Source organism: Dermacentor andersoni, chromosome 6, assembly GCF_023375885.2.
Source record: "Dermacentor andersoni chromosome 6, qqDerAnde1_hic_scaffold, whole genome shotgun sequence".
Lineage (NCBI taxonomy): Eukaryota > Metazoa > Arthropoda > Arachnida > Ixodida > Ixodidae > Dermacentor > Dermacentor andersoni.
The window spans coordinates 61,301,361-61,362,308 of record NC_092819.1 but is presented as its reverse complement, the minus strand read 5'-3'; the positions used below and the strand labels follow the sequence as shown (position 1 = coordinate 61,362,308).

The window sequence follows — 60,948 nt, the reverse complement described above, 5'->3', positions numbered from 1 at the left end:
GGACAAGCCCCAAAAGGTGCAAAATTTTGTAAGAATGCAGTATATTCGTAATCATGAAATATGCAAATCCCTTCATAAGCAAGTACACCATATTTTCACCCTTGTTATTTCAATCGATGAAATAAAGCCGACGAAGGGTTGAAGCTCTGAGCGAAGTAGTCGATCTCAAATTTCCGACGTGCATTGAGTACTCGCAGGGCGCAAACCATGCAGCATAAGCGGCTATCGTCATCATTATTCTCTTTGTATATTCGGTCGGCATTCTCCTCCTCCTATATATATGATCACAATCATTATCATCAACAATCTCCATCTCAGCATTATTCTCTTGGTAGATTCGGTCGGCATTCTCCTCCTCCGGTATATATGATCACAATCATTATCATCAACAATCTCCATCTCAGAGCGCTCTTGCCCTCGGGCATGGGAGCGCGACCGAGATCCGACATGATTACGATCGCGTAGCTCCTGCGATTGCTCTGGCAGCAGTTCAAGGTTCGGGTTATGGGCAAGCTTTGTCTGCCTCCAATCTCGAGAGGGTTCCGTATCTCTGCGAACCGCGGGTTGCAGTGCGGTATAGGTCTCGCCTGTTTCTCATGCTCTGAACCGCACTTGTCGTATGATGTAGCACGTGCGCATGACAGTCGATCTTACAATGTGGGACTGCTCCTGGGTCGGGCACACCTTGAGAGGCCCTTGTTTCAACACGTATGGTGTCCGTAATCTCCTGGGTGTACGCGCATAAAAAATGCAATACTCAGCTATCTAACCAGCGCCTTATACAAGCTGCAAGCACTTGAACTGCATGGATGCTCACACTAAGGGACGAAAATTTCAATATTATAATAGCCTTGAATGACACATTGTTATTTGTGATTATTAAATTAAATTATGGGGTCTTACGTGCCAAAACTAAGATCTGATTATGAGGCACACCGTAGTCGGGGACTCCGGAAATTTGGACCACCTGGGGTTCTTTAACGTGCACCCAAATCTAGGTACACGGGTGTTTACGCATTTCGCCTTCCATCGCAATGCGGCCGCCGTGGCCGGGATTCGATCCCGCCACCTCGTGCTTAGCAGCCCAACACCATAGCCACTAAGCAACCACAGCGGGTTATTCGCGTTTATACGATAGATATGAGTGAACGGGAAACGTTCAGGCCTCAATGCTGGGCAGGACCGTGTCGGATGATGAGCATCCGTTTTCCATCGCTGAGAAGTGTGGAAGTATCGCCGGTTGCGAGCCACGTGACGAACTGCATGAATGAGTTACCACATGAGCGTAGGTCACGTGGACGGGTTATTGTTTATTAAATGATGTAATACCTGGGAAAGTTGGTCCCCGAAGAACCGGGCACATAAATATCACCAATAAGTCCAGGCGAAGAAAAAGTAAGCGACGCAACAAGTTACAACATTCTCCGATCCTGTGCGGATCACGTGCGAGGGAGCAGGTGCACAATAGCAGTGCGCCTGTCTTGCTATTGGCGTTCGCGAGAAGTGTACACCAAGCGGACAACGTGCTTATGTTGATGAGCAGAAATACGCAGCCTTATCCTGAAGTTTACGTAAAGGTGTGTGTCTGAACAAAGCTGCCGATCGTGCTTCTGGTGGCGCCCTTGCGGCATTTTAGGCGTAATTTAAGCCACGGAGAAGGACGAAGACAGTTACCGTCGTCTTCGGCAGCTATAAAGTCCTTATCAAGTCGTGGGATGAATACTCCATGGTCGCGGGGTTCAGGTCTGGTCACGCGTTCGCAGCCTTGCAGTCGAAAGGATGCGAAGAGGTTCGTAAGTTTAGCGTGACGGCCGTAACGCTTTAGAGACCTCAAAATTTCGGCGTCAACAGTTGCGAGTTATTATAATGACAAATACCTCAATTTGGCACGCCTACGTGTTCGCTTGTCCTATAGATGCCGTAAGTGCAGTAATTTGTTCCGGTTGCCTGTAAGAAATGATTAACTAAATGCCTACATTGAAATAACTCTGGTGTAAACGATGTAATGCACAGGTTTCATTTCACGGCTGTGGAGAATACTTTGATTTACTGCCAGTGATATTTGCCTTGCGCGGCCGAACAACGAAGGGGCAACCAGTGTCTCAGCCGAAACCCCCCAACCTTTCTTCGCCGTATTCTAACATTCAAACATTGCTGTGCAAGAAGCATCTCGTTGCGTGTTGACGTGTCAGCTGCTGACAGACTCCTGTGATATGTGTTGAGCAAACACAGCCTTGCAGTATCGACCTGTAGAGTGAAACTGATGACGCGATATGGCGGGTGAACAGATGGTCGTATGATATGACCAACGGTTACAAGGGGCCAGCATCGGTGACCTATAGTGTTTAAGCCGAAGTTAACGTCAAGATCCATGTATTATGAGATTGTAACCTTAAAAACGTGCACATGCATTCAACTTTGAAAGCTTATTGAAAGACCTTAGAGTAACTACTAACATTTACATATAATACCGATACACTACTGCTTTCATGATAAAATATTGACCGAGGCCGTCATCTTAGAATTTACAAGCCGGTGTGAGATGTGAGATTCCTCACTTGCAAACCCCACCGACGATGCCAATAGAAGTAGAGTAAGTAGACACAGTGTACACGAGCTATAGTAAAACAACGTTGCACGTGAAATGCTTGGAAGCCGACTTCGCGGCGAATCCTACTGTGTCGTCATCCAGTGTATATAGTACATGAACTGAACTGAATTATGCGTAAACGGGAGCGACAAGTGTGCTTGATTCTCCCAGCTAAGCGACAGGCTCGTTCGCACTCAAATTTTTTGATAGAGATAGTTGCACTTCGTGATGCATGCAGTTTGATTTCATGCTTCCGTCCATTATAGTTGCGTGCTTAATTCAGAATAAATGAGCACGCCTTGTCTACGGCAACGGCTGACAAAAAATAAATAAATAGAAATAAATAAATGTCTAATCTGCGGGAGCGTGACGGTGCTGCCATCTCGCACTGGAATGGCAAAACAACGCGAGTACCATGTTCACAGACGTCACCATCGTTCCGGGCCAATTCTACATTTTATGCCTGACGTCGGCATTGCACGAAAACGCGTGCTTCCCGTTTATTCTGGGCAAAACAGGCAAGTGTAATGCGCCCAAACAGGGTGTTACACTGCATGAGTCACAAAATACCATCTCAGAGCGAAATTCGAACGCGAGCAGTATACCGTGATTTACAGTCGGAAGAATCATGCACAAATGACACTTTCACTTAATTAACACGCGGAATAAGACGGGCGCGCGTCACCGCGAAGGGAACGCCCGCTGGTGCCGCGCGCGATAGATCGATGGCTTATGACCTGCCTTTTCGCGAGAGTATTCGTACAAATTTGCCATAGGCAGTATAGGCACCCTGTGCGTTCAACGCATGCTGAGCTCGCGGAACTTCTTGGCAGTCGATGCACTCGTACACAACAAGTATATGTTCAGCGCTTAAGGTATGGGTTCTCGAGGAAGTCGAGCATGTAGATGTATCCGAGAGAGTAGAGCTTCCTTCGGTTGCGCAAATTCAGTGGCGGGTATTCGGCGTCCGCCTTGTACACCTTGAGAGTCGGCTCGGCTTCGGCTTCGGCCAGCGTGTCCTCCTCCAGACTCAGCGCGGCATTACGGCCGAGGTAGGCCGGGTAGTCCGGCAGGCGCACGTACGCGTTGTGCTTTTGGCGGAAGCTCGAGCTCTGAGCCGTGAGCCGCTCGCGCCTCCTGTGGTGCACCTGCAGGATAAAGGGACATTCTGTTTAAGCTCTTAGTGCTCAAATAACGTGAAACTCGCGACCAGCAAAGTCCAATCAAATTTCAATAGAAAATGTTGAGATTATCTGTGGTGGTATAAGTGGGAAGTACATAGAAGGATTCGCCAGGGACAGAGTGTTATAACTCTGGAGCAATAGATCTCTTAACTTAAATCTATTCCCGCAGTCTCTCTCGTAAGACTCGCACCCGATTCACTGTTCCGAGAGGACACGACAAAAGGAGCGATAGGAAAAACTGTACGTCGGGCTAGCTATAGGGTAATTGCCTACACGACCATTACTGATGTCTCACACATTAGCGACCTCATAGACTCCGTGCTTCCTGGACAGGACAAGCACGTATCACGGACACACCCACAAGGGGCTTCTTTTCGGTTATCCATCCAGGGTATTTCTACAAATGAGCTGCCAGAACGCCCACAAGTGGCTTTTAGTAGTTTCAGCACCGCCTTAATACGGATTATGATGAATATGACGGTAAGGTCTTGGGGAAAGAGTCCAACCTACCGGCAGGTGAGGTTGTGGCGGCAGAAGCACCAGTGGTCGGTGGTGGTGGTGAACGGCATGGTGCAGGTGCTGCACTGTGACGTATGTCTTGTGCCCCGGTGCCCGGGCAAATGCGGGAATGTGTCCCGTCGTGATGAGTACCGGCACATGGTGGTTCGTCTCCCTGTGGAGCTGGTAGCCGTACGAAGTGCTAATCGAGGAGGCGGCTGCGTGATGGCCTCTCGGAGTGCCAGCTGCAGCTCCAGGCGCGACGGTGGCGCCTTGTGCCACCTTGACCGGCGGGTGGTGGATGACCACGTACGTCTGCACCTCCTGCGATAGACAGAAGGAAGGAAAGACTGCGCTTTATTTAATATGCCGAGTAAGGCGGACGTCACAGCACTTTTACGCTCGAGCGACCACAGGGGCCTGCCAACAGGGGCCTATAAGAGTCACTGAGTTGATTGACTTACTTTAAAGATCCCGCGGGACTTTCTCGTTTTCGCAAACTACGATAACAAGTGTCTGAGCAGCAAGAAGGAATACCCCCAAGTCTGATGTCCGAAAGCGCTAGCGCACTAACGTAACGACGCTTTTACCGTATTTAACTGCTTGCAGCGTGGTCTTACTCGATTTAATTTGACAAGGACTGTGCCCACGTTCCACCGACGTGCAGGCTGTGCTTATATTATTACGCCATGACGAAGAGAAAGAGAGAGAGAAGAAGAAAGGGGAAAGACAGGGGGGTTAACCAGATGGGAAGATCCGGTTTGCTACCCTACGCTGGGGAGAGAGGGGAGGGGAAGACATCATCATCATCATCATCATCATCAGCCTGATTACGCCCACTGCAGGGCAAAGGCCTCTCCCATACTTCTCCAACTACCCCGGTCATGTACTAATTGTGGCCATGTTGACCCTCCAAACTTCCTAATCTCATCTGCCCACCTAACTTTCTGTCGCCCCCTGCTACGCTTCCCTTCCCTCGGAATCCAGTCCGTAACCCTTAATGACCATCGGTTATCTTCCCTCCTCATTACATGTCCTGCCCATGCCCATTTCTTTTTCTTGATTTCAACTAAGATGTCATTAACGCGCGTTTGTTCCCTCACCCAATCTGCTCTTTTCTTATCCCTTAACGTTACACCTATCATTTTTCTTTCCATAGCTCGTTGCGTCGTCCTCAATTTAAGTAGAACCCTTTTCGTAAGCCTCCAGGTTTCTGCCCCATACGTGAGTACTGGTAAGACACAGCTGTTATACACTTTTCTCTTGAGGGATAATGGCAACCTGCTGTTCATGATCTGCGAATGCCTGCCAAACGCACCCCAGCCCATTCTTATTCTTCTGATTATTTCACTCTCATGATCTGGATCAGCAGTCACTACCTGTCCTAAGTAGATGTATTCTCTTACCACTTCCAGTGCCTCGCTACCTATCGTAAACTGCTGTTCCTTTCCGAGACTGTTAAACATTACTTTAGTTTTCTGCAGATTCATTTTTAGTCCCACCCTTCTGCTCTGCCTCTCCAGATCAGTGAGCATGCATTGCAGTTGGTCCCCTGAGTTACTAAGCAAGGCAATATCATCAGCGAAGCGCAAGTTACTAAGGTATTCTCCATTTACTCTTATCCCCAATTCTTCCCAATCCAGGTCTCTGAATACCTCCTGTAAACACGCTGTGAATAGCATTGGAGAGATCGTATCTCCCTGCCTGACGCCTTTCTTTATTGGGATTTTGTTGCTTTCTTTATGGAGGAGTACAGTGGCTGTGGAGCCGCTATAGATATCTTTCAGTATTTTTACATACGGCTCGTCTACACCCTGATTCCGCAATGCCTCCATGACTGCTGAGGTTTCGACTGAATCAAACGCTTTCTCGTAATCAATGAAAGCTATATATAATGGTTGGTTATATTCCGCACATTTCTCTATCACCTGATTGATAGTGTGAATATGATCTATTGTTGAGTAGCCTTTACGGAATCCTGCCTGGTCCTTTGGTTGACGGAAGTCTAAGGTGTTCCGGATTCTATTTGCAATTACCTTAGTAAATACTTTGTAGGCAACGGACAGTAAGCTGATCGGTCTATAATTTTTCAAGTCTTTGGCGTCGCCTTTCTTATGGATTAGGATTATGTTAGCGTTCTTCCAAGATTCCGGTACGCTCGAGGTCTTGAGGCATTGCGTATAGAGGCTGGCCAGTTTTTCTAGAACAATCTGCCCACCATCCTTCAGCAAATCTGCTGTTACCTGATCCTCCCCAGCTACCTTCCCCCTTTGCATAGCTCCCAAGGCTTTCTTTACTTCTTCCGGCGTTACTTCTGGGATATCGAATTCCTCTAGATTATTCTCTCTTCCATTATCATCGTGGGTGCCACTCGTACTGTATAAATCTCTATAGAACTCCTCAGCCACTTGAACTATCTCATCCATATTAGTAATGATATTGCCGGCTTTGTCTCTTAGCGCATACATCTGATTCTTGCCAATTCCTAGTTTCTTCTTCACTGCTTTTAGGCTTCCTCCGTTCCTGAGAGCTTGTTCAATTCTATCCATGTTATGCTTCCTTATGTCAGCTGTCTTACGCTTGTTGATTAACTTCGAAAGTTCTGCCAGTTCTATTCTAGCTGTAGGGTTAGAGGCTTTCATACATTGGCGTTTCTTGATCAGATCTTTCGTCTCCTGCGATAGCTTACTGGTATCCTGTCTAACGGAGTTACCACCGACTTCTATTGCACACTCCTTAATGATGCCCACAAGATTGTCGTTCATTGCTTCAACACTAAGATCCTCTTCGTGGCTTAAAGCCGAATACCTGTTCTGTAGCTTGATCTGGAATTCCTCTATTTTCCCTCTTAGCGCTAACTCATTGATCGGCTTCTTATGTACCAGTTTCCTCCGTTCCCTCCTCAGGTCTAGGCTAATTCGAGTTCTTACCATCCTGTGGTCACTGCAGCGCACCTTACCGAGCACGTCCACATCTTGTATGATGCCAGGGTTAGCGCAGAGTATGAAATCTATTTCATTTCTAGTCTCGCCGTTCGGGCTCCTCCATGTCCACTTTCGGTTATTCCGCTTGCGGAAGAAGGTATTCATTATCCTCATATTATTCTGTTCTGCAAACTCTACTAATACCTCCCCCCTGCTATTCCTAGTGCCTATGCCATATTCCCCCACTGCCTTGTCTCCAGCATGCTTCTTGCCTACCTTGGCATTGAAATCGCCCATCAGTATAGTGTATTTTGTTTTCACTCTACCCATCGCCGATTCCACGTCTTCGTAGAAGCTTTCGACTTCCTGGTCATCATGACTGGATGTAGGGGCGTAGACCTGTACAACCTTCATTTTGTACCTCTTATTAAGTTTCACAACAAGACATGCCACCCTCTCGTTAATGCTATAGAATTCCTGTATGTTACCAGCTATATTCTTATTAATCAGGAATCCGACTCCTAGTTCTCGTCTCTCCGCTAAGCCCCGGTAGCACAGGACGTGCCCGCTCCTTAACACTGTATATGCTTCTTTTGGCCTCCTAACTTCACTGAGCCCTATTATATCCCATTTACTGCCCTCTAATTCTTCCAATAGCACTGCTAGACTCGCCTCACTAGATAATGTTCTTGCGTTAAACGTTGCCAGGTTCATATTCCAATGGAGCCAGGGATTCTTAGCACCCTCTGCAGCGTCGCAGGTCTGACCGCCGCCGTGGTCAGTTGCTTCGCAGCTGCTGGGGACTGAGGGCCGGGGTTTGATTGTTGTGTTCATATAGGAGGTTGTGGCCAAGTACTGCACCAGGGTGGCCAATCCTGCTCTGGTGAGGGAGTGTGTTACCGGTTCTGGTCACCGGCATCAGGCCACACTCCAGGCCTGTTTATGCAATTTTATCAACACGCGGATTTTTTTTTTTTTTTTAATTCGGTGGAAAATTGCGCGGCACCGGGATTCGAACCACGGACCTCTTGCACGCGAGGCGGGTGTTCTACCTCTACGCCACCGCCACCCCTTGGGGGAAGACAAAGTGATAGAAAAGTGGAGATACGCCATGACGAAAGTTTGCGACTGTGAAGTGGAGCATCAGTTGGCCTTCTGTATTATGCGATTGAGCTACTTATAACGCGTCTTATATATATAGAAAGGAGATTGCATGTAGTGTAACTGTTTAGGAAACTTCTAAATATAAGGTGAGTCTACATGTATGCGGCAATCACATTGCATATATTGTTTTTACCTTATCGTCGAAAAAATTCTCTTGTCGAGACATGCAGTGACTTTTTCAATCAGTACAAATTAATTAACTTCAGTATTAACCAGTAGTGAAAATTGCTGATAATGGGATTACAGATTACTTGTGTATCTTGGAAATCAGGATTACTTGTACTCGGTACCTCGGGAACAGCTTTCTTATAGCTTGAACGTCCACCTTCTTGATAAGTTGTACTTGCACCTTAATTTTCTCCTCATCCAGTTGCGTGCCTAGTCGCAGGTTCTCACATTAGGGTTATGCAGCTAAATCTGGCCACAGCGTTCGCGGAATCCCCACCCCGTTTCCAATCCGACTTCCGGTATAACTCACTAAACCAGTTTGTAACCAACGCGAAACCCTTGTCGCTTTCTCCTAAGCCGTCTTTCGCCAGTGGTCAACCGGGCCAGCCAAAACAAACGGCAGCGTCTTTCGAAACTACAGGAAGCGGAGTGCGTTTCGTGCGAATGACCATGCATTGACTGCGGAGCGGAAGCTCGACTGACTGTGACGATAACGTTCAAGGCTCGCGACTGCGCGTCGACAGGTCGCGAGGCGAGCCGCAGCGAGCGTGCGGGCGACGACTGTCCATTTTCTTACAGCCACAGCGCAAGAGTACAGAGAGGTTTGGCCGCGAGACAAGAACGCTAACTCGGGGCTGACCTTCGCGGAGACGCGTGCCGGCGAAATCGCCCTAATTGCTCGCTTGCTCTGCGAAGAGCACACAAGCGTTGAGTGCGACGACGGTGCGAGCTTGTGCGTGCGCATGCGTGTTTGCGTATTCGTACGGCTGCATTATCGTCTATAGTGGCGTCGGAAGTGTCTCCCAAGTTCGGCACCAGGGGCGTCTCGAACGCGGGGCATATAGCCCCAGTTTCTCAACAAGTGAGCGGCGATATTTAAATGTTACTACTCGTCGAAGCCGTGTCGATTGGTGTTACGTTTCGCCTACAACGCGCGGTAATGCCGGCGCGGGTGCAACGGACGCCGGGGCTTTGTTCAAAGCGGCGGACATTTTGGCCCGTTCAACGACGCCGCAACGCCTACCCGCCAAGCGTGTCCAGGCGTGTTTCAGTGCCACGTGTCTTCGTGTGTGCGTGTGTGTGTGTGTGCCCTCGCTTGTCAAAGCGCGGCAGCCGGGGAGCGGAGTTCCCCGAATGAGGGGCCTGGAGGTCTCTCGGCTCAACCGCTCGCGCCGTCGTGGGCCCCTGCTGCGCCGTCCCGTGACCTTCATCTCGTGACCTTCCCTCCTTCCCTTTTGGACCGCGACGCCGAGAGTATAAGAGCAGCTGCCCCCGGACGCCAGGGGAGAGGCTCCGATTTGTACTGTTGAGTTACGTGCTCTCCCGTCTCTCCTCTCCGGTCGACCTGACCGGCCGCTCTTTTGCTATGTTAGAATAAACAAGTTGTTCTGTTACCAGTCTTCTCATGCTTTGCCGGGACCTTCGGATGCTTCCAGTGCCCCAGGCCGCCAGGCCAACGCTACCCTTGGGGCTTGCGACCCATTGGCAATAACGGGCGTCAGCACCGAGACCCCAACAACTCGGGCCAGCGGTGCGATTCCAACATCTGGTTGCCAGCGGTGGGATCGCGACAACGGAGGCCAGCAGCGAAGAGATGCGGTTGACTGTATGCTGAGCAGCACAACGACCATCCGGGAGCAGTGCAACGAGCCCTGTGTGACGACTGGTTGCCTGCAGCGGAACGACTGCGCTGAAGTCTTGGCTGCGAGGTTTGGTGAGTGCGGGACTTTCTTCTTCTGAGTTTTGCCAGGCTTTTGTTAGTGTTAGAAACAGAGCTGGTAATTGTGGTTGTCGTTGCTACCGGGTTAGTTTGCGGCAAGACAATAGTAGGCAGTAGAGAAAGCAGCATTCAGAGCAGCCATGGATTTGAAGTCGTTGCGCAAACCGAAATTGCTGGAGCTTGCGAGAGAGTTGGGTCTGGATGTCTCAGACAAACTCAGAAAACCAGAACTGCTAAGGGCTATTCTTGAGTTAGAAGCTGAGGATGACGAGCTGTCGGAATGCCTTGAGACCATTGAGGAGAGGGAGCTTGAACTTAAAGAACAGAAAGAGAAAGATGAGCGTGAACGAAAAGAACAGAAAGAGAAAGATGAGCGTGAACTTAAAGAACAGAAAGAGAAAGATGAGCGTGAACGAAAAGAACAGAAAGAAAAAGAAGAGCGCGAACACGCTTTGGAAATGAAGCGTCTCGAGGTAGAGATGGAACGCGCTCGTAATGGAAGTCAGGCACACGGTGCAGGAGAACGAGTATTGTTCAAAATGACTGACCTGATGCGGCCGTTTAAGCTTGGAGAGGACATTGGTTTGTTCCTGGTTAACTTTGAGCGAACGTGCGAGAAGCAGGGGTTCTCTCGGGAAACGTGGCCACAGCGCTTGCTCACTTTGCTACCCGGCGAGGCGGCCGACGTAGTCGCTCGCTTGGAGAGAGAGGAGGCAGAGGATTTCGACAAAGTGAAATCGAGTCTGCTAAAAAAGTACCGGCTGTCAGCGGAGGCGTTCCGTCGGAAGTTTCGGGAAAATGAGAAAGGCAGAAGTGAGTCATATACAGAGTTTGCCTACAGGCTTATGTCAAACATGCAGGAGTGGCTCAAAGAAGAGAAAGCGTTTGGTGACCACGAGAAAGTTCTGCAGTGTTTCGGGCTAGAACAGTTTTATAGTCGGTTACCTGAGAACGTGCGGTACTGGGTCTTGGATAGGCCAGACGTTAGTACGGTGGCTAGAGCCGCTGAGTTAGCCGAGGAGTTTGTGACGCGTCGGGCTCGCGGAGCTAAGGACGGTCAAAAGGGTGAATTTGGCTCCAAGTTTGAGAGGCCAAAGTTCACGCCCATGAGAGCAAAGGGGGACACACGTAGTTCGGATGCGAGTGAAAGCAGTCCGACCGAACGTAAGGAGACGGCGGCAGCCGAAGCCGAACGCAGAAAGCGGTTCGAGGCGAGGCAAGCGCGCCTGTGTTATACGTGCCAGAAGCCGGGTCACTTTTCGGCGCAGTGCCCAGAAACAAAACCAAAAGTCGTGTTTTTTTCATTAGGCAGCACTGACGAGAACATCAAGCTTCTCGAGCCTTACATGCGAGACCTCCTCGTGAACGGGAAAGAGTGCCGAGTGCTTCGCGATTCCGCAGCTACAATGGATGTAGTTCACCCCTCTTACGTAGAACCCGATATGTTCACGGGCGAGTGCGCATGGATCAAGCAAGCAGTGGAAGCTCATAGCGTGTGTCTGCCGGTAGCAAAAGTGCTTATTGAAGGACCTTTCGGAGCACTTGAGACGGAGGCCGCAGTGTCATCTATGCTGCCCCCCCAGTACCCGTACCTATTTTCGAACAGGTCCGATCACCTCCTGCGCGAGAAGGGGCTTTTGTTTGGTGAGGCTAGCGTTCAGGCCTTAACCAGATCGAAGGTTCGGGAGCTCGCTGCAAAGGCGGTAGTTGCGGGGCCGACGTTGTTGAACGATGAGAAAGGGTCAGAGGCGCAGCAAGCTAGTATTCAGAGCACGCCCGAACGGGATAAAATTGAGCCTGTAGCGTTAAAGGCACCAGATACTGGAGAGGAAATTCCCGATGCGGGAAAGTTAGAAGAGCTTCCGGTCGAGCTTCCGGGACTAGGCTCAGTGACAAACAGGAAAGACGCCGATCAAGTCATTAGTGACTTAATAAGTAAAGCATCGCTGTCGCCTGAGCAGAAAACAGAACTACACCAGCTCTTACAAGAGTTTCAAGGTCTGTTCTCTGAGAGGCCTGGTAGGACTTCTGTCCTTACTCATGACATAGAACTTACCTCCCCAGAGCCAGTACGATCCAAGGCGTACCGGGTGTCACCCCGCCAGAGCGATATTATGGAGGCTGAGGTAAAGAAAATGCTACAGCTCGGTGTTATTGAAGCGGGTGAGAGTGATTATACCTCCCCTTTGATTTTAGTTGAGGTACCGGGCAAGGAACCTCGTCCTTGCGTCGACTACCGCAGGCTTAATTCCATCACTAAGGATCAAATTTATCCGATCCCTAACATCGAGGAGCGCCTTGAGAGAGTGAGTAGCGCTCAGTTTATTTCCACCCTAGATCTTGTCAGGGGTTATTGGCAGGTTCCACTTACAGAAGAGGCTAGTAGGTATGCGGCGTTCATTTCACCAATGGGGACATTCCGTCCTAAAGTTTTGAGTTTTGGTTTGAAGAACGCGCCATACTGCTTTTCAAGCCTCATGGATAAAGTGTTGCGGGGACAGCAAGAATTCGCTTTACCGTATCTAGACGACGTAGCGATATTCTCCGCATCCTGGCCTGAGCATATGGCGCACTTGCGGGCAGTGCTAACCCGCCTGCGCGATGCGGGCTTGACAGTCAAGGCTCCCAAGTGCCAGTTAGCACAGGCCGAGGTTGTCTACCTCGGACACGTGATTGGTCGGGGTCGACGCCGCCCCTCTGAAATAAAGGTGGCCGCTGTGCGAGACTTCCCGCAACCGCGTACGAAGACCGATATTCGGTCGTTCTTAGGTGTCGCCGGCTACTATCAGAGGTACATCCCCAGGTACTCTGATATCGCGGCTCCCTTGACGGATGCTCTAAGAAAGACAGAGCCGCAAACAGTCGTCTGGGATGAGACGAAGGAAAGAGCTTTTAGCGCCCTAAAGAGCGCCCTAACAAGCCAGCCTGTGCTACGATCGCCCGACTACACAAAAGGGTTCGTTGTTCAGTGTGATGCTAGTGAGCGAGGCATGGGCGTTGTACTGTGCCAACGGGAAAATGGAGAAGTAGAACACCCCGTCCTGTATGCTAGTCGTAAGCTGACCAGTCGTGAGCAGGCGTATAGCGCCACCGAGAAAGAGTGTGCGTGTATCGTGTGGGCCGTTCAGAAATTGTCATGTTACCTAGCCGGCTCGAGGTTTATCATTGAAACGGATCACTGCCCTCTCCAATGGCTGCAGACCATCTCTCCCAAAAATGGCCGCCTCCTGCGCTGGAGCCTCGCTTTGCAACAATATTCCTTTGAGGTGCGTTACAAAAAGGGGAGTCTCAACGGTAACGCCGATGGCTTAAGTCGAAGCCCCTAACGTGGGAATCAGCCTCAAAATTGCTTGTTACTGATGTTTTTCTTCCTGAGGCAGGATTTTTAACCTATTGCTTTTGTGTAGTGTTTCAAAGTGATGATGTGCTTTCTAGTGCAATTTTTCGATTTGTGGACGCGTTCTGAGTGCTGCTAAACTACTGTAAGGAACTAGGCAGCAGTAAAAAAAGGGGAAAGAGCCTGGCAGGGCTTAGTGAGGGTTGTGCCGTGCTTGCTGACTGAGCGGTTGACTTTTGGCGTGGTTCTAACGCTTGCCGGAAACGAGAACAAAAATGTCAACTCTCCCGAAGTCACTTTGCAGTGTCCTGTGTGCACCTGAACGTGAGAACGAGGCCCTCTCTGTGCGCTGCGCTCAAGAAACGCCCAAGGACGCCTAACTTCGGTTATGAGCATCATCGAGCGACATCCCTCCGGACAGCGGATGCAGTCCCCTGACCTTCGGGATCTCCTTCCCCCGGCGGGGCGGTCTGTTACGTTTCGCCTACAACGCGCGGTAATGCCGGCGCGGGTGCAACGGACGCCGGGGCTTTGTTCAAAGCGGCGGACATTTTGGCCCGTTCAACGACGCCGCAACGCCTACCCGCCAAGCGTGTCCAGGCGTGTTTCAGTGCCACGTGTCTTCGTGTGTGCGTGTGTGTGTGTGTGCCCTCGCTTGTCAAAGCGCGGCAGCCGGGGAGCGGAGTTCCCCGAATGAGGGGCCTGGAGGTCTCTCGGCTCAACCGCTCGCGCCGTCGTGGGCCCCTGCTGCGCCGTCCCGTGACCTTCATCTCGTGACCTTCCCTCCTTCCCTTTTGGACCGCGACGCCGAGAGTATAAGAGCAGCTGCCCCCGGACGCCAGGGGAGAGGCTCCGATTTGTACTGTTGAGTTACGTGCTCTCCCGTCTCTCCTCTCCGGTCGACCTGACCGGCCGCTCTTTTGCTATGTTAGAATAAACAAGTTGTTCTGTTACCAGTCTTCTCATGCTTTGCCGGGACCTTCGGATGCTTCCAGTGCCCCAGGCCGCCAGGCCAACGCTACCCTTGGGGCTTGCGACCCATTGGCAATAACGGGCGTCAGCACCGAGACCCCAACAACTCGGGCCAGCGGTGCGATTCCAACATTGGGTACGTCTGTCTTGCTCGATAATAAGAAGCGCGACACTATTGCTTAAGTGATGCTTTGTTCAACCCATATTGATGTTTCTTTTTTGGTATTTTCATTTAATCTGCTGTGTATTTACCTGTGGTTATCTTATCTAGTTAAAAAAAAAATAGGACATAGCATTTTTTGTGACCTCATACCACGTGATCTGGAATATAAATAATGTAGGCAGGTATACACCTGTCGTTTCCTGCGGACTCATTAATTTGTTAAGAATGAGAGTGGTTCGGGAGCATACAAGAAATAATACAGAGACATGGCAATAATAAGATGCATAGTGCGAAATGTAAGCCACAGTGAGGCGTGTAGACGTACCCGTGCTCGGGGCGCATGCGCCTGAACTAATGCCTTGGGATCCTGTAGGGCCAGAAAGGCAGTCGTCAGCGCCATGACGCATACCGCCTGAAATGAAAAAAAAAAAAAAAAAAATGTAAGGGACGTGGTACAGTTCACGCAAGGGCACAGTGACGTTGTCGGGAGTAGGGTTGCGTTGCAAGAGCACTCGTGTGACAAGTATCGTAGGCGGAACGCACGCTTTTATTCCTCTCGATTTCGTTACTGTCGTTCTGATACGTCACCGAGAGAAACCGATTATGCATGCATCCTTGCTGAAATTCTAGAAAACTTCACTGTGTCCCAGCACCACTGCCTGTACAGTGTTGTGAGAAGTACGTGGTACATGTCGCTTTCAACATTGATAAATTCAGATAATGTACACTCGAAGGCGCATTTATTGGAAGGATGCACTAGGTGGAAGAATTAAACAATGTAGCCAAGAGACATATATATATGTTGTAGAAAAACGGAAAAGCGGACGAATTGGAAACTACACATTTTTTTTTTTCACAGCGCACAAATTAACAAAGACAACAAAAAGAGAACGGGACGAGCGCTCGTTGGTGCAGCGCTTCTCAGCTGACAAATTCTATGCGTGCACTGTGCACAAGCAACGTGTATCCGTCGAGCGTGCCGTGACGTCCCTGCATTATCTATTTTTCAAAATGTAATGTGCATTCGCGTGATTGCGTGGACAAGTTAGTTTGTCAGTGCATGCTTATTACCGTTTAAGGAATACTGTGTGAATACGACAGTGGCAGCGCTTGTAGCAACATCTTGCGACGCTTTGTCCAGCTAACTCGTCGTATCGCAAGACGACTGCGCGTTAACGATCCTGTCTCTGTACCGACGCTTTACATCCGCGGTTAAGTAGCATATAGTAAGTCACTGCGGTAATAGCCATCTTTGTATGCTCTCCGCTTAAACTTTGCGTCACAAGATGCCACCACGCCAGAGTCGTCTGCCGTCTATCTCTCTTTTATGCACTTTAAATCTAAAGACTTAAGAGGAAGCTTTAGCTATGTTTTGAATTTTTGATTTAAGTCGTCAATTTTTTACTAAAGATGCGCAAAAATCGCAAATTTTCAGAAAACGAAACTATCAAGTTTACAACTCCGTAACTTAGCAATGAAAAATGATATCTCAATTTCGTGAATTGCTTCTCATGGTATATCTTAAGCGGACAAAATTGATATGTTACACATGAATCTCAAGAAATTTAGTAATGTGTAAATACAGCTTTCGCAGAACCGTAGTAAACAACGTAACAAACCCACGTAAGATATAAAATTATATATCGAATTTGTGCGCTTTGAATGATCTAACGGATGTCGTTTAAAGAACCGTGATATCGGTTTTTTTTCGGTTTAACTATTTTTTTTTGTAAACTGCGTGCTTCTATCTTTTTCTAACTTCCGAATTTTTGAAAATTCATTCAACAAAATGTAGACCCTAAATCGAAAATCCGCTTCAAACAGTCACTAGGATTTCGCTTTCTCTCTCAAATGCAACAAATTTCATTAAAATCGGTCCAGAGGTTATCTCGAAAAAGCGTTTTCGCGTTTTACATGTATTTGAATAGGGCGCGTCGGAGCTGGGCCCTAGCTAAAGCTTGCTCTGAAGTTTAATTTGCAATTTAAATTATGTGAGTTTTTTAGCTACATACTAAGCTTTTGCAGTAAACACATCCATGTTGGTTAGTTCTCGTCATCTGCCTGTTATTTTCTGTGGACCTACGTTTTTTTTTTTTTAAGTCGTCTTATCAGAAAGTCATTTCTTGTCATTAAGCTGTAATGCCTTTACGGAACCCTGGAGACGTCGACAGCAGCGGCACAGCTGGTAGCGCCATTTTGTGACGCTCTCATATAACCCCAATTCTTTGTAGACGCTTTCATATTTCACTGTTCTCGGATGAGGGAACAAATAAATGTAAATCCAGCAGGCACTAGCGGTCGCTGCTGCCGACTCTTCTGCAGCAGCATATAGGTAGAATACATCAGCTGCCGTTACAGGTTTGTGTTGTCTAGGCGACGTCAAGAGTGAGACGATGGCACAACCAGTTAATGCTGCCCGCTCACGTCTCTCCAATATCTTTTTGCATTGCGTAAGGTGTAATACGTTTAAATGGGTTAAACCTATTATTACCTTTATCTCTATATTTTTTCGGCCAACCTTTGTACAGCAGGCAGCTGGCGGGATCGAACGATATTGACCGCAATCTTTATTGGCGTAACTTTTTTTTGTTGTTTACCTTGTGCTGCACATAGTGGAATTGTCGGCTCGCTTTCGACGCCATATTTCCGGCAACACGCGCGTGCGCTACATTTGCCGCCACAGCCCTCTCGTTCGCTCGAATCAAAAGCGCAGCGCACGTACCTGGCTGGTGAAAGTACTATCGACACTCACAAACGCACCACAAGTATATTTACCGGACAGTGACAGCCGCGCCTTCCGTACACACAAACAGTGCACTCACTGTAGCTGTCGCAACGCACAGCGTGATGGGTATAGCATATACAGAAAAAAAAAGTACTACGGTGTTCTATTCTAGTCCCAATCAGTGCCAGCGGGAGCCGTCATTTTTAATGAGAAACCGGTTCGCCACCGGATTGCGCGCGTGCACACACACTGTCAACGTCCAAGCGAAAAGAAAAGAAAAAGAAGGAAGAAAAAAAAAAAATGCCGCATGCGGTATGCTGTGAGCCTCGCCTCTGCTTCCGCAACTGGAGCCGCTGTTTTGATTTGTGGGTCACTGACGGCAAGCGCAGGTTTTGTTCTAACGAAAACGACCACCACGTACTCGAACGGGTTTCTCCTATTACTCCCGAAGCTATTTAAATGAGAAGAGCAAGAAAAACAAAAGTGTCATCGCGATGCTCGCCCGTGTGTCTCCACCGTATTTATAGCCTGTCAAAAGGTTGTCGGGCGAAGTACAAACTTAGAAACTGATCAGTGCGACGCCACATACACGGTTTATAGGCGTGCACGGTTCGAACGTGCATACATTACATTCACGGAAATGATTGGGGCTGTAAAGAAAGAAACCTTGATGCACAGCCTTGCATGCGTGGTATAAGACAGATAACGTGCCCTTGCCTCCAGATGACAAGTTGTTCGGGCAGAGTGCGACTAAACCTGATAGAAATTAAGCAGTCCCGACACAAACTTTGGAATCCATGTGAAGTTGTTAATAAAGTTATAAATTTGCCCATTTCATTCCTGCTTCTTTTTTTTTGACGCAAAGGAAACTGTGACAACTATTATATTGTCTGCACTCCTCCAAATCTCCTTATTTATCGTTAATGTACCGACGGAAAACTGTCGAAAGAGACGGGGACAAGAATGACTTTCAACTAATGTTTTTTTATTGACAAGGACGCACATATGTGCACACTTACAGGGTATCTCTAATCAAACTAGACATTGAGACTACCGCGTGGTCATGTGATTGGAGATCCGATGTGCGTCCGTAAATATATATCGCTCTTGTTAATAAAGACAGAGGTAAAGAGGAAAGGCAGGGAAGTTAAGCGAGTTTCAGCTTGGCTACCCTACACAGGGGTGCGGGAAGTAGGGGTTGAAAGGGACCATTGTTAATAAAAATCTTAGTCGGAAATCAGCGCTTGTCTCCGTCTTTCTTGTCAATTCTTCGCCCTAAATAGGTGGATGTAAAGAAGTCAAAAAGTAAATCTTCAGCTTTGAAAAGTTCAGCAGTGATAAGAAACACTAGAAACGCTTTAAGGAAAAAATAAATAGTGATGGGGACAAACTTCGCATAAGGTTTAATTTACAAACTAAATTGAGAGCACCATAAGGGGACGTGCGAACGCACATATGTAGCTGAAGTGCTTTGTTAGACGAAGTATAATGCTACTCCCAACTGCATGAATGCACGTCTACTCAATAATTTTAAAGTGAAGATTTCTTATAGAACGTACCCGGACTTACCTGACCGTGGCTACTGGCTGGGTGCTGCTGCTGCTGCCTGGCTGATTAGCTCGCACACAGAACAGCACTATCATCATTACTTTACCCTTATAGGTATTTAGGCTTCTGACCTTGTTTCTACGAAATTGCTAAGTGATAAAGCAAATGATGTCTGAATATCCTCATTGCAAATGATATATAGCGTAAAGAGTACAATATCGTTTATAAAGTAAACCTTTGTAACCTTTAGGCTACAATCGCACGTATATAATTCTATTGTGCCAACGCCATCTGCCTCTTTTGAGATGATCGCAGGGTGTTGATGACGATGACGAAAATTTTCACACTAACATACTCACAACGGGAGATTGTCCGAGAAGCGGGCGGCACATTTAAAATAAATAAAAAAGATATGAACTAATACACGGCAATATAAGAGTTCTCACAGAGTGCATAGCATGGGTGCGCGATAGCATAGAGTTTCCTGCAATAACCTTCGTGGGGAAGCTTTATCGCGCGAGAACACATACATACACGCGCGCGCCTGTTTCGCTTGCGCCAAAGATGCATGAATGAAATTGGCAAATTTGTAGCATTTCGTTAACCGTTTCACGAGAGCTTCGTTTTGCATAGATTCCACAATGTGCGTTGGATCTGCATATTTTTTTTTTTCACAGGAGTTCAGTAGCGTATGTGGTTGAGCAACTACACGCTTAACGAAGCGACTCGGTCAGCCACAAACGTGCCTTTCGAAGGGGCGGGGCACGGGCGAAAATAGGTCTTCTGTCAAAGAGCCATAGTTTAGCCAAAACTATATTACTGCCAATGGCCGTGAACACCGTGAAAGGCTTTTAGGCTACACGATTCCACATTCCGCGCACCGTAACGCAACGTGCCCCTTCACTATAGGTGCTTAGTGCTTGGTCTCCCGTTTGCCTTTCGTCAGCTCTATACTGTACATTATCGAACGGCGACCAGCGGAAAACGGTTTAGCGGAAAAGCCCGGCAGACAAACGAACGCTGCCGCTTCGCAATCGCTACAATCGCTTCGCGCGCGCGTACTGAGGCTGGGCAGTCGCACGACGCAAGGTTATTGTACAAATTGCACCTTTCCGCCCGAGTCGGCGTCGAACGAGGTGCGCAGACCCGCAGCGGCGCTCTTGGAATACGTGTCGCAGCGGGCCGCTCGACATCTTGACGGACCGAGCGCGTACATGCGGGGCGGAGGAGGTTCGGAAATGGTTCGAACGGCCCGCAGCCAGCCGGCGGTCACTATTCGCAGCACGTGTCGTCGTCCTTGCTCGATGGCTTAACTCGTTTCCGTATATGTGTTCACGCCCCCCCCACCCCCCCTTTCTTTTTTTAGTAATGTGAGCGCGGCACGAGAGCGCTAGCTGTCCTTGAGAATAGGGTGGTGCGCCGCCCGCATTTGCCCCAAGCTTCACTCCTTATGTCGCCGAAGCCGAACAACACTCTGGAAGGAATAGAAAGTATTCGCGTGAGGTCATATACGGCGCATTGCAATCATATTAGCAGCTTCCACTATGATGCTGGAAACGAGAGCATCGCGAGAACGTGTAGCTTGTCGCTGCACAACCATATGACAGTTTCGATGACGTGAGTGCATATTCGCTTCACGTCAGATGCGATATACTGCTGTCCTATTCGCAGATTCCACTGTCATCAGAGGTTAGCGAATCAACGCGCAACGCGTACCTTTTCACCGTGATGGCTGTACAACAACATGGCAGTGTCGATGATGTCAGTGTAGACTGCCTATAGAGCTGCAGCAAGAGCTGGTCAGAGAATTAGTTTAGAAAACTGGTAGCACGTGGAATTCTTGGTCATTCCATGGGTAGCTGTTCGGTAAGATGATCCTTATCACGACCATTCGCACGTACAACAGCTCTGCGAATACGGGGCCAGATTCACACATCGTTTTAACGCGATAGCATTAAGAGCCCCATGTCGCAGGAAAACCGGCGTCGGCGTCCTGCGTCCGGTGTCGGAAGTTGTTACGGCAAAAAGAATTTCGAACCACACATACCCACAGGCGGTTACATTAAGGCTTCTGCAGACACGTACGACCCTAACCCGGTCATCATGAACAAAATTAATCCGGACTGCGGGGTTTCACTCTATTGTAGTAAGTGTGGGGGTTTGCTCGATTTAGAACACATGCTTTGGCACTGCTTGGCGTTGGCCGGTGATGGTTCTCGAGGTGAACAGTGGTGGTAGCGGATGCTGCACAGTGAAGTGCTGGCGGACCAACTCAGGGCTGTCCAGAGGGCCCGTGTGACGGCAGAGGGGCTCGGCCTCTCTGTACCGACGTGGGAGCGGCCCGCATCAGTCCCAGACTGATCCCTCAGGACCTAAATAAAGTTATTCATACCATACCCAGGCCCTCCATTTGGCGCAATGTTACTGAAATAATTGAATTTCTCGAGCTAAAATACGTCAAATACGCTAAATACGCTAAAAAACAAATAACTAAATACGTAAATACGCTAAATACGTAAAACGATCGTAAAGTAGGACTTACACACAACTTACAGACATGATAGCATCAGATTGTAATTTGAATATACGAGAAAAGATAATTCTGTTATGCGAAAACTCAAACAAACCCCTTTTCTAGCGTTTCTGCCATTCATAGACTGGCGACGGCGTGCGTCATCTGCGCGCGCCGGCGCGCGAAGGTCTTGGAGGCCACGCAGCGGCTCGCCCGGTTTCTTGCAACATCTCCAGATGTCGCTCGCCTCCGCCGCATCGCGGCCCACGCAAGAGGCCGCGTTTCTACCAGAAAGTGCGCCGTCGTGCGCACAGCGTTCACCGCCAGCGTTTCCCGGCATAGAGTTTCTCACTATAACACCTAGAGGGTAATCTGGCGCCACCGTCTATGGGAGTTTCTTAAGGGGGCACCGTGCCGTCATGGGAATGACGGTATATGTGTCTGCGAGGCTCGTGTTGGCTGATGTTGAAAAAGGCTTCGTCTAAAACGTGGATATGGCTACGCAAATAACGCGTTCTCAAAGTAAAATCTTCATAAAATGTTTCCAATCACGCATACTACATCTTTACTCACCCACAATGTATGACCAAGCGAAGAAAAGCAAGAACAGACGACCAACTGTTCCAAAGCGAGCGCGAACCTTGTCGTCTGTCCTCCAACTTTAGCGGCACGCTGATACTTTTTACGTAACATGTAGTCGTGCACACAATAACAAGTTCTCATAGTTAAACAAAACATGTTTTCGCGTAATAATAAAGCTAAAACAGCTTTTCACGTGCTGTTCTAGTAGAAAATGAATCATTGTGACAGACGGAACGGTACTTGCCAAGCGCGTCTTCAAGGTGTCCTGTCTCTACAAGAACGATGCCAATCCGAATCCACAAGATACCGGCATTCCCATACATACCACAGCGCAGCAGCGCCAGATTTCCCTCTAGGTAATGTAGTGAGAAACTCTATGTTTCCCGGTAAACATTAGGGTTACATACGCTGCAGTTGCCGGGAAGCGTGAGAAGCAGTCAGCTGTCTTTGAATGCTATCGCGTTCCACTTTTAAAGGCGAAGCTTAAGCATCCTCCAATTTTTTATAGACGCCAGAACGCTTCCAAAGGATATGTGCCGGCCGATTGAGATAACGAACATACATATCAGTGGCGACAAATGGCCAATGGCAAATAGTCGTACGATCAAAAATATGTGTGAATGTTTCCTGTAGCGCTTTAGTTAAAATAGAACCTTAACTTGAGCTAGTTTGTCGTTTACTGCGAACGACTCAGGAAGGTGACAATAAATATGTGGACGAAAACACACGCGCACATTAAAATTTGCACGCGACTGATCTTAACTTTTGCTTTCTCTCTCTTTTTCTTCCCACACTCCACCCATCCCTGTCCTTAAGTGCAGAGACGCCAACTAGACAAACTCTATTGTTAACTCTGTTTTTGAGGCGAAAGCCTTAAATCTTTGTTTGAAGGTCGCGTTGTGAGGTACAGAAAATATCACGTAACCCAAGGAAGCCCAGAAGCAAACCAAAGCATGCCCAAGAATGCATAAGGGTTGATTAGTGATTAGAAAAGTTAATTCATGATTGATCAGTGATTGGATTTAGGTGGATTAAGGAGAGCTAAGGTGGATTAGGGTGAATTAAAGTGTATTAAGGAGGATAAGGTGGATTATAATTAAGGTGGATTGCAGTAGGCTTTACAAGGCGAAAGCCTTAGATCTTAATGTCTCGATGTCGCGTTGTGAGGTACAGAAAATATCACGTGACTCAACGAAGGCCAGGAGCGAACCAAAACATGTCCAGCCGCCTATAAGAGATTACGAATGATTAGCAAAGCTAACTAATGATTGATTAGTGATTGGACTAAGGTGGATTAAGGAGGGTTATGATGAATTAGATTGGATTAAGATGGATGAAGGTGGATTGAGGTGCATTACGGTGGATGAAGGAGGATCAAGGTGGATTAAAGTGATTCACAGTAGGCTTTACAAGTCTTTGGCCTTCGTGTTTTTAGGCGATTGCTTAGGACACCTGAGTATTTTTTCCTGCTCTTCAATTTTTCGTTGTCATCCTTTCCCTTCATCTTGTTCTTTGATTTTTTTTCCCATGACTCTGTGTTCATTGCACTGTCCGGCTGAAAAACCTGCCGCAGTTTCCACAACGCTGCGTGCTCTTACTGAGATGGGCCATAATTTTCCATTTCTACAGTTTCTTGATTTATTGACCCCGACAAAAGTCTCAAAATTGACTACTAGTTGTTCTCGTATAGCAGTAAAAGGTTTTGTTATCAGCCGCTAATACTGACATGCTAGCACGCGCGCGAACTGCCCCACGTCAGCCCGCTTTCCCGCACGCCGTCGCTACCGCCACCTCCGCTATCACGAGCAGCCAAGAAATTTGAACCGGCATTTTGAAACGTGCACCGATGAAACGCACCACGCCGCCGTCGACTGCCCTCAGTAATATGTGGACAACCCGTTTTCGAAGCGGACAGCTACGCAGGTGGTCGCGTGCGCAATAAAAAATTCCTCACTGAGCGTAGAAAGCGTGGCCGCGCCGAGCTCTTAGCTCCGTTCTGCAGGGCGCAATAACTTAACGGATGAAAGGGAGCCGCTGTATGGGCCGTTAACGAGCGCCTGTGCTACCTAATGGGCGACGTTGCGCTCGATGCTTCGGCGAGTTCTGGAGCGAAGGAGCTGGGCGTTGAGGGGAACGACGATTGCACGAACATCGTTTCGGTTCTCCGAAGTCAGTCCGCCAGCTTTAAACGAGATTGCGAGGCCTTGACTTCACGGCTGTTGGGGAACGTCGGTTTGGTTGTTGGAAGTCAGTATATTTCGGCGTTAACGAGATTTCGAGACCTTGACTTGCAGCAGCTATGGGCGGATCGCTCTGGAAAAGAAGTTTGTGAGTGCTCAGTAAATGTAGCGTGAACTTACGTTGAGAAAACAATAAACGTTGAGAAACGCCGGAGTTCACACGGGGAGGGAGATCGCGTGGCTCAAGCGAGGGAACAAGTGAGAATTAGCTCCACGCATACAGCGGCTTTTGTCATTTGAAGACCATACGCTGGTGTATTCACGCAGCTAACAGCACGACACAACTCGCTACAGAATGAGCCGTTGGTAATGACTGCATCCACCGCCACGAAAGCTGAATTCAGTCCAATGGAGAGAGGTTAATATTTTGTAAATATATATGCTTTATTGCTTTGAGCAGTGGGCTGTAAATTACAAGGGGAGTTTTTGCAGTTCGCCTCTACCGAAATGAGGCAGCCGCAACCGGCATTCCACCCTGCGCCCTCGGGCTTATAACAGCTCAACGCCAAAGCTGCTACGCCACCACGGCGGGTGCAGTAGTTGTTCAACGTCCATTTGGGGAGGGTTGTCACGAATGGGCCTACACAAAGGCGCATACTCAGTGACCCAAGTTTTCTATTATAGGCCGGACGTCAGCAGCATCAAGTTGCCTGTTCATACCAGTTTCCGAAGTTGCCTGTGTATATCCGCAAATACGACGAAGAAGGCCTAACATTGGGGAGGAAGCAAGGAAAGCTTCGTCAAAAAAAAAGAAAAGAAAAAGAAAGACGCATGCAAAGCTTAGGTCTTACAACTATATTATCAAGCATGCACCCATTGTGGCATTAGCCTGCACGCTCTACTCGCATTTTAATGTCTCGATCCGCTATCCTCTTCCACTCCACCCGCTTGCGTTCTGTGCCCGCTTCATCGTGCAGCCTTGGCAGTTTGCTCGTGTTCACCGGCTTCCCTGGGTGACAGGAGCTCTCGCGGTCACGGAAATGGGCACCGCGCCCTTCATCAAACCGTGTTCCGCTCATCAGTTACATGCTTTCCTTAATCGATTACACATAGCACTTTCAAGGGCAGCAGGCAATATTGAGAAATGACACTAGTGTACGCAAGGACTATGTGCTGTGTGCGCCGTTTAATTTCAAAGTAATTATTAGTCCGTTTATAACGATAGCTTTAAAATAGGGTCACATTTTTTGGCTGTGCAACGCGTAGCGCTATATGGAATCCACCACAATTTTCTTTATCAGTTAAGAAATTGAGATTTATACTAATGACACTTCCAGTTGATCACAATTATGTACACAAGGTCTGCTTGGTTTCTGCCAGGTTCCTTCTGAATACGTAATTTTCTCTTTTTGTAACAATGATATGAGATCATTTCCACCCACTCGCCTGCACACACGAACGTCACAGACTTGCACGGAGAGGAATGGTGTTGTTTTGGTACATCTACATATACAGCATTGCAATGTGTATAGCTCTTCGGGTTTGTTTCTAAAGTCATATAAAGGCGCAAGGATTTTGACAGCGAAGCTACTGTTGTCACTGCAAGCGGTATAGAAATCCATGCTTCAAAACGTCTGCCACAAATGTCGACAGAGGTGTAACGGGAGAACGATTGGAACAAGCGCAATGAAAGTTCGAGTTAATGTTGAACAGGTCAAGGATGAGGGAGGTGGTGAATCACCACCTCCCACCACCACCCCCCACCATCACCAGTGGTGATGGTGGGGGCGGGGGGGGGGGAGGCGCAAAATTTATTACCTTGACTTTGCCAGCGCCGTGCATGTGTTTCCTAGTGCGCTGAGCACGAAACCGAAAGAATAATAACAAAAATACATGCAGATCCAACTGACTGTAGCAAATATGTGCATTTGGCGGGTTATAGCTGGCTATCTAGCTTCGTTTAGGGTTGCACTAAGGGCAACCTGATGACGCAACGTGTTCGAGAGAGGCGATTTTTTTTTTTACGTGACACAACGACAAGAGGACGGCATGACGACGATGGCATAACCCGACAGCGGTATGACGAAGTTTACGACGGCACCATGATGGCTAGGGCGGCAGTGACGACAACGGTATGACGACCCCGATGGTGGCATGTCGACGAAGTCATGACGATGCTGATGGCGAAGAAGAAGGCGGCATAATGGCGCGATGACGATGGCACGTACATAAAGGCGAGGTGACACCACTACGCTACGACGACGTTGGCATGGCGGCGGCCAATTTCGCAGGCGGAGCTCATGGAATCAAAGCAAGGCATTCCATCGCGCAAGATCGAACACCACAATCTTGCAAGACAGGAGTCACAAAATGTTTGGATAAGCCAAAATAAAAAAAAAAAATGCTTCGCATTAGAAATTGACGTAGAAGGAGTACTTGCTGTTTCGTACCATCTGCATTGAGAGGTAGAGAAAGGTGCACTGTTCAATGGAGATGGAGATGTTTGTGTGATCACATTCATATACGCATAGTATGCTACTCCAGATAACAAGGATGTTGCTTGAAGTGACACACTCATACCTAGCACACGACTTCTCTGGAGAAGGAATTTCTTTTTTCAAATGGACGCTTGGCTCACGTCAGTCATGAACCAGCCACGCGCTTCTAGTTTTGCTAAAGACCAAATTTTCTCCGTATCGAAGACAAGCACACACTATTAGGTAGAAGCAAGAGGACAAACATTCGTGGCCTCAAGGCTACAGCTGCTAGGAAGGACTGCGGATCACTCGGATGTGATTTTTCTGGCAGCAAAAACGATTTGCCGCCATGACATTTACCTACCTTAAAGAACAAACAAACAAGCAACGAAAACAAAACCCTAGATTGCATTACATTTAAACGGTCGCATTAAATTTAAGCTATATCCAAAAGCACTTGCCGCGAGAGCGTTCCGGTTTTGTAACTGCGGTTTCATATACAAATAATAATTTTGACCGCGAGTATAAATGGTGATAAGAGGAAATGGAACGCCTTACAGCACGCTCTCGGAAACGAAAGGAGGGCACAATTTTGTCTACGGGAGCAGCACATGGCTTCTTATTCTTATTTCTTTTCGCGAGTGAAAAGAGTGCGTTGTTCAAATCGGGTTCACGCAAATTAGAGGCACCGACGTCTACAATACGTGAAGAGAGAGTTACTATAAAGGGAACGAAGGACCAGTTCGAGCAGGCAACCATCCGACGAAATAAATGCACATGCGCCGTTATGTGATATATGACTAACCTATATATATATTGTCACTCAGATGCGATGGGAAAGTTTCCTTTATCTGTATCACGTTTCGTACCATACCTCACCCATACCATCGCTAAATAAACGACAAAAACGTATCTCGTACGTAAAAACTGTCAGTGCTGGCTAATGACGCAGATGTCTGAGCAGGTAGTTGGCGCTATAAAGATACGGAAAGGTGTCACGGTCGAAAAAGACGGCGCCTTTATCACTGGGAAATTTGTATACCTACGAATTGCCCGTCGCCTGCGTGATAAACAAGCAGGTGCTGAGTAACCGTTACGCCTATATAAGATTGCGGGGCGTGGGTTCCGCGAGAGATTTTGATTGCCGAACAGTTTACGCCCGCGCCAACTAGTGCGAAAGCAATTTTAGCGAGGATTGAAATCTGTGATAACTTCGCGCATGCACGCGGAAACGTTATAGGTGCAAGTGCTTTCCCTCTCGCCTTTTTCGTACGCACTTGAGCGCGTCACCCTCCACTCCAATTTCTGTGTTTTTCGCATAATAATCTTGCGTTATAGATTATAGATCCGAGTGCCAGGCTGCGTGATAAGGATGCATAAATATTCAGGTTCTGTTCAAATACCGTGCTCCGCATGGTTCTTCTATATATTGTTAGAAGCTTGAGGCTAGTGTAATGCGTGCGCGAGACAAAGGGGAGGTACCCGCCGTGGTTGCTTAGTGGCGGTGGTGTTGGGCTACTAAGCACGAGATCGCGGGATCGAATCCCGGCCACGGTGGCCGCATTTCGATGGGGGCGAAATGCGAGAACACCCGTGTACTTAGATTTCGGTGCACGTTTAAGAACCCCAGGTGGTCCAAATTTCCGGAATCCCCCACTACGGCGTGCCTCATAATCAGGTCGCGCTTTTGGCCGGTAAAACCGCATAATTTAATTTAATTTAAAGGGAAGAAGAAAAACGTTCGCACGTGATGCTTCCGCATGGTGGACTCACCTCATCACTGATTTGTCTGGTCAGTAATTCGGAAATCTATGCGCTAAGCACGGCTTCGGTGGAGAGAGAAAATAAAGCGGAGGCTGGACTGGACCGTTGCTGAAGTGGTTATATTGACCCCGTACAACAACTATGTCTTGAGGTCCAAGGCATTCCAACCACACATGACGAAGTCTCGGGAAGGTCGTTGTGCACAGTAAGATCGAAAATTCTGGATGTCTCAGTGAGTGCGGGAAGGACTGCTTTCGTTTTCTCGTTTTAAAGGTCCGTAGAATTCTGAGTTTGCCCAGCTATATAAGAGGACTGAAGAAACCACTTTCTCCAAACCGTTCCTTAGCACGACTGCTATAATCAGCTTGTCTGCGAGAGCCAGACCCGTGCACTCGTGCAAATTGCACCGGTGCACCTTTGCAATCAAGGAGGCCATGGTGAGATTAACAGAATGGGTTCCAAAAGAACGGAAAAACAGTCTGAAACTGCAGAGGATTACATGTGGTGAGACTCCTAAATTTGCGCGCATATGGTGGGTTAGGTTGACGCCGGACAAGGACACCTGACGCCCTTTTGCCACGATGGCGTAACCACGGAAGACCGTGCGAAACAAAGGTAGCGTCGTCGAATTTAATAACCAATCACTTTGAGAGACAACACAGTTACGGCTCGTTTTCCCCCACTTCTCACAGCGATTTTCGCCGCTTTTGAGGAATAATAATAATAATAATAATAATAATAATAATAATAATAATAATAATAATAATAATAACAATAATAATAATAATAATAATAATAGCAATAATAATAATATTAATAACAATAATATAACAACAACAACAACAACAATAATAATAATAATAATAATAATAATAATAATAATAATAATAACAATAATAATAATAATAATAATAATAATAGCAATAATAATAATATTAATAACAATAATATAACAACAACAACAACAACAACAATAATAATAATAATAATAATAATACGTAGATACGCAATCAGGGTAGCAAGAAAGGAACGGGCACCGTGACGGTGAAGATTATGACGTCTGGGAATTGCTCGATGGAATAACTTCAGCTGCTTTCGAAGTACGGAGTTTATGAACGTCCCGCCGCTGTGATTTCAACCTTTGCTATTTTGCACACGGTAACGATGCATCGAAGACCTGCTTTCTCAGTCATTCTATACCTTGGACAGCTTCCTCACTTTGCGACTTTGAAGCGCTGTCCTCATCGTTCATGTTCATTCGGCACAATTTTATTTCGTGATAATCTGCACTTTTCTATCTTTTCTTTTCACCCTTATTTTCCCTTCGCGAATGACATGACGGCAGGTCAGAACTTCGATTAAGGCCGGCCGTTCCTAGCGTTTCTACACGGTAAATATCTTTCTCTTCACTGTTTCAGTGCCTGGCCGGCTGTCAGTTTCTGCAACTATCTCAGACTCCTCGCATTGTGTAATGGCGATGACGCTTTGCTTTCTGCCGCTTGTTTCAGTGACTCTAAGCGCTGCAGGTCCCCTGTGCGACAGCGACCCCCTAGCACTGCGCTGTTTCAAGAGAAAATATGCGGAGCGCGGCCACCATACTATCGGCATAGTGAATGCGCACATAATAAAGTACGATATAGCCAGTAACGCTAGCCATGCGCTGTGCTGTTAAGTGCGCCGGGCTGTGTTGACTGGGCAGTGGCATTGCGTGCCAGCACGACATTCCGGAATTACGTTTATACGGCTTCTTTATTTCTGGTGCTAGAACTGACGGCAGTTATGCTAAAAATAGCAAAATTTAAGAATTTGTTTGCGCTGACTTGGGCTGTCTCTTTCAGAGATAAGACTTCGTAACGAGTTAGACTTGAGACCTAAAATAGTAGCTGTGGTCTCTGAAAAGGCCATTGCGAAGCACTGCGCATCAGTGTAACTTGTTTCTGCCCCCCCCACCCCCCTTATCGTACAAATGGCATCAAAATAAATTTTGTCAAGTAGAAAGAAAATAATAAATTTTGCTATATAGCGAAATAAAATCTTCGTGATTTCTCCAACAATTGGTTATTACGCATTAGCGTTGCGCGCAACAATGATATTTCGTTACGGTTGATGAAGATGGCTTTCATGTTACAGCCTGATCACCGGTACGACGGAATACTAAGGAGTTTTCGAGCAATGTTCTTCCTTCGCTTCTAGACATGCACTCACTCAGACCCGTTAGAAATCACGTAGGTTCTGCCTCAACAACTTCAGCAATCCATTCGCAAGTATAAGGGGGACGCTGATGAGCAGTAAACTATATCGGCTTGTGTGCACGCGGTGATCCTTGATCTTCAACATCGCAGTTTTATTGCCTAGCCCGTAATAGGGCAAGTTCAAGTCGTCATTTATTTCAGTTTGTACATACAAACAAACTGGGGATAGTGAGAAAAAAAAAAGCAGCCAATTATACACCGCTTGACGGGACTCACCACCCCTACAAGTCAGCAGTAAGCGCAAGGCAAAAAAAAAAAAAAAACCCAGCCACTGGACAAAAAGTGAGTGCAAGACTATGTGCGCTTATAAAGAACAACATCGACAGAAAAGACGTATGTCTCGTAATCGGAAACAGCAAGACAATAAGTAATGCAAGTGATTGTAAAGCTATAACATAGAATACCCGTCGTGGTTGCTCAGGGGCTATGGTGTTGGGCTGCTGAGCACGAGGTCGCGGGATCGAATCCCGGCCACGGCGGCCGTATTTCGATGGGGGCGAAATGCGAAAACACCCGTGTACTTATATTTAGGTGCACGTTAAAGAACCCCAGGTGGCCGAAATTTCCGGAGTCCTCCACTACGGCGTGCCTCATAATCAGAAAGTGGTTTTGGCACGTAAAACCCCATAATTTAATTTTTTTAATAACATAGAATGGTACACTGTAAGATAACTTGACATGACGGTAGCATAGAATGCTGAATAAGGTTCTTCCGGGTGGAAGACAGAGAGCTGTGGGCGACTTAACAGGTAGTTATCGTTTTGGGTGAATTACTGGAGCCTTGCCGATATTAGCTGCATCAGCAACTGAGGCTTTTCCAGATCCGAGTGATCACATCACAGCCAAGCTTGTTTTTTATGTGTTCGTCATAACTAATAACACAAAGAAACTTAACTATAAAGCAAATGCTTTCGGGAGGTGCGTGCTCAAAAAAAAAAAAAAAAAAAGAAGGAAAAATAGAATAAGCAGATAATTTATCCTTTTAGCTTTAGTACGTTGCAGCTATTGGACCACAGTATCGCGTTCCATTTTATATTATTTTAACTTGTGACGTCGGCACATAAATTGCAGCAGCACTGCTTGTGCCGTTTTATGGCTCAAGCCATTGGTGCACTGAAAGTGAGATAGTTTTTTGGCATAGCGGGAGTGCTCGCTATAGTTTCTCTCCATTTTCAAAGTGTTATCATTTCACTGAAAACTGGGAGGCTTCTCGCACATACCAAAATGTCTGAACTACCGTTTCGGTCACATACCCCATCCGCTCCCTCTTAGACGATATGGCGTAAGACGCATTTACAAAAAAAAAAAAAAAGTCCCGTACTAAGAAGTGTCTATTGCGTCTTCCCGCGGAGCGCGAAGTGGCGGTTTCGTCTCCTAATCGCTCTGACCGAATTCACACGGTGGCTGTTTTCGAGAACCTCCCACAAGCGTAGATTTCGACACAACCCGAAGCGGTCAAAATGAATCCGGACACTTTCCGCTATCGCGTTCCTCACAGTACGAGGGCAGGCTTAGAGAGCTAAAAATTAAGCGATACGAAAACAACTACAATCACTTGAACCCGTACGCGAACGACTCGCTAAAGCTCCAAGACACTCCAAGCTGCAGACAGAAACTGACACCCATACACATTCAAAACCGCGTACAGATTCTTACAGACTCACCTGAAGGTTCGACCTATCCATAACGATGCCCCGCAGTGTACCCCGCACGCACGCGCGCGCACTCACACACCGGCTCCCGGAGCGTCCTTATGCGCGGACGGGGGAGAGGCAATCAGGGCAGGAAATGAGCCGGAGATCACCGTCCCGAGTTGCAAGGAGAGAATCCTAGAGAATCCACCAGCACAGCCTCCCTCTCGTGGAGAACAATAAAAATTCTCCTCTTCTTGCGCAAACGGACGGTTTGCGGCACGGCGTCGGGGTAATCAACGCCGGGTCGGCTCTCTCTTCGTCCAACGCCCGCCGAACAAAAGGCACGGGTCACGCCCCCGCGAAGGTGAACGGGGCGGACGCGCACAGGGGGGACCTGACAGAAAAGATGAAGGTCTTTCGGATCGCTGTATCTTTTCTTTCCTTTTCTTTCGCCGTACGCTCGTGCGCGCAGGTTAGATATGGCACGAGGTGGCAGAGAAACACGGTCGGCGCTGAGGAGTCTCTCGATTTCACTCGGCTCCGCGAAATCGACAGTACGCTTATACGCGATCACACAAGCACACGCGCGAACACTTCCTCTCGGGAGATCGGCCGGTCTACGTACACCGATCGCACGAGGCGTATGCTCGCATCGGGCTGTGGAAGAAGAAGCAACCGACTCCCACTCGCGCTCTCTCACGCGACCTCGGTCCAGAAGCTCTCCGAGACCGGTATGACACGCTACACGGCGATGACCGCGACGACGCTCTGGTCCTCTTCGAAGCGGCAGACCGAAACACTCCTTCGCTGGCCGGAACACGCCGAGGAAGACAGGAAGTGAAAGAGTGAAAGGAAGAAGGAGAAAGGGTAAACACAGAAGGAGAGGCAACGCGAAACACAAGACGGTGCTCTGACAGGCATAAAGAAACGAGAGAGCCCTGGGAGGAGGAAAGGAGTGGCGGGAGTCGGCTTTCACTGAACCGGTCACTTTTGTACGAGGACCCAAGGTGGGCCCCACTTTTACTTTCGCCACGTCTATGAAGTCCCTGTTCCCCGACTTCTTTTTCTCTTCTTTCGTTTCTTTCTTCTTCGTTTGGTAATGGACTTTTCTTTACTCTGCCTTTGTTATTGACAAAGTCGGTTTTCTCTTCTTTTTCTTTCCTTAGCCGAATTGCGAGGTTGCGTCGTCCGTGGTCGACAAAGGGAGTCGCCGTCGTCGAAGTTATGTTCCTGCAGTGATGGCAGAGACGAACGGAGCAACACTGTTAGGTCGGCATGTCGTTTTTGTTTTGGCGAGTATAGCGAGACAGAATGAGAAAAAGAACGTGCAATAATTTGGTATAGCGAACAAAAAGAAAAGAAAAAGAAAAAAGCACAGTAATGCGGACGCATGATCATTGTTTCGTAACACGTCCTCTGCAGGTAAAAAAGATGAGAGTGACACCAAGTGTCAAAAACCCTCCCCTTACTGACGGACTCCCATGGGGAAGAAGGTTGACGACCTCCTTTCTTTGATCGGGGCTACTCTGGATCCGTCCCTGCTTCCTTCGTCTATAATCTACCCTTCTCTTGTCTCCTGTCAAATTACATTCCTTTAATTTCCTCAGCCTGATACTTTGTGACACCTTCGCTTATTGGCCGTCATGATGGACGATAAGTGTGAAATTCAGTGGCAGGAGACGAACGCCGCGAGAAATTTTTCGGTGCCTCATTAATGAAACACTGATGGAACCCATGAAAAGTGCTCAAAAAGCACTTTCCAACGTCTGTCTTAGGGAAACCGTGACTGAAAATTGGGGGCTTCACTAGAAGAAAAAGAAGAAAAAAAAGTGATGCATTTTGATCGTTGTTCGTATATGACTTCTCGTGCGGGTAGTTCGTAAGCGTTGCTTTGTTCCAAGCCTCCGGCGTCCATTTATGAGTGTGCTGACGGAAGTCGCATACACCCCTGCTTCTTCTGTGGGACATGTTCTGCATATATGCTCTGATAACTTGAACCAACAAACAAGTAAACTGTGTCTTATCCCCTACTGAGACCGTGTGTGGCACAATTTATAAGACAGTTATAGCTCGGCGCTGAAACGGCACGACCCACCGCATGTACACGCCCGAAAGCCACGAGCGGTCGGGAGCAGTGGTCTTTCCCCGAGTTTGACGTGAACAGAGGACGCCGTAGCGAACGCATTGGACACGCGCGGACTCGAGTGCGCCGCCGGTCGCTGCATGTGTTGCGTGACCGAGCGATCGGTTGACGTCTAGCGCGACTCGGCTGTCACCTCGATTCGGTAGCGCATGGAAGAAGGGTGTGATCGCGGGCCCGCTGTGTTTTGCCCTGGCCACCACCTGACGGAGCGAGCGAAACGGTCCCCCGAACGCGTGCTGCCAGCGCTATAGGTACACCACATGCTCTATAGCAGCGGCTGCAGCGCCCGCAACGCCTTTAGCGTTCACCGCGGGGCGCCGAAGCGATGGGCGCTCGCGATTTCACGTCGTTATGCGGCGTGACGTGAAGGCACGCAGCGAGAAAGTGCGAAGGCAAAGTCGGGATTTGAAGGCGACGCCGAAAAAACAGCAAGTGGCCGGCCGCCACGTCGTGTGGCAAGCGTGTAGATGCATTGCCGAACGTTCGGAGAAATGAGAGACGAAATAGTAACTGGTTATCTTAGCTTCGGAAGCCAACGCGTCCACGCCGTTCTCCAAGGACGATGTTGACGTGGCGAACATTCTTCACTCAGTATGCAGTATATAGCGAGGATCTGCGGGGCTGCTAAAAAAAGAGGCTCGGTGTTGATGTTGTTTTCTTTTTTTCCCTTTTATTTTAAAGAACGGAGTATCGTTGCAGGCATACTCGATCTCATTTACATAAAAGAAGATTCGCAAGTCGTGTGCACTGCGTAGAATTCTAGGCGCTAGTAAATGTTTGCGAAGGGGCCTGAAAAACAGTCGTGGCTCTATAATAAGAAGTTGTAATGACTATCTAAACTACCGACGACTTTCTGCAAGCAAGATTTAAGAATTTGTTCTTCATACCCAATGCGTTATGCCGTGTTAAGCGAATTGAATAACGAAAGCTTAACTGCCGTTCCCCTTCTTTTATATATATATTTTTGGGGGGACACGAGGGGGGCACGTGCTGGCGTGAGGAAGCTTAAGCGAGTGCCTCATTTCTTCTTCACGAATCGAGAGCTCTGGGCCACGCCCAGAACACGCTCTCTATAAAGCGTATCCATGAGCGCAAAGGATAACTGTTTTGCTGTATTTCCCCAATTAATCTAGGCCGTTCTGCGGAATATTGTTAACGAAAACAACGGCTGCGTTATCCCACGTTGCGGCAGAGCCAGGTTTCTCGGGGAGTTTTCCGCTAAGTATTAACACCCTGTCACATCGTGATCGCTCCGAAAGGGCGCCTTCAGGTGGCCCATAGATTTCGCGTCTCTTTTGCAAGAGTTTCGATCGCTTCGTGAATTGCGAAGACGGAAGAATACACTTGACGTGCTGTCTTAGGCAGGGCGAAGGAAGGACAGGTGTCGTTGCATGGGCGGCCCGTCGATGTCAGCGGGATAGAACTGTGTCGCGCCCAGTAGTGCCTCCAAGCCCCGAAGGACGCCGACGTCGGGAGGAAAGCGCTGAGGGAGCGGTCATCTCGAGGATGACAGCAGCGCCGCACGTGAATCGGCTATCGTCTGCGCTGCGATCGTGCCGCGAGTGATGCGTGGACATCGTCAGCGACAGACCTAGCTGTTCCGACTCCGTTAGTGTTCCGCTTCCTGTATATAGCTTTGCCTTCTCATGTTTCTGTGCACGATACTATAGGCGACTCCTGCCGGCCGGATCTCTGTGACAAAACCACACTGCAGTGAACAATAACGTTTTGTTGGTCGAACGCTGGAGTGGTTGCTCGTAGGTGATTTCATATTTTATAGGTAGCTGTCACGTGACCTGACGGACGCAGCCTCTCATTGTGATGTTCCTCCGACATGGCGGATAGGGGTGACGTCATTGTAGAATATTCGCTATGCTGCGGGTAAACTGCTTCAATGTCGTAGAGAGGCGGCGGTCATAACACCGCTTGCGTCCATGCCAGAAGCACGGCAGAACTTCCGCGCGAAAGCTTCTCGCCGTGCTGGTCATGCACTGGTCCTCCATCATGGCGGCTAGGGGGACGTCAGTGAAAGCCAGCCGAAGCATTGATGAATTCTTTCAGGAGTTTATACCCTGTGCCCGTCATTTTGTCACTGGGAACTTCGGGTAGACATCGCAGAGATAAAATAAGCATGAAATAATGATGAAATAAGGGTACTGCGTAAACCTGCCACGGCGCTTCAGTGGCTATGACATATACTGCAGCTGCAGGTCGCAGGCGTGATTACCGGCCACGGTGACCGCATTTAGATAAGGGCAAACTGTAAAAGCCCGCATGTGCGGAGCTCAGCGATTGAAACACGATATTTGGAGCGCATAGCTACCGGCGCTTTTTGCGCCATCAGTCAGTTCTGGATGATCGCTGTGGGACGAGATGCACTCACAATGATTTACAAAGGCTCTCGCTTTATAGAGCCAGCAGCCACGTGCTGGTATTCTAAATATGGCGTTTCTATCGCTGAGTATACTGCGCTTATATATAGTCATAATCATAAATCTAGTCATTTGTAGTCATAAGACATTCTCATATACAGGGTGTTTCACGTAACTTGAACCAAGGAATAAAAAAAGTGGTTATTGCTTATTCTATCGCTATCGCTCAAAAAGCCTATCGCTTATCAGGGATGACGGCGCTTCCTTTCCGTGTGCCACCGTCAAAGAAGCTGACGCTATGTGAAACCGATGCTTAGAGCCACAGTCGCTCCCACATTATTCGCCGCCCTCGACAGAAAGACAGCGCATGGGCCATGCACGTAGTTCCCAGCCGTTTACGCACTAGCAAGAACTGGCACTGAACGGGAGCAAACTGGATATCTGCGAATTCCGCCATATCGTCAAATTCTGTAATGCCGGTAGTTGGAGCCAATCAGAGGAGGCCTCAGCAGCTTTCTCGGCCAATCAGAGCTGGCAAGATGGCGAGCGCGACACCGTGGCGGAATTTGACCGCGTCCAGTGGTGGGCACCCATTGTTAACGAAGTGCAGGACGAATCGAACGGGCTTGCAGAAAGGTAATGACAGGCGAAGCACACAGACACTATAGCGTAATATTTCTCTCTATACTGATACCAGTACGAGACATTGCCGGAAGTGAACCGACCCTCATTTGACGACACGTGTACAGCACGCCACTCGTGCAAAGCGTGACTCGTGCAACGTGCATTGCCCACGTGTGCCACTGACGCGGAAGTGGACGCTGCGGAAGCGAATCTTCACGGGGGGGGGGGGGGGGGGGGGGGGGGGGCAGTCTTCAGCAAAGAGCTCACTTCCAGATTGGCGCTGCGCGCAGGACCGACGTTGACGGCTCCGCAATAGCGCACCGTGCTTGCTTCGATTATCGGACACTGCTTGAAGAGAGACAAGCTTGAAGCCACCGACAACAGCGCTATCGGCATATGTGTGGGACGAGAATTGCAGACACGGATATGGAAGCGCTCAAGTGGTAGCGCGCTTGTTTTTTTTTTCTGTTTTATACCACCAATTTCCGCGGAAATGTAGCCGGCATTACAGCGAAGTGTGTTGAATGATCTCTCCCCCCCCCCCCCCCTAAAAAAAAAAAAGAAAGAAGTGCAGTGCAAGCAGACATTTTCTTAGGCTTTTGCTTTTGACAACGCATAATTCGCAGCCGCGAGAGTCACCAAGTGAGCCTGCGTATAACTTGCGTATTCACATTTTAAAATAGTAACCTCAATGCATAGCCTGTAACAGTCAGTTCTAACCCAGTAACTTCAGCTCACATACCATAAATTTCTTTTTGAGTAATTCGTAAACAGTGTGCCGTGAAACTAAAGAAATATTTGTGTTTTGCCGGCACATTGTTCGCGGCAGTGATTGTCACTAAGTTTATTAAATATGGATACCTGGCATATATACCTTTTTGTTTAAACATTGGTAACATCAGCGCACATGTAATGCGGAATTCGAGCCAGCTGTTGCATGTTGATTTACGCAAAAATCCTGAAGCTCTAGCTTCTTTCACTCCCCCGTACCCCTCTTCACACGTGCAGGGTAGCAAAGTGGACTAAGTCTGGTTAACCTCTCTGCCGTTCCTTCCTCCCTTCTCTCTATATCTCTCCCTGAAGCTAGCACGGATTTAGAGGCGTTCCTTCCACGCAATTATTGTTGTTAAATAAATTTGACTTTAATTGTGAGATTACCGTCTTGACAATTAACACTCATTGAAGCATTGTGTAATCAAGGAGTAGAGGAGGCGTACGTAAATATCTTGGAAAAAATCTGCAGAGATTCCACAGCTAGCTTAATTCTCTAGAAGAAAAGCAGAAAGATACCTATAAAAGAAGGTGTCAGACAAGGAGACACAATATCTCCACTGCTATTCACTGTATGCTGGGAAGAAATATTCGAGCTGTTAAACTGGGAAGGCTTAGGAGTTAGGATCAACGGCGAATACCATAGCAACCTACGGTTTGCAGATGACACTGTCCTGCTCAGCAACACGGGGGACGAGTTACAACAAATGATCGAGGACATTAACAGAGAGAGCGTAAGAGTAGGGTTGAAGATTAATGTGCAGAAAACAAATATAAGGATCAATAGCCTCGCAAGGGAACAAGAGTTCAGGATCGCCGTCAGCCTCTAGAGTCTGTGAAGGAGTACGTTTACTTAGGTCAATTACTCACAGGGGACCCTGATAATGAGAAGGAAATTTACAGAAGAATAAAAATGGGTTGGAGCGCATACGGCAGACATTTTCAGATGCTGACTGGAAGCTTTCCATAATCATTAAAAATAAGGTTGTCCAATCAGTGCATTGTACCGGTGCCAACATATGGGGCAGAAACTTGGAGACTGACAAAGAAGCTCGAGGACAAATTAAGGACCATGCAAATAGAACAATGGAACGAAAAATGTTAGGCGTAACATTAAGAGACAGAAAGAGAGCGGCGTGGATCAGAGAGCACACGGGAATAGCCGATATTCTAATTGACATTAAGAGAAAAACAACCGAGCTAGGCAGGTCATGTAATGCGTAGGTTAGACAAGCGGTGGACCATTAGGGTTACAGAATGGGTGCCAAGAGAAGGGAAGCGCAGTTGAGGACGGCAGAAAACTAGGCGGGATGATGAAATTAGGAAATTCTCAGGTGATAGTTGGAATCGGCTGGCGCAGGACAGGGGTGATTGAAGATCGCAGGGAGAGGCCTTCGTCCTGCAGTGGACGTGAAATAGGATGATGATGAAGATGAAGAAGAAGAAGAAGAAGAAGAAGAAGATGATGATGATGATGAACGCCTTAAGGCTGCTCACAGGCAATGAAACGCGCATCAGGTTAGGGACTCTCCGAGCTCATTTTCACCATATGGCTTTATTTTATCAGCGTCTAAAGGCTAAACCCCATGAGCGCGATTTCGTGCGCGACAGCGACGAGCGACGGCTTCCAGCGACGGATTGGGCCGTCGCGTGAACAGATCGCTCGGTCTTGTCGCGCGATCGCTCGGTTCTGCAAATCTAGAATTCGTCGCTCGTCGCCCGGAAATGCTATGAGCGACTAGCCAATAGCGCGAAGCCGGAACTGGATGTACATAACTCAAGTACTTCCGATTGTCGCAGGAAACGAGCAAACGATTGAATTTTTATACGTGCAAGGATAAGAACCTACTGCAAGACTTTCAGAAATATTTTATGCTGCTTTTTACAGTAAAACACATCAACTTAAGGTAATAAAGCACGCGTCACGCTAGTTTCGGCGCCTATATTGCTGTCCTCATACCGGCAACACTGGGGAGACGTCGCTCGAAGTCATCGCTCGCATGGGGTGCAACTTGTAGGCGACGAGCGAACGCGACAGCCATCTCCATCGCATCGCTTGTCGCTGTCGCGAGCAAGATCGCTTGCATGGGGTTTATACTTGAAGCTTATCTGGTCAATGTCTTTGCATCCTTTCCCCCATCAGATTGTTGTTTGCCTCGGCCAGTAATCGAACCTGTAACTTCATGCTTAGGATAAATACTGTTGTCCCGCGTATCTTTTGACATGAAACCTCTATAATGTTGGACACAAAGGATCGCTTGCTAAAATCGCATGCGAAAGAAACATGTTATAACACTATCGCTTGCATCTTTGTAACCGTGCACTACCCACGCGCCTTACTTCGGTATCGTTGTGTAGAGAAAAAAAAAGCCATTACTCGAGCATGAATGGGTATCGTGCACAGATGGCGCTGTTATCGCACCACGCCGTAGAGTGTGTCCACCTTCCAGAAGCGTTCTCATTCAAAGAAGGCGGAAGCAATAACTGGTCAGCAGCGGAGATAAGGAAGACATGATTAGAGTATCGGTGAAAAAAAAAGTGGGGAAGAGATAGAATCGGAGTTATTGGAAGCGAAGGTAATGGTACAATATAGTGAGATAGGTTTTAAAGGCACAATTTCAGATCGAGATCAGATAGACAAAACACCAGGTAGCGATAGATATAGTAAAAACTGAATAAATCAAGCTGGCCAGGTGACTTTTTTGCCACCACCCAGTTTCAAGTTCCTGCAGTGACCGGCTCTATTGTGTGTGACCTGTACTGTGTGTTTTCTGCTTAATTCTTTGAGATTTGTCATCTGGCTGTTCCTTTCGGATCCTCTTCCCTCCCCTTCTTCCTATCTTCTATTCCTATGTTTATGTCACCTCCTTTCTGAAGAGTAGGCAGACGTTGCGCCCCTTCCGGTGGCAGTTGCCAGCCTGTTCCTCGCTTTCCCATTCCTGTTAAACGTATATGTTTTCAAAACAAATAATAATAATAATAATAATAATAATAATAATAATAATAATAATAATAATAATAATAATAATAATAATAATGGGGATTGCCAATAAACGTCATCACCAGCAACAGCATGACGTCATCGAAGCTAAATTTAGCCTCTCGCCCTGTGTTCAGAGACGCATAGCTCGGCAGTACGTTTGCCGATCCGAGCGAGATTGGTCAGGTTTGAGAAAGCTCACTATATGCCCCTGTGGGTATAACTTATCAAGCCCAAACCAGTGCTCGTCAGGAGATATAAAGCCTATACAAGTGAGCAAATTTTTGCAGAAATTCCACCCTTTCTCGGCCGTGGCCCTCCTTGCGTTCGATACGTAGGTGTCAAACGCAGCGTGGTCAAAAATATTGAAGTCCTTTAACCACGGTGTAACGTGTCCGTCTCCGTAGCTATCGCAAGCTCAGGACCTCCAAACTTCTACGAGTGCAGCGGGCTCGAACGGCGCAGGGATTTCTGTACACCCTGTATGGCGACCATGCATACGCGGCTTGCATGCACGCGCAAGACGTTTTACGTAGCCCGCTGCGACTGCGTCCCTCATACAGGATATACCAGGCTCTTGCAACAAAAGCTTTCCGCACGAACTGCAGGCAGTTCGTGGGAGTAATGCATTTTCTGCACTATATATTAGGGGGACTCATGTGGGACATCGCGACTGCAGTAAGATCTTTTCAAGTAAACGACCATGACTTGATACATGACTGTCTGAATTCCAAAATTTTAACGCATTTGTTAAAATCGCTTATTCAAAGCGCAGATCAGTAAATTACAACTGGTTTCATACATTGCCTCTCAGGCTGTCGCCGTAATAATGTATTATTATTATTATTATTTTTACTTTAAGCCACAGCGCTATCGAGCATCAACCTTTTTGTAGCGTGCACCACCGAGCGGTGAATGCATTGAGACCTCAGCTGAACCGTTAACCGCAACAAAGAACGGCTCACATACCAAGATTTCCTTTATTTCTCTCTAATGGATCCACCTCGCGTTAAATTGACTTTCCTCTGGCCCGAAAAGTAGGAGATTTGTATCTTTTTCAGCCCTCCGTCGGGTGTAGGTTTCAAGACAGGCTTCCAGATGATAAGGCATCAAGTTCCACATGCCTGGTTTTCGTGCATTTCTCATGCGTGACGCGTCGCTGTTTCGCCCTTAAAGGCTCCCGTTACGCGGCGGCCGTCAGATCCAATTTTGTATGCACGGTATCTGTGGCACGCGCACTGCGCGCCCAAACACTGCCCCGCTAGTTCTGTACAGTGCCATGAAGCCTGCACGCTTGCAGTGAACCGGCCTCTGTAACCGTAATAAGGTGTTCCCTTAGTGGAGCGGCTAGGAGCGTAAAACGGGAGTACGCTCTCCGCTCACAAGTATACGTACTTATAGCTATTATACCGTTGTATATACGACGAAAATTGCGGATTTTTTCGCTAATGGAATCTTACATTGAAGCGGTTGCCTGATGCAATGGTAGAGGGAATGATAGCAATGATGAATGATAGCTGTGTGCAGAACGTAGTACAGCTTCTTGCTGGGCGAGTTATGGTACATACATCTGAATAAACAGGAAACAAGCGATCCCGTCGCATCCTGCACCGATTCTAACAAGGTTTTTCCGGGCAGCAGCCCGTCCGTCTCAGGGGTCTGCTGACGGGGGCTGTCACCACAGCGGTCTGGAGTTACAGAGTGGACCTCATCTCGGAGAGCGACAGCACGTGTTCTCACTGGGAACGAAACGCCCAGGCTGATCTTAATCACCTATTCTGGACATGTCTTGGACTGCAACAGAACCAACGCAAAGCCCTGAGTATGCTGCCAGCGGCGACCCACGTAGCTGTGCTCGTGACTACACCTTCCACCTGGTCCGAACAATGAAGAAATATTTTTTGAGAGAGTGCTTCTGTATGTACGTAGGATCAACTTAGCTCAGAATTTCTAAAATCCCGACCCCATAACCCCTCCCCTTCACACCTTCCTTTTGCGTTTTCATCCATATGGTCAATACCAACATATGATGGTTCTCAGAGAGGAAAATAAGAAAAGAAAAGAAAAGCAAAGCAATGCAAGCAAGCAAGCAAGCAAGCAGAAAACCAGCGGAAATGACGTGAGGGAAAAAGTCGGGAGGTATGGTTGAACGCATGTCATGGTACGGTATGTGGTATATGGTACAAGGGATGGTGTGGTATGTTACGGTATGACATGATATGGGTACGGCAGGAGCGCTGGTTTAGGTAGAATGTAGCCCGTACATAGTGCACAACTGCGGCTTTCATAGCGCTGCGCGGAACTATAGCAGAGGTCCGTGAGTTTTACGGGCGCCCACTAGCGCTTCACGGCGCTCACGCCTCGCGAGATTTCTCTGGGCGTCGGCCCGTTATTCTCTCCTGCGCGCTCTCTGTACTTATACTTTGCTTCTCCGTGCGGCCTGCATATGCAGATGAGGTTCACGCGGTGCCGCCGATCAATCACTATCGGGCGCGCCGTACTGGCGACACGCGCGGTCGTTGCACGCTGCTCTTAAATGGTTACGCAACATTCCCATTGCTGTTATATTCTGCACTACTTCCAGGCTGAGCTGGCACGTACACACGAGGAGGTTAGTCTATAGCGCTGACCAAGCTAGTCGAGATTCTCTTCTCATCCTTTAGTTCCCTAATATATCTAAATATGAAAGAAGGATCGATGAAAGCTATTTGATTAACATATAAACCATCAAACAGTGAGGTTAGAAGGCAACCTGGGAGAAACTGCTTTATTCGTAACAACTACATTACATTTTGTTTAATCATCTCTTCCCTTACATCCTCCCCCTCCCCCCCCTCTTCTTTTTTCTTCTTTTACGCGCCGTTCAAGTGCTCCATCTGAAGCCTCCACTTTGCATTCAAAACTGCGGCCATGTTAAACTGTCCAAGTGACTGGGACCATGCGCTTGCCATGAGTTTGAAAGTGAAGAAGAAAATTAAAATAACACGAATATTAAAACACTGAAAAAAATCACGATTTTGCTGTAGGTAGCATGACACTGACTATTAATTCGCGTTCCTTGTGTGCCGAAGAGACAGACTAACACATATAAACCGCACATCGAACTGCACCAGCCTGCAGCCGAAACTGGGTTAGCACCCTACATACACGCGACATCGTCGGCAGACACGTGGGCCTCGATTTTTCCTTCAAGATCAAACCAGAACCGCAGCGGGAATCGGCAAAAGAAGCGAGATGAGAAAATTAAGGCGGAAGAAAGCTTTCGGCTACATTGCGCACCGACAGCTCCATCGTTTTCATCGTTGTTCCTGCTTCACTCCGATACACCACTACGTTAACCCAGGGAAAGGGCTCTCGGCTAATCCAGATTTACCGCTTCTCTGACTGTGAAGTGTGGCGTGTTCGGCAGAAAAAACGCTGGGTGCTTCTTTTTTACGCCTTTTCATAAAGGTGCGATTGACATGTGCACGCAGGGCTAGTATACTTCACTGCTTTGCACGAGCTACGTTTTTCCGCTTCCCTAGCTTGCTCATATACCGGTCCCCGTTTACATTCTGCGGTGCTGAGGAGCTGGAGACGACAGAGAAGGAAGTGAAATACTGTCGAAGATGAAGAGGCATATTGGATTCGTACGCTTCCTCAACGGCGTCTGTATACCGCAGCACTCCTTACGCCCCCACGTATACATGCCACCGGCGTTCCCAAGCCCGGCGTACGCGAATCGCGTTGACGCCGGAAGGAAGCGGAAACGCGAAGTGTGAACGCTAGGCTTCCGAGCGAGCCAGTCAAAGAGTTAGGAGACAGACGAGATGCCAGCTCGGGAAACTGCGTGAAGGCAGTGCTGGCATTCACCGACCTAAAGCCGCAATGGCGGTGTAGTGAAAGTGCGCAGGGAACAGCAATAGAGCAAGATCGAGGAAAGAAAGAAATAAAGAAAGAAAGAAAGAAGGAAAGAAAGAGAGAAAAAGTAAAATGAAAAGAAAAAGAATCCAACGAAATAAATAAACAGATAACGAAGGAAACAGAAAAGGAACAAAGCTATATTCACGGAATAGAGGCTTTCGGAATATCGGTGTCTTGGCCGAGTCGTACGCCGCCCATTATACGTACGCAGTGTCATCCGCACGAAGTTGGCGCGCGCGGTGAGTGTGTTTATGCGGGAGGAATGGCGCGTGGTGGTTCTGGCCTGTCAGTTTTCTCTTCTTTGGCTGACAGCGGCTGCGCGCGGCACCGCGTGTACACAGCCGCGGGCGTGTTTTGCCGTCTCTCGCGCCGACGACCGCTGAACGGTGCCATGGCATACGCCGCGCGACGACGCCCTCTCCACTCACGAGAAAAAAGACTCGGCGCGCCTGCGCCTAACCACGAGTTATCACCGTAACCTTCTTGTATCGATCGTAGACTTTCGTACCGTGATCAATTGACGAAACTCTGCCGCTATATTCTTTCAACAAGTGTGGGAATCATAAATTTAGTTCGCGGATTTTTTCGTGTGGGTTGGGCCCGGCTTCTGGAAAACACGAGAGAATTGCTTCGGCCCCAATTCTTCGCTGCTGACAATTTCAGTTAAGTGTTGAGAATTTTCAGATAAACACTGAAAAATATAATTGTGATAGAAAAACTCAGCGCCCTTCTCCTCTGTGAACAAGGATGACCAGCGAAGCTGTGTAGTGGGCCCCTGAATGGCGAACTGCACCTCCGCCGCGGGCCGTCCCGGCATTGCACTATCTTTGGGATCGGCTCACGTATGGGGAGTGCTTAACGCCTGCTTCACCTTCGCCGCGGATAGGCCCGGCATTGTACTATCTTCGAGATTTTTTTTTCTACATGCGCACACGATAGTGGGGAAACTAGCCCTTAACTGCTTCTCTGTAAAAACTAATGAAAAAAAGAATTTATATTTATTATTAAAGAAAGTATATTTTAACGGAGAAAACAGACTCATACATTTTGAATATGTTCGTTTTTTTTCTGTTTGCGGCTGACGTGCAGTGTCTCGTTGTTATAACAGAATCCGTTCCCATCGGTAAAGTGAAGAATTTATTATCCACACTGTGAGCGAAATGAATTTTTCTTCGTCTCTTTGCACTCCTCAGTTAACATTCGTGTGCAGCTTGAATTCGCCAGCCACGCAACTATAGACAAACAGACCTCATATGCGCGAGCCAATGAGGCCCCAATTTCTGGGAACAAGAAATGCAGCTTCCTCCACGGAGAAGTCATGTCGCTCAGAGCATGGCTGTAAACACACAGCGAGTCGATACTTGGGATGTGTCGCGTAGTGTAGGCTGTCTCGTCACATTTCGTATGCTCTGTATATAGCGTGCTTAATTATCTGTACCTGTATGATCTGTTACGACCGCATCCCAGCGTTTCACTCTTTCGCACCCTATGAAAGCTACAGTCATGAGGGGAGAAAAAACTTTCCATGAGGGCATCAACTATGTAATTTTTTTTTTCTTCTCTAGAATGATGAGTAAAGACATGAGTAGGAAGCTCTGGTGAAGCTATGGAAAAAGTGAGAAACAGAAAACAGAAATACTATTGTTAATAAAATTTATGTGTTTTTTAAATTTTTTAGCAGTGTAGCGCAACGTTCTTTTTTAGCAGCAGTTTATTTTTTAACGTACAGAACCAATTAATTATGCCACGTAATTTCGAGCGCGTATGTGAATCGACAGTCTCGATTATGTGCGTGTCGCTACTCGTCAGATATGAAAGATATCGTAGCAGTCAACTATATTCGAGCGATTCTTTGCGTACATAACGTTCTGAAAAGAACCTAACTGTAGAATTTATAGGTTGTAAGCGCGAAGAAAAATTACCTCGCTTAGCAAGTGATGTTGTAAGCGCCAATTAAAATTACCTCGCTTAGCAAGTGATGTTTGGCGAATCCGTGTAGAATCTGTCATTCTATTGGTGGTTTAGACGCCGCAATTGAAGTGCAGGTGAACACTATATATAGCGCCAGTTTTCCCATATAAGTGCCTTTATGTAAAAGTCTAAGCTGGCATGCATCTTATAGGGAGCACTCACGTGACGTTACGAAAGGGATACTGCTGTTCTAGTCACGTTTCCCACGCGTGTTGGGACAGGTGTCAAAGAAGGAGGAGGAGGAGGAGGAGGAGGAGGAGGAGGAGGAGGAGGATGTTAGCAGACGGATCTAGTTTTGCTTTACTGGCCGGCAAATGCTCCGCCCGAACGCCGCCTTTGATGAAAGTTTAGGAAAGTGGCAGATAAAACATAAATACCCAAGAAAGTGGATTGGAAAACGGCGCCGCGGTACCTCAATTGGTAGAGCATCGCACCCGTAGTGCGAAGACGTGGGATCGTTCCCCACCTGCGGCAAGTTGTTTTTTCATGTACTTTCATTTCCATTAATTTATCATTTCTTTAATTCAATTAGTAACTACAAGTAATTTCCCCTATGTTTTCCTCGGTGTCATTGTTTGTTGGCTTCTCATGATATGATTAATAAAAATCGGACCCCTCGGTTAACTCCCTTTTCTTCTCGTTTAGATACAAGCACAGTCATTCAGTGCACAGAGGTACCGAACGGGACGCAAGCCGGCAGCTTGTGAGTCATCCAGAGCGAAATGCCGCGTCGGCGCGCCCACCGTCTCGACAAAACGCCCCGTGATGACTCTTAACGAGCGTTACCACTTCCGAGCGAAGTCCGCCTTCCTTGAGAACTGCAAGACAAGTCGATACACTTCCTCCCTGAACGTGCACTTCCCTCCACATTAGCGTGTGGGGTGCATTGGCGCTGAAGCGCTTCAACTAGAGTCCGGTGCTGTGTAACGAGTCCCGAACATTTAACCAAATAATGTTCAAGGCCACTGTGAGCCCGACATCTATTACATACTGACAGCGTGATGAGTCCGATGTTCTAAATGCCGACGTTGAGTTCGATGATGATGACATGATTCATCATATATACCTTATGACGTCCGATGTTCCGATGCCGGAGTAGGCGCTGAGGAGATGCAGAAGGAAACCCTCCGGCATTGCTTATTTGTTTCGTCTGTGATACGGAGCAGAGAATTTTCGCTACGTCGGCGATAACAGTGAACTTTCTTTTCTTCTCTTAATCTTTTTATCCTATTTCTCCCTTCCCCATTGCAGGATAGCCAACCAGGCTCAGTCCGGATCTCTTTCTTCACACAATGCTAGTGTTGTAACTACTACAAGGATTATTCATCGCTGGCGACGGTTTCCGCTTTGTGTTTTCTTTGCTAGCCTGAGTTCCAAGGTATCACGAGTTACGATCAGCCGCCTCACCGATTGCTGAGCCTACATAAGAGGAAATCCATAGGAACCTTATCGAAACCCAAGGCTGCACAAGTGCCCTGCTTAAGGAGCATTGAGTGCATTTCATCCAGAGGAACCCCCTCGGTCTAGCAAAAGCAGAGTGGGCTTGCCAAGAAGCTGTGCCCCGCAATACCTTAGCTTTCTTAGGGCTGACTCAGTGACCGTACTCTGGCACGCTGTCGTCGAGACGACGAAGTCATGTCGGGCAGGCTAGGACACCGTTATTGTCGGAATTACAAACGCTGCTGCGCTGACTCCATGTGTCCTTTATCGACCGAACCGTCGGCAAAGAGTTTAAGATATTGATCTCATATTATCTACAAATGTTCAAGCAACAAAGACTAAGATCCCGCGACAAGTGTAGAGATCTTGGCGCGAATCCGAGGAAGTGTCATACGGTAGTGCAGAGAGAGAGAGAGAGAGAGAAAGACGAAAATATTGTTACGGGGAGAAAGACATAAACGCTAATTAGAGGAGCTGTCGCGTTGGCTAGACTTCCTTGTGGGTAGGGGAAATGGCAGAAAAGATTAGAAGAAAATAATATCTGGAAAGAATATCTGCTCGCGCAAACACGATGAAGGTTCCTTATATAGATTAGAGTAAAGGCTTGCGCGCGACCAATGGAACATTGTTTGGAAACTGCAGACAAAAAGCGAAGTGTCTGGAGTGTAGTGAAATCGCGCTACTCCTCACATCTCCGAAGGCGACTTAGAATGGCTCGCCTCACTTACACAACTCGCGTAAGCATTCGTTGTATTGAGAAATGGGAGTTGCGGCTGAGTTTGAACCCTCTTTTTAGCTAAACGTCGATCACGCGTTCCTTTCTCCCTCTCTGGGGGGCGGCAGGGGGCGCGACCCTCACGGTGAGAAAGAAAGTGGAAACCATTGACCGGGAGAATATGCAGCAGTGTCTTTGTTCACGAAAGAAGAGATGGACGTTCTATTCAGCTGGGGCGGGACGCTGTTGGCACGCACACACGTAATACATATGCACGACACAATGAGCCGCTGTGACCTCTTCGCCTCGTGTCGGTGTCGAGTGCGTGCCTGCGTTGCGCGGTGGTTTTAGATGCGCGTAGAACTTCGAGATTACCGTCGTAGAGAGGGGCCGGGAAATACATGTCACTGTCCTCGAATACGAAGCGAGTTCCAAGCTGGCGACCGAGGAATAGGCAAGCGGAAAGAATGAGCGCGGAAGTCTGTCGGTGCTTGCTCGGGACGAGTCTGCATGCCGGAAGATCATCCGAACTGGGTGCATCAAGAGTTGTTCTAGCTGGCGACGTAGAGTATGGAGTTGCTTGAAAGATTACTGCGTGCGTGGCTTGTTCGCTGTTTGCTTCGCGCTAAGCCTGTGGTTGAAATGAGAGCAAGTATTTAGGGTATATGCGTGATTCGATGGACTGTATGAATATAAAGACTGTGTTGCTTCCGAAGGCCAGCGAACTGACGTTGGTGTTCACCTTTAACATAGAACAAATATGAGAATGGAGTGGTATAAGCGCTCGAATAAGCGTACACTAAAGACATCTCTAGTTTTCATGGAGAGTTCGACCTGTGAGATGGTATTGCTGCTTTGCCTAAAGAAGCGTGCGGAAAAGAGAATACTTGCCCAGCCCTATATTGTATACGCATGCTATCCTGATACTCTCGCAAGATGGCCGTTTCAATTGCTCTGGTTGAACATTTTCAGTCGCAGCTAACTCTTTTGGACGATGTTGACGTCTAAGATAAGAGCGGTAGAACCGAGGGTGCAAGCGAGCACTTCAGATAACTCTCGTGGAAAAAGGAGGTACAGCTGCTACAGTTGTAGTACACTCTTCGTGTTTCATTTCCTAAAAATACCGTTGCAACTAGTTGTTGCGCCTCATTATGCGCATGCCGTGAGCCATTCCAAGCAGTCATGGGGAATTCATGTATGTGGGGCGCGGCAATCCTGATTTTGATTCTCTGATTCATTTTTCTTGTGTCTTCTATAGCCGTGGAATTTGTCCCTTTGAATGAGTTATGAGAAGTTGCACGGTAAATTAAATATTAAATTGTTTGTTTTAACATTTCGAAAGAGAAAGGATGCATAGAAAGGCAGGAAGGTTAACCAAAGGTAGTTCCGGTTGGCTAGCCTGCACGGGGTGGAAGGAGTAGTGGGATAAATAGAGACAGAGAACGGAAGAGAGAGAGAGAGAGAGACGAGCACAAGCAAACTGCGTTCGCTATAGAGCGGTAGGGGGAGGCGTTTTTGAAGTCTATCCTGAAGGCCCGTAGACCGCAGGAATCTTAGTAACGCGAACAAGGCCTTCTGCACGGATATTCTTTGGGAGCACTGGACTACAGGTTTTAGTTCTGATCGTCAACGATTGTCCAGTTGGTCCATCACTTGTCTCTGGGCAGTATAGCGTGGTCAGAAACAGATAATGTGTGCGAGCGTCTCATCACTGCTGCATGTCTCGCACGTGGGGCTGTCGGCCATTCCAATAAGGAAGGCATAAGAGTCCGTAAATGCAACGCCTAGTCGCAGACGATGCAGCATGGTCTGTTCACGCCGTGGTAATCCAGACGGTAGGTGCATCTGTATGTCCGAAGACAACGAACGCAAACGACACATGCGGAAAACGTTCGAGGACCACAGAGGCAAAGTAAAATCACGGGGCATCAATCGCAGCCCAGCCACAGCGTCTGTTCGCGAAAGCGGAATCAAGACATGTTGGCCACTTTCATGTGCCGATCGGGCGTCGTCGTTTGTGTACATTGGGTTATGAGGGCGTTAGTTATAAAGGAATAATGAAGGTACGCGTTCCGCTTCATAATGAGGCTGCCATGCGGTGCCAGCCACTTGTCAGATACTTTAATTCTTTCACGTATAGTGAGAAATGACATTTCTCTCCATACGTTCGTTATTTTCTCTCTCTGCGTCTAAACGAAGAGATTTAGCAAGTAATTGTATTCTATTTCACACTGTAATTTATTACTGACTTGTGGATATTAGAGAGTCCTAGGTCACGAAGGTTACGCAATATCAGAACACAAGAAAATGGACAGCAGCAGTTGCACTGGTAGCCACGTCTTGTGGTAATTTGTTCATACTCACGTTCAAGAATTTTGGACATTGCCCCCTTTCGGCTATCTGCCGAACTTCACCGCAGTGCACACTGGTGGAACGCGGCTGGCGGAGCGTTCCAACGTTAACGTAGGTTTCTCAGCTTCATGCAAGTTGAATTCAATTTGTAAGACCAGCAATCCGCTACAGGATAAGACGCACGTCGGCAAAAGAACTCCATAGGACACTGTTCATTTCGGGGAAACAGTTGTGCACTGATATACTTGTTTCTGTGGAAAGCAGTAAGTCGGGCAGACGAGCCGCTGCCTAAATGGAAGATGAAGAGAGCACTGTAATAATGTCAGGAAAAAGGGACGCGATAGGTGGCAGGCATTGCACTTGCGGCACGTGAGGGTGTGAATCGCTTTTTCGAAAGATTGCGGTGTTATCGACACACAGAGACGAGCTGACAAGGTCAGTAATATGAGCAGCGAAAGTTGTAAGTTTGGGCACTGAGTCCTTCTCTGTGACAGAGAAGGAAATGTCATTTTTGAATGCGTCCTAGTGTGAGATTTGCAGGAGCCACGGATTTTGTGTGGATAGTATATGCGGCGTCAAAAGCAAAAAAAAAAGGCCATATCTATGCGCATGGTATATCGATGTGAAATGTGAGCGTCGTCAATGTATAAATGTGCGCCTAGTTTTCAAATAAACCATTTGTCGAAAACCAGCGCTCATGATGTGTCCCCCTTCTGCTTCATCGTATTTTTCAGGCGCTTTACACTTGTTACTATATATGCTATACCAACAACGCCAAACGTAAACCATTGTCAAGTTCATTGCTACTGTGGTTCATGGCTGTGGTAATCCGTAAACGGCGAGAAGTTTATGAACAAGCTAGGACTCTTTTGTTCATTTGCCATTCTGTCCGTCAAAACAGGTTTCAGTTTTCGCTACTTTCGAAGCGCCACCACGAAGCGGTCATACTTAGGGGCAACTTGATTCAGACTCCCAAATGCCTGCAGTAGTGAGAGCTTTCGCGTCCGTTTCTTCCTCTGTGACCTGGAGGTTGATGACCTTGCAACATGTTGATTTCGTATTATACGCGCGAGCAAGTCGGTCGAGCGAGTCGATTGTCGGATAACCTTCAAGGCTACAGAAGCGCCTGTGGTAATAACGAGCATTCATCCATCTTACAGGTCATTCTTCTGGCAAAGCTGCGGGGCGCTGCCTACGTTTCAAATAATAACAATAATAACAACAGAAAGAAGAATCAGTTCCTTTATCAAAAAGAAAAAAAAGCTAGAAGTACGTATGCAGCGCTCCATGTGCGCATGTCTTTTTGTTTTTTTGTTTGTTTTTTCTATGGACGCCGGGAAACCTTTTTTTTTTTTTTCTTCACGTGGCTCACGCATGCCGGACTCGCATCGTGTACTCGTACATATAGGAAATATCGCGGCGATCGCAGTCACGCAACTGGAGGCACCGACCCTGACTTAAGCACAACATTTGCTCACCTCCCCTGCCGTAGATATGTTTATTATTATTATAATTTCATTTTTTTTTTGCTCAGCGGTACCAAGCTCGCGACACTGTATTTTGATTTGCAAGTTCGAAGGATCCGCTGCTTTGTTCACGTCGCGAGTTCCTGCCTAAGCTTCAAGCGCCACTTCGGGACAGAAAATTACTACCATCGTTCACATTGAACTGCCGTAATTTCGTGGGAGCACTATTGAGACAGCAGAGTGATCAACAAGGAAATGGCATTCAGGAATTTGCCCTTTTGCGAATGTCACACCCATTGTTATACAGGTGCGGTCACCCATGACTGCGCGGGAAAGGCAATTGATCGTGAAAAGCTATTGTCGCCCGTCGACGAAATCTGACTAGTCATATAGTGTGACATGATTCTATCCGTTTCTGTCATATAAGGCATTCCTTATATTGTACGTGTCTGGTATAGTGTGTGTGAAAGTAAAATTGCCGGTTCGGCCTTTGTGGTTGCATAAAACATCAATGCGAGGTGGCTTGTTCTTTTTGGTTTTGAAAAGCCACTTTGCTACATTTCAATTGAGGTCTGCCATGATTGCCAAGTCACTACAACAAAGAAAAGAAAAAGAAAAGAAATGTCCAGGGCAAATGTACAAAGTGCTTGAATTTGTTTGCAATGGCTTTCTTTTTCGTTTGATTACAGCGGAAAGACACGTTACTGAAACGTTCACGAGGGGCAGAATTGTGCTTCAGCGAAATTTCCCAGAGTTACCGTAACCCACGCTGCTGGAGGGGCTGGCTCACTTACGTGCTCGATCAGCAAAGCTCATCGTGGTTTGGGTTGTCAGTATGCTTTCATGGTGAAAGTTGTAGCGCGCACAATAGAAAACATGCACACACGAGCGCTTACTCACAACTGTCTATCTTTGGAAAGAGACAGAACATAAAAGCGCCAGCTTTCAGCACCGAGCATGTGCAAAACGAGTATTCAATTTTTGTAAAAAACAGATTACAAAGGTTCAAGCAGTATTCAAGGGTACAAACTCTTTCTCATTGATAGCAACCGATGGTTGGCTGATGCATTTTTCAGCCCACCTTCCTTTATGGAACGGTTCCGTAATTTCACGTGTGTTTATCTTATCTGAACACAAAATATAAGTGTCAAAAATACAGTTTCACAATGACATAGGTTACAGTAATTACACAAGCGCGGATGATTTTCTTTTCCTAGAGAATGTTGATGTTGTTTTAGACGAGTGTTTATGCACCGACCGGTTTGTCCTATGCACATGTTGCACTTGCTAACGTAATCCGGTACACAACACCTATTGTGCACTTGGTGAATTGTTTATCTTCTTTAAACTCGCAGCTGTATTTTCTTTTTCTAATGTCAAACTCTTTAAAACAGCTTTGCACGGTCTTTGCACCTTTTTTAGGAGCGCTGAAAACCACTTCAACGCCATACCGGCTGGCAACATTATTTAGCCCATGTGAACAACAATGTACGTAAGGTACAACCGCAAGGCGTTTTCTCTCCGCGCTATGCCTGTTCCTCGAATCTATTGTTTGTGCACCCTTTATTATCTTAATTACTTTCTCTGCCGTTCTGCATATAATGTGTTCCGGGAATCCCACTGAAGCTAGACCTGTTACCTGCCTAGTAACGCTTTCTTTCATTCGGTGGCAACAAGATTTTACCAAAGCCACCCGAAGGCACGACACTGCTATTCCACTTTTTACAATATCCTGATTTGTACTGTAATATGGGCTTTATTGCTCTAGGCCTGTACATCCAGCATGTGTGGTCGGGTAGCAATTGCAAAGACAGATCTAGAAACTGTAGTTCGTTTTCTTTGGCTATCTGATGTGTAAACATGAGGCCTAGGCCACATTCATGGAACACTTGTGGTACATTTACCACTATATGTGACCTTGTTTAGCCCCATCAAAAATAACAAAAAAAAACATCAACAAATCGGAAAATCTTTACCAAACTTTCTAATGCACTGTCAATATTTCGGTCCACAGGAGCTAATAAAATGTCGCTTAGTATAGGTGCTACCTTTGAACCTATGCACATACCAGATTTCTGCACATACACTGCGTCATTCCAACCGACTAAAGTAGAATTAAGATAAAAGAATAGTATTTACATAAAGCTTTCCACAGGTATTAAGCTATAGTTTCTAAATTTAACTTTATAATTATCTTCGCAAACACACATTTTTAGACTTACTAACAACTCTGTGGGGAATCGAGCAAAAATAAATCTTGTACGTCAACGCTGAAGGCGCCACATCTCTTTGTTCTATCTTTCCTCAAATGTTGAACAACCACCTCGGAATCGCAGATTGCTAACGAGTCGGAGATTCTTAACGTGGAAAACTGTTTTTGGATAAAAGATGCTACCTGCCGCTGCCACGTGTTTCTTTCAGTGACAATGGCTCTGAATGGCTCTCCGGATTTGTGCGTCATTGCATGAAAAAAAAAAAAAGACACTTCAAGATGTAGGACCTTTGCCTTCTCCACTGAGGCGCATAGGCTTTCTAAACTGAGGGAACAAAGTAATTCACTAGTGCGCTGTTTTTCTTTAGCGGGCTTAACACCTATTTTCTTGAAATTTTTATCGATAGCTTCACAGGCTTTTCGACCAAAGATGCCCGTCAGGTAAAAAAAAACAATACTCCCTTTTTAATGGGCCGTAAGAACACGCAACCCTCTAGAAGCCAAGTCTCCCGCTACTAGGTTGAGCCAATTGGGATTCAGATATGCAGTTTTTGCCTTTGCGATAGCATCAACACATTCAGAAACACACCTTGTACGTTCTTCCGCAGGAACCAGTCGGGAGACGGCTCTCAATGCTGCCAGCTTCGCGGGTGGACACAGCGCTGGTTCCAGTGCGAACCTTGGCCCAAGCTGCAGAATCTTGTTGTCTGCTTCTGGAATAAAAGATTTCCCAAGTTGAAGCTTCTCTGCGTCTTTGTCTATTGTGCGCGCGAGAAATTTCACCACGAATACTTACCAACTCGCCCATCTATCAGTTCTGCTGCAGTCTATCGGTATGCTGCCAGCACCCATACCTGTATTAGTACGAACGTCAGCTACAATTTTCTACAAAATTAATGTGGAGTGGTATGGCCAAGAAATGAAAGGTTAAAAAAAGCACTCGCGCTTAATATTAAACGCCAGCTTACCGGCTCCTGGCACGTGTCGCAAATTCCGCATTCATTGATTGCTTTAGTGCGAAGATCGCACACACGCACAATAGTGACGTAATGCGAGCACCGTGCAAAGACCGGTGGTAAATAAGGCTAGGGAGAGGCGAAGGTAACATGCCAGGGGAGGAAGCCAGGAGCACAAAACCGTCGAGCCCGATTAGTCACCGGCGGTAACTATACGCTTTCTCTCTTAGTGAGCCAATCCACAAACACGTGTAGCAGCGTGCCTTTGTCTGCGCCCGTGTCGCTGCTGGGTTGGCATAACAACTCTCGCGTGTAAACAAAAGCTCCGACAAAAGCAAACAGAAGAAAGAAAAAATGAGATAAAGAATAGACCGGGGGTTTGCCGAGAAACACACGGTTAATTTCGCACACCGCTGGGCGCCTTGATGATAGGTTGCGCCTGGCGACGGCGTCCGGTCTATACAGTCTCGCTTTTTCTCTCTCTCTCGCGACTTCTCCGCCCCTTCGCTTTTCTATCGTTCCAGGCAGCCGTGTGACGAAGTGCAGATTGCGTTCGCGGGCCCGCGCAACGGTTGACAAAGGTGAGCAATACAACAGCAGCGAGCTTCGAGAATTCCGAAAGTATAGATGATAAAAGCGGCGGCGAGCGGAGAGTCGGGCGAGCAATCGAACGCGAGAGAAAATGAAAAGGAAACCTCGATCGAGGCAAAATGAAACACAATCAGCGAGCTACAACAGCTCGCGTAGGGCCGCGGAGGAAGGGTTCGTTGAGACGATTACGACTCTACAAGCCGTTTTCTTCCCCCTAGCCCTCTTTCTTAGTTGTCGTAGCCAGTACGCCTTTCCCTTCGTCTTCCTCCTCCTTCACTCGCCGCATATCCGCCATGCAGCCTTCACCCCGATCCCCAATTGGCGTGTAAGGTTCGCGCGCGCGGTTCTGAATTGGCACACTTCTCCACGCGGCGTCCGTCTTTGCGCCTGCGCTGAGGAGACGGCAACCTGAATGCGTCGCATGTTTGTGAAGGTCTTCACTCTATGTTGCTTATGTTGTATAGGTGATGCTGACGTTTTATTTCTTTTCCAATCTTTCTTTCTTTTTTTCTCTTTTGTTTTTCTTTTCTTTCTGCTGAAACTTCCTGTACTCCTTCGTAGTCTTTTAATTTTCAGCATGCATATTTTAGGTGCTCATTGCGCTACATGTAGGTACATGTTCATTGAGCTCCAAATCGCACTGGATTTGTTCTTTTTTTGCCTTTAATTCGCGTAAATTGGTCCTAGTTAAGGAGTACATAATAACGCAAACTAAGGCATGCACACGGAGACAAGAGACAATAATCGTGATGGGAGCTGAATTGTGAAAAGTTTGCACAACACATAGCGAAAAACACAAGGAGGAGTTAGGTGTTGGAAGCATTTTGCCTGACCTTCCTTGAGCTGTGGTGACTAGGGAACCAAAATTTAAAAAGAGGAAGTAAGAAAGTAGTGCCCTGTTGCTAGGTCCTACGTGCTTCGCGCTCACGTGCACAAAGATTTCTTTCTTTCTTTTTTTTTTCACGGAAAACTGGTTTCGGCGAATGCGAGGCGCCTTCTTAAGTTGCTCCCCCTTTGTGTCGTGCAATAGAGAATGGTGACGATCGACCGCCCGTGGAGCAGTGGAAATGGCTTAGCTTCTAGTGCAAGGCTGCCTCGTGTGAGTATTATCGCCATTCATATAGCTATAGTGGCGAAGCGGCGCATTTGACGGGCTGCCGGAAGCGTACGTGAGTGCGAACACTCGATTGTGGGAGGCCGACAGATGTGGATCGTTTGTGAGTGTCAGTGGCGAAAGTGATGTGGTTAGCTAGGTCATGGGTCCTTTTTAATATGAAAGGTACGCTGTGTACTAAAAGGCAACAAGGTAAGCGCAAGTTCGATCTTGACGTTAGCGACAATGACGCTGATAGTAGCTATTTTTTGTTATTTCTTGAACGATTCGCCGCTATAGCTGTACTTAAAATGTAGCCGAAAGCATACTTGCAGGGATCTCGTTTGTCGAATATTTAGGCGCAAGTGCCTTGCGTTTCTGCGGAACAAGCTTTCCTTGCGTGCCAGCTTTCAGTGTTTGATTAGTAGTGCTTCGAAAACCTGCTTGATAAATGTGCGGATGACAATGATATTTAACTGCTTGTTTGTCGTTTCCAATTCCGTTTTTTTTAATGCACTTTGTAAATCCTGCACACAGATTACTTTTCCCTTGAGGACACCAGGGCTTTTATCTATGCGTCCGGATAGCGAACGCAAGTTGCTTGTCGGGCCGATCGTAATCGTCAGTATGCTCTTTATTTTAGGCATTGCGCCTACAGCTTCCCCCGTGGAATGAGCAAGTACGTTCAGACGTTGATGAAGTCATTCGTTGTTTGAGACTTCGCGTAGCCTACACTAGTTTATATATATATATATATTTAGAAAACTGGGTAATTCAATTCAGCGCCGTGCAGCGAGAGCAAGCTGCCTGGTGACATCGCGCGCTTGCTGTGCCAATGACGGCGCGGTACCGCCACGCAGTCAGCGGCAAACACTTCCCTTGATATACGAGGACAAATATACAGACTAGGGATTTGCTGGGGCCCTGGGACATAAGTGAGGACGCAATCTGAGCCACGAAGACCCGACAGTTACACTTACGCGAGTCAAGAGTTACAGACATTCTTTGACAGTTCGTCACCGGGTCCTATTCTGTTCGTTTAATCTTGAATAGATTATGCTCGTTTTAATTTGCTTTCGTCTACTTTATTGTCGTCTCCGTCTCAATTAAGAAAACCACATCCGTAGTAGGAAACCCTGCGTACAGCAAGGCTGACATCCTCAGCGCTCATTCAATTATCTCTGTTTCTCCTAGTGAACATTTGCATATGACCCATTTTCTCTTTGGTGACGATGACGTCTTACATTCTCATTTTGCTACATTTGCTTCCGCAACTTTTTCCCCTTCGTTCATTTAGGTCCGTACGCTGCTGGCTAGAGAGTGCTTCCTATCTATCATTTTCTAAAATTCACAGGCCAGAATTTTATGGTTGGAATCCCAAGAAATACACCTCTAGGAGTAGTGCGGGTATACGTAGCAGAACGTCATAAAACATACTGAGTGATGTATGTATGTATGTATGTATGTATGTATGTATGTATGTATGTATGTATGTATGTATGTATGTATGTATGTATGTATGTATGTCGTGTGTGCGCGTGCGTGTGTGTCTTTACAACACGCGTCAACAACCTCGTGGAACCTCTATGACAAGAAGGTTTAGGTGACTAAGGCAGGTTTTTTGTTTTTCGAAATTGAAACTGTGCCAGAACTCGCGGGAAAGTACGCAGCTCCCCGAATGCTGAGCAGCGTAGCGTTTGACAGCCAAGGTCTCGTCGCGTCTCCTTCCCACGGTGCGTTGTGCTTATGATTCACGCAACATGTCATTCATCACCCTACGCCACTCAAGTGCCCGTCTGTTGCCCAATTATAGCTGGCGTCTTTGGGTTAATTGTGTGTCACTTCCTTAATTTTGCTCTATGTTCGTCTTCGGAGCCACTTTCGGCGAACGGCTGCATACCCGGCATGCCCTTATATTTTGGTGAGGTCTTTATCCTTGCCAACTTTTTAATGAAAAGTATTATTTTGAGGAAACTGTTTTGGAATGTGACCCGCGTGTATTGTGGTGACTCTTGAGGCTGTATTATAGAGCCTGATATATTTAATGTCTATAGTTCACATATGTGGCGTTGGCAACATTGTGTCATGGCATCTGTAAAAACGAGTATCAGTAGTTTGTTTATCAGGTCAGACTTCTTTATGACACTGCGTTCACTGTAATAAATACCACGAAAAAAAAAAGAAATGCATGTTACATTATGCTGTTAACAGGGTGACTACGGGGTGATCGATGTAGAAAATAACTCGCCACAAGGATTTACTGAACCCTCACTCCACTAAGGAGTCTGACGTTGTTCGCCTTTTACTGCAGTTGAATATAGATCGATTGACCACGGCCTGTGTTTCGTGTATAGTGAAGGGACGCTTGTCCAATCTTCCTACCTTACATTAAAAACGTTGTTTCTGCAGAGTATTTAGGGCAATCCAGAATCCTTGATGGTCGTTCATACGAGTGGTAATAGCTGAGCGAGTAGCAGCAAAGGGAAATATAAAAAGGAAACAATTATCAGGCAGGAATACGCGTATATGCATAACAGGCTTGAGCCGGGCGCGAACAAGAACAATGAAAATAAAAACAACAAGGTCAACACCGACCCGAGAATACTGAATAAGCCCTAGTTATTTCTCATCTATATCAATGATATCGCAAATAACATAACTGCTAAGGTCCATCTGTATGCTGATGATTGTGCAACATATATGTGATGTAATCAAGACACCAGAGGACCACCAGAGGCTTGGTAATTCTTGTAGTATTTTTTGCGCCTGGTGTGAATCCTGGCAGAGTAATACCAATTTTACCAAAACAGTAGTCATGTCCTTTACTAACAGTTCACTCCCGCAGTATTTTGACTATTCATTCAACAACTCTTCGTTAACTAGAATGTATAAGCATAAATACCTTGGCGTTTTTTTCACAAGTATTTATACACAACTATTTCACAAGTATTTGTACGTGCTCTGA

The 60,948-nt window shown here is 47.3% G+C and overlaps 1 protein-coding gene across 1 annotated transcript; it reads right to left on the bottom strand.

Moving 5' to 3' along the window:
* Positions 1-1,290: 1,290 nt before the first annotated feature.
* Positions 1,291-32,507, bottom strand: LOC126522775 (uncharacterized). The gene is made up of 4 exons (XM_050171579.2): positions 32,425-32,507; positions 15,046-15,132; positions 4,285-4,596; positions 1,291-3,738 (listed from the first exon to the last, which is right to left on the bottom strand). Exons 1-4 carry the CDS (start codon positions 32,443-32,445, stop codon positions 3,454-3,456), a joined length of 705 nt encoding a protein of 234 aa, XP_050027536.1. The 5' UTR covers positions 32,446-32,507; the 3' UTR covers positions 1,291-3,453.
* Between the last annotated feature and the right edge of the window lie 28,441 nt (positions 32,508-60,948).

Excerpts from the sequence above, each read along its gene's own strand:
- LOC126522775 (XM_050171579.2), bottom strand. The coding sequence starts at position 32,445 with ATGGATAGGTCGAACCTTCAG. Across the intron at positions 15,133-32,424 it reads TGGATAGGTCGAACCTTCAG|GCGGTATGCGTCATGGCGCT; the intron begins GTGAGTCTGTAA and ends TTTTCATTTCAG. Across the intron at positions 4,597-15,045 it reads CGCATGCGCCCCGAGCACGG|GAGGTGCAGACGTACGTGGT; the intron begins GTACGTCTACAC and ends TGTCTATCGCAG.